Below are 72,089 nucleotides of genomic sequence, written 5' to 3'. Positions count from 1 at the left end.
CAACAAATCATGTGTCTAACTATCATTCTAAAGATAAAGTATTTAGTACCTTCTTGGATATTTCAAAAACGGCAGTTTGTCCAAATAACAACCATGAAAAACAAGGGACATCACTATGTAATAAACTAAATTGCTCAATGAGCAAGACAAAGAATGATTGTAATGCCCCTTGTTTATTGGACCAAAATTTAAATGGCATAAATCAAAGTTGTGAAAACACCTGTAACGATGGAAACAGTCCAGCTATAAATTGTTTTTTAAAGGGAACTAAAAGAAAAAGGTATACTTCTTTGTCAGATGAACTCACAGGAAAGGCAAAGAAGGTAATCAAGGAATCACATTCTTGTTCTAATAGAAAGGAAAGTCATAAAATAAGTCAAGTGAAAAAAGGTAAAAAACAAAAACACAGTACAGTGAAAAGGGAAACCATGAAGCATAAAGGCTTTGCTTTCAGTGAACACAAATTTATTCACAAAATCCACAAAAGAATAGCTAAATCTAGTGATCTAATGCCAAACGAGATGAATGTAGATGTTGATGGCGAGACAATAGATACAGATAGTATAACAGAACTAGAGAATATTATACCTTTAGCTGTAGTTATAAACAAACATACCAGAAAGGCTAGAGTTAGACAAGAAAAACAAAAAGGTGCTTTACATAGACATGTAACAAAAGATGCCATTTGGACAACTGTTAACTTAAAGTATTAAATATCACATCATTAAACACTATTTTATGAATTTCATGTTTTAAACCTGTGATAAATACAAATAAAATTGTTATGTTTTGAAATTTTTTTTATATACTTGTTATTCTGTCTGATGAAGTTATAAACAGATAATTGTTGGGAAAGAATTACTGAATGGATAAATTTCAATAATTTCAATAATGCAAAAAGTCATATAATAATTTATGAATCATAATGTTATACCTTATGATCAGTTTTTATGCCACCGCAGCATCTGCTATGCTGTGGCATATAGCGATTAACCTGTGTGTGTGTGTGTTTGTGTGTGTGTTCTATAGATTATATAGTGAACTTAAAAAATCTTCTTGTGAAAAACCACTAGTCCAATTTCAACCAAACTTGGCAGGATTGATCCTTAGGTGAAGGGCTTCCAAAGTTGTTCAAAGAATTTCATTCCAGGCAGAAATCTAGTTGCCATGGCAACCAAAAGGAATTATAAGAAGAAATTAAAAAAATCTTCTTGTAAAGACCCAAAAAGCTTAGAGCCTAGATATTTTGCATAAGGCATTGTCTGGTAGACCTCTACCAAGATTGTTCAAATTATAGCCCTGAGGTACAAATCTGCCCCGCCTCGGGGGTCATTGATTTTCACTATATGTACATATAATAAAAACTTAAAATACCTTCTTGTAAAGACCCAAAAGGCCTAGAGCTTAGATATTTTGCATAAGGCATTGTCTGGTAGACCTCTACCCAGATTATTTAAATTATAGCACTGGGGTCAAAATAGGCCCGCCCGGGGGTCATTGGTTTTCCTTATATGTATATAGTAAAAACTTATAGTAAAAATTTCTTCTAGCAATTGACAAATGCTAGAGGTTAGCTATTTTGCATTAAACATTGTGTAGTGAACTTCTAGCAAGATTGTTCAAATTATAGCCCTGGGGTCAAAATATATACATATAGTAAAAAAATCAAAAAATCTTATTGTCTGAAGGTACAAGGCTTAGTGTTGTATTAATGCAGTGGCATAGCATTTTTCTCAAATGCAATCTTGTTTTGCTTACAGACATGTACACAAAGTTTTGGTTATATAATGTTCTCACTTTATGTTAAATTAACAACATATTATGGATTTGTTTGCAAGAGGTTGTGGTCAATTTGGAATTAAATTTACATTTTATTCTTTTAAATAAAAGGGAAATAGGGGCTTCTGCGGCAGAGTGGTTGATGTCTTTGACTTCAAACCACTTGTTTTTCACAGCTGTAGGTTTCAGCAAGCGTTGTCAGATTCTACATGTGAGAAAGTTCTCCAGTTAGCTTACCAAACGTCAGTGGTTCTACTCAGTTGCCCGTTTGTGCCTGAAATAATGTACAGAGGGGCAATCTACCAGTAAAGCTTGACTATTGCCATATGAAGATTTATGTCTACATTCTGAAGCTAACAAAAGCTTTACACTAGTTGGTGTTGAGTAACATATTTGAAAATACATGAAGGTATAGTAAATACTAATGGTACTTCTGGCTTCATGTTATACACACTTTACCAATACAAAACCTGGATTCTGGTCTTTTACATTACTGCCCCACTGTACCATTACACTACTGCTCCCCTGTACATTCACTATACTGCTCCACTGTACCTTTACATTACTATGAACTATACCTTTACATTTCTGTTGCCCTGTACCTTTACTTTACTGTTGCCCTGAACCTTTACTTTACTGCTCCCCTGTACCTTTACATTACTGTTGCCCTGTACCTTTACTTTACTGCTCCCCTGTACCTTTACATTACTGTTGCCCTGTACCTTTACTTTACTGCTCCCCTGTACCTTTACTTTACTGCACCCCTGTACCTTTACTTTACTGTTGCCCTCTCCCTTTACTTTACTGCTCCTCTGTATCTTTAGTGCTCCACTGAACCTTTACATTATCTTCTATACCTTTACATTACTGCTCCCCTGTATCTTTATATTACTGCTCCACTTTACCTTTACTTAACTGTTGCCATGTACCTTAACTTCACTGCTCCCTTGTATCTTTACTTGACTGTTGCCCTGTACTTTTACATTACTGTTGCCCTTTACATTACTGCTCCACTGTATATTTACTGTTGCCTTTTACCTTTACATTACTGCTCCCCTGTACCTTTACTGTTGCCCTATACCTTAACTTTACTGTTGCCTGGTACCTTTACATTACTGCTCCCCTGTACCTTTACATAACTGCTTCACTGTACCTTTACTTTATTGCTCCACTGCACCTGTATATTACTGCTCCCCCGTTTCTTTGCCTTACTGCTCCCCTTTATCTTTGCATTACTGCTCCCATGTACCTTTACATTACTGTAGCCCTGCACCTTTACATTACTGTTGCCCTGTATCATTACTTTACTGTTGCCCTGTATCTTTACTTTACTGTTGCCCTGTACCTTTACATTACTGCTCCCTTATTTCTTTACATTGCCGCTCTCTTGTATCTTTACTTTACTGTTGCCCTGTACCTTAACATTACTGCTCCTCTGCATCTTTCCTTTACTGTTGCCCAGTACCTTTACATTACTGCTCCCCAGTACCTTTACATTACTGTTCCACTGTATCTTTACTTTATTGCTCCACTGCACCTTCACATTACTGCTCCCCTGTACCTTTACATTGCTGCTCCCCTGTACCTTTACATTACTGTTGCCCTTAACCTTTACATTACTGCTCCCATGTACCTTTATATTATTGCTTCATTGTACCTTTACATTGTTGCTTTTCTGTACTTTTACATTACTATTCCACAGTACCTTTACATTACTCCTTATACCTTTACATTACTGCACCCCTGTGCCTTAACATTACTGCTCCCATGTACCTCTACATTACTGCTCCACTGTACCTTTACTTTATTGCTCCACTGCACCTTTACATCACTGCTCCCCTATATCTTTGCATTACTGCTCCCCTGTATTTTTACATTATTACTTCGCTGTACCTTTACATTACTGTTGCTCTGTACCTTTACATTACTGTTGCACTGTAACTTTACTTTACTGATACCCTATACCTTTACCATACTGTTGCCCTGTACTTTACATTGCTGCTCCCCTGTACTTTTACATTACTGCTCTGCTGTACCTTTACATTGCTGCTCCCATGTACCTTTACATTGTTGCTCCCCTGTACTTTTACATTACTGCTCTGCTGTACCTTTACATTGCTGCTCCCATGTACCTTTACATTGTTGCTCCCCTGTACTTTTACATTACTGCTCTGCTGTACCTTTACATTGCTGCTCCCATGTACCTTTACATTACTGCTCCCCTTTACTGTAACATTCCTGCTTCCCTGTGCCTTTGCATTTCTGCTCCCCTGTACCTTCACTTTACTGCCCCCTGTACCTTTACATTACTGTTCTTCTGTGCCATTACATTGCTGCTCCCATTTTCCTTTACATTACTGCTCCCCTATGCCTTTACATTACTGCTCCCCTATGCCTTTACATTACTGCTCCCCTATGCCTTTACATTACTGCTCCCCCTATGCCTTTACATTACTGCTCCCCTATGCCTTTACATAACTGATCCCCTGTACCTTTACATTACTGATCCCCTGAACATTTTCATTACTGATCCCCTATACCTTTACATTACTGATCCCCTGAACCTTTACATTACTGATCCCCTGTACCTTTACATTACTGATCCCCTGTACCTTTACATTACTGTTGCACTGTAACTTTACTTTACTGATACCCTATACCTTTACCATACTGTTGCCCTGTACTTTACATTGCTGCTCCCCTGTACTTTTACATTACTGCCCTGCTGTACCTTTACATTGCTGCTCCCATGTACCTTTACATTGTTGCTCCCCTGTACTTTTACATTACTGCTCTGCTGTACCTTTACATTGCTGCTCCCATGTACCTTTACATTGTTGCTCCCCTGTACTTTTACATTACTGCTCTGCTGTACCTTTACATTGCTGCTCCCATGTACCTTTACATTACTGCTCCCCTTTACTGTAACATTCCTGCTTCCCTGTGCCTTTGCATTTCTGCTCCCCTGTACCTTCACTTTACTGCCCCCTGTACCTTTACATTACTGTTCTTCTGTGCCATTACATTGCTGCTCCCATTTTCCTTTACATTACTGCTCCCCTATGCCTTTACATTACTGCTCCCCTATGCCTTTACATTACTGCTCCCCTATGCCTTTACATTACTGCCCCCCTATGCCTTTACATTACTGCTCCCCTATGCCTTTACATAACTGATCCCCTGTACCTTTACATTACTGATCCCCTGAACATTTTCATTACTGATCCCCTATACCTTTACATTACTGATCCCCTATACCTTTACATTACTGATCCCCTGCACCATCCATCCTTGTATTCATATTATATTTGCAAACATATGGTGTTTTGTTTATTTTCTAAACGTTTGACAAATAACTTTATATCAATTAGAATACAGTAAGCAAGTATTTGAAGTATATAAAGAAACACCTTTGACAATTATTTTGATTCCGTACTAGAAATCATCATTCTTTATTAATTTACAGTGCGTTTTATTTCTATAATGATAAGACTGAAAAGTGTTAGCTTCCGTGAACCACAACACTGACACGTTCGTAGAATGTTGAATGTTTTAAACTCTGTGTTTGCTAAAAGTGTTCATAATGGCAGATATATTATTATTACAACTGGTGCAATTAGCTATTGTCATTTTGATTAACTGGGTTGTACAATTCTCTTCCTACTCAGCCTAGTTAAAATGAGTTGTTCAAAAATAGATGTTTGGTCACCATTTCTAAACTCTCTGATATAAGACACTAAAATAGTTTGGTAATGTTTGTTTGTATACTGTAAATCAGTACAAAAGTGACATTTTAGCAAGATAGAAGGTAAATTTATCTAACAAAGGTAACAAAGGTCAATCTAATCAATGCATTGACAAAATGGTTTTATTCCGACATTCTATCGTATCTAAGTTCAATATAAAAGATAAGATATAATCAATTTAAGTTATTACATAAAAGGTAAGAAGTTTACCAGATAAGAAGTTGAAACTAAACCGACACAAAGTGTAAGGATCTTATAACCATAGAGTGTAAGGATCTCCTCATAAAATGGATGGAAAAGAAAATGTAAGCATTATCTTAATATATAATATTTGTATCTATAGAAAGAACAAGCATTTTTATAATTTCATAAGATATGTAACTGCAATTTAATGAAAATTAAAGTTAAACAAAATTCTCGGCACTGGAATGATGAATATTTGAAAATATAGCCGTCAAACAGTTTGATTTTCAGTCACAGGTAGCAGATTATTTCGTTTTTTACTCAATTAAAGTCTTACTTATCAGATTGACGGAATATTTACATCATCTGTATTTTTTGTCTTAATCAATAAATTATTAAAACTTTGGAGAATTGTGCTATGTTCCAGTTAAAAAGCACCCCAAAAAGTTTATTGTTAAAATTATTGTTGAAAGCAAAAAGACAAAATATTAGTGATGCTCCTGTTTATATGAATTATCTTTTGCGTTAATTTATGGTTTTAATAATTTCTAATTTCTGTTTGATTGGTGAATTAATTTAAATTACAGCAAAGTTCGAAAACAGAAGTTAACTTTAACACATATGCGACAAAGAAAACAATTGCGAAAGGATTGTTTGATATCGGATTATTGATGAGCAATGCGTCACAGCTAAAATCCGTCCTAAATTACGGCTCGTCCTGGAACTATTACTACCCGGTTATAGTGATGATATGTGCATCATTATTCCTGCAATTCTTGGTCGGGATAATGTTACTAGTTCTTGGACGAATGGTTTTTGAAACTGACGAAGGGAAAAGGCGTGCCAACAATCTTAATAATGTTACGGTCGGGTTTGTAGGTGTTATAACAGTCTTGAATATTTTCATTGGTTCATTTGGGCTGCAGATGTCAGGAGATCAGTGACCAAGTTTGTAAACATCGAAAATCTTCATAAATTACGTTTATTTTGCCTCCAACTTCAGACATGGAAACAGGCATTTTACCCAGAACTCTATAACTCAGCATTTTTTTTTAAATTCTGATGAATAATGCTGAATCAACTCAAGAGAATAGATGCATCTTTGGTTACAAAGCCATACATCACAATTATATTTCATCTACTAAGAATGTTTGAAGAATGAAAATAATAAGCATGTTAGGAAACATTGTTGAATCACGTGTAACATTCTGATCCACTGCTTTTCTGTTTTAACTGTCTTTTGCTAATGATTTAGCCGAAATACAGAAAGGTGTATTATATATTATTGTATTTCGACAAAATATTTACACAGATCTAAGATAATTGGAACAATAATAATGAAGATACAAGACCAGTATTTACTAGCAAAAACATTATGTACATACTGTATTTATATGATCTCTGAAAGAGACTGAAAACTACATCTTCAAATTAAATTTGAAACAGATATTCAGTTTTCACATTTTTTAAAATCGACTTTGCAATGATACTGTATTACACTTAACTAGAATACCGTATAGATAAATATTTTTAAATGATAAAATTAACCTAATACACTGATTATTTCTGTATGAAACAATAAACCTGAAAAGGATATAAAGTTTTCTCGCGCTGTAGTTCAATAACTCATTATTAACTTAAGATAACATAACATAACTTTTATTCGGCATTGCAATTGTAACAACAAAATTATAGTCGATTTACATCAAATAGTTCAAATGTGAGACACGTGATTTCCTAGAAATGTATGTATATAATTATATATGTATGTCTACAGAGAAGTTCATTACATGACGAATGTAAATCATATTAGAATAAAATATGTATTTGGTAATTATTTGTAGACAACATTGTGCACAATTATCAGAAATGTATTGTCGGGGCGAAAACTCTGCAAGTGTGAATAGGTTATTTTTGTGCGAGTTGTTTCCCTTTCCTTGCAAAAATTCTTATCCCGAACATAAATAATAAATATTGTGATTTGTAGCTATAAACATTACTTTATTTATTACTTTATTAACTTTAAGCCATACATTTATTGATACAATTTATATTATTCATTCTGGAGCATATTACCTTGACGAAAACAGTTCGAAAGTCAAGGTATTTTAAGATATGAAACATTGGTACTATATCTCGAGATAATCTACCAATTTATGTCAACCTTTCGAAGATTTCAAAACTAAAGACTGACAATATAGGTCTATGGTGATTCACCATGTTACTATATATTATCTGCTTATTGCTAATATTACGACTAGCTTGACGCATGATTAAATCTCATACAAAAACAGTGTGCATGTTTAAATAGTACAAATTGCTATAAAGCATGTAACATACAATTACAGTGTACAACATAATACAAATTAAACAAAGCATGTTAGTTTAATATAAAGTTTAAATAATAATTCAATTCTTTAAATGCATAAAATAAAAAGCGTGCTATACCATTGTATTCGTGTTTTACTTATCATGAGATTTTTGTAGTGTTGGCCACCTGCAGTAATATGGTTTTAATGTTTTTACGTAGATCATAGAATTTCGGGCATACTAACATGAGATGGTATTCATCTTCAATTTGATTTATGGAACAATTTTGACATTTTCTATCTTCCCTAGGAGTATTATTATGCCTTCCAGTCTCTATCGCTAAATTATGTGCTGATAATCTAAACCTAATAAGTGATATTCTATGTTATCTAATATACATTTAACCTGGTACGCCCAGTTTTTACCATTGTATGTTACCACATTATCTGTATCTTTTTAAAGTAAATTCTATGTCTTTTTAAAAATGGTATCATCACTAAGTTTCAAGATTTTTATCCAATATCTAATAACTGTAATTTTCCTATGTGTCGCCATCGGATATCGTACATTCCAGCAAGGTTCGTAGACTTTCGAACACATTTACAGTGTACTAACTCAATATTTTTACATTCATTGTATCCAAATATCTCTGCACATTGTTAAGTGTTAACATGCGCCTGTCTACATTGACTTCCTTGTTTCTGCTGCAATATGGCTACTTTAGACGAAGTACGAAATACCTCGCGAAAGAAATCCGGAAGATTTAAGAAACGTAATCATAAGCAGGTAACACCAAGTTAAGAAAATGTGCCGATAGTCGAAAGAAGATCTTATAAAATACAAAATCAGTGAAATTAATGACTTAAAAAAATTATTGTTCTAATATTTTACGCCATATTTGACAAAATGCAACATTCACAACTTCAAATTTATTATGAAAAACCATTATACAGATATCTATATTTATCTATCTTTTTGTAAAAGTCAAATTGCTATTCATTGAAATAAAAGATAACTGAAATAAATATACAAAAACAAATTGGTTTATAATCTCACAACCTCCACCTTTCTGACATTCTGAGACCCAAACAAATTCAGCGCCTTCTGTGCTTTGATTGTATTTACTTTAAGATTACATGTGTTACAGTATGTACCTAGGTCATTTAACATAGATTGTAGTGCACAAATAAAGAAGTGTCATCTGCTAAAAGTAGCAAGGCTAATTTTAAATCAACAAAGTTGAATATTCCTTCAATAATAGCACTGATATTATTAAAAATATCGTTTATGAAAAATAAGAATATCAAAATTATTATGCATTGTTTTTCCTTCAGATGCTTTGTAATTAACAACTTTTGTAATTATATTAATGCACTACTGGATTATGTTATGTACATGTATATGGATTAAGTATAGGTTAAAGTTTTTTAAATTGGTCAGTCGCGACGCAGACGCGCGACCAATTTAATTTTGTAAATACGTACTAATAAATTTTAACCTGCTGAGTGTTTTAAATTATTATTTTAACTAGTCGATTTAATAGATTGATTCACAATTTGCCGATTTGCCGAAGATTCATTTGAAATACTGCAATCCTATTAGACAAACATAATTTCAAACACTAATATTCATTAGTAAGCCATTATAAAATAAATCGCCCAAGAGTGGCATAGCCAATGTAATTTTGTAAATACTTACTAATGAATACTAACCAATTTAATGTTTGAAATTATTTTTCACTGTCACTGCCTCATGGCTTTTGACAAAACGGCTTACAACAAGTGTGTAGGAAAAACCATGTCGGCCCTGAAATCCACATTCAACCCACGTGACTTTTGGATATCATAGTAACTAATTTTCTCTCATTTTAGGTATGTTTTTAAGTTTGCTTTTACTTGATAAATATTTTGGAGATATAGCGCAGGATACCCGCATTTCTGAATTGTATATACACGGCTGATGTCAATTTATGAAGGAACCTTACTATTTTCTCTAAACAATGATGCTTGCAGTATTATAAATCCGTTATAAATATAGTATTTCTGACAGGTTATATGACCGTATATAAGCGGTTGTATATATATAAATATGATTAATTATCTCGTGCGCACGACAAAGTATCTCGTTCCCACGACTGAATTATACGACATAGTATCTCGTGGCCACGACATAGTATCTCGTGGCTACGACATAGTAGCTCGTGGCTACGACATAGTATCTCGTGCGCACCACTCTAAAATCTTTTTAAATCACTTTGCTACTCAGATTTATACGGTGGCACAAAGGTGACATGTGTGTGTTTTTATTTATCTCGTGGCCACGAGATACTATGTCGTGGCCACGAGTTACTAAGTCGTGGCCACGAGATAGCTAAGTCGTGGCCACGAGATACTATGTCGTGGCCACGAGTTACTAAGTCGTGGCCACGAGATAGCTAAGTCGTGGCCACGAGATACTATGTCGTGGCCACGAGTTACTAAGTCGTGGCCACGAGATAGCTAAGTCGTGGCCACGAGATACTATGTCGTGGCCACGAGTTACTAAGTCGTGGCCACGAGATAGCTAAGTCGTGGCCACGAGTTACTATGTCGTGGCCACGAGTTACTAAGTCGTGGCCACGAGATAGCTAAGTCGTGGCCACGAGATACTATGTCGTGGCCACGAGATACTATGTCGTGGCCACGAGTTACTAAGTCGTGGCCACGAGATAGCTAAGTCGTGGCCACGAGATAAATAACCAATCAGATTACACCATTTATATGAATTTCCCTAATTAACTAGACATGTTCTATAATACAAGGATGTACCTACTTCACCAGCCGGTAAAAGTGCCTTTTTATACAACTTATTGACTGGTCAATAATTTTACATTTAGCGTCACTATAACCCTGATTTTTGACCCAATGACCTCGAAATTATTAGATGCCATCTACTGATCAGGTGCAATGATCTTCCTGGGTTATAGAAACCATGGTTTATCCCTTCTAGACAAGGATTTACCTTATAGGCTATCTACTGTCAATGGGCAATGTCCCTTCCAAATTAAATAAACAAGGACTTATTCCATCTCATGTTATCGTATTAGCAAGGTTATCAGGCCTTAGTACGTACAAACTGACCAATTCGATCACAAAATTGTCCCAACAAAGAGCTATAGTCAAAAATAGTCAAAAAAATGTCTGATGGGTTTTGGAAGGTGACTTTCTAATATGATCCTAAAGACAAATTCAAAGTAAATATCTTCATTATTTTCAAAGATTAATGTTGCATGTAAAAGTGAGTTATAAAGTTTGAAAAATTCATAATATATATATATATATATATATATATATATATATATATATATATATATATATATATATATATAGTGTATTCTGATTGGTTAATTATCTCGTGGCCACGACTTAGCTATCTCGTGGCCACGACTTAGTAACTCGTGGCCACGAGATACTATAATATATATATAGTGTATTCTGATTGGTTAATTATCTCGTGGCCACGACTTAGCTATCTCGTGGCAACGACTTAGTAACTCGTGGCCACGACATAGTATCTCGTGGCCACGACATAGTATTTCGTGGCCACGAGATAGCTAAGTCGTGGCCACGAAATACTATGTCGTGGCCACGACTTAGCTATCTCGTGCCACGACTTAGTAACTCCTAGCCACGACATAGTATCTTGTGGCCACGACATAGTATCTCGTGGCCTCGACATAGTATCTCGTAGCCACGAGATAGATAAAAACACACACTTGTCACCTTTGTGCCACGCGTGTATAGCCTAACATTGATTGTATAACCCTGTCCGTAATTTTAAACCGTTGCTTTTGTGTGAAACAGTGAACATGTGTGTTTACGATACCACAGCGGCTCTTATAATTTGTGAAGAAAAAGTACGGAAGCCCATAAGTGCCATTTTGTCTTAGGAGTTTTGTCTTATGACTAATGACTTTTGTATTATGACTGTTGTCTTATGTATTATGACTAATTGTACTGTATTTCTCCTAACTTGAATAATTATCTCCCATACAAGGTTAGGTTTCGAATATGGGTCATCTCAGATGAAAAATTAGGTCACAGGGCACAACAATCGTATTAACTGTTAAAGTTTAAGTATCAAGATATTTACAAGACTGGCACATTTTTAAAACATGTGAGAAACTTTATTCTGTATAAAATATAAATTATTTCTCCTTCGGGTAAATGCGAGTAGTAAACAATGCGAGTAGAAAACGTATTCATGCACTAGTTCAGAACATAGCAGACCACTAAGAAGAATAAGACACAGAAAACATTGAAAAAGATTAACTATCCATTGATGGTAAACATATTGGACATTCATCTTCTACCTGTGACTCTCTTTACAAAGGAAAATACAAGAATTTGATTTATGATTTATCAGACAAGTACAAAGCCAAAGGAGCCGAATGATGATATTTTATCAAATTAATTCATGATAGTTTAACAGCATATGTGAATATATGAAATACTGATACTGAGGAAACAAGAACCATATTTTTTATTCCAAATATATAATTGTCAATTTCATATCACATAAGACATAATACAAAAGTCATTATACATAAGACACAATACAAAAGTCATTATACATAAGTCGTAATACATAAGGCATGATACAAAACAATGAAAATAAAACTGACAATTTAAACATCAAATTTCTAGATAAATATGTATGCCTTGGTGTATTTTCATTAAATTATACTTAATATCCTTGGTCCTGGGAGGCATTTCACATATAAATTACAGTTTGGACGACTTTATGAAATTCGCAGGAAATTTTGACAAGTGACAGCACGGACGGAGAGAAAGAGATGCAAGAATAAATTTGTAATGCCAAATGAAGATATATCAAATCAAATCTTCAAAGATACTTTAAATCTATAAGTGTGTTTCATCGCAGTACTATTTATATTTTAAAAAAGACTCAAAAAGTGTGAGATTGAAGGTTGAGTGCTCCAAAAACAAAGCTCATAATAGCTTTCCTAAGCTTTAAAGGAAGTGTATTACTATATTGTATTAATGACAAGGAAAGATAGTTAAAGATCTATGTTAAAACAAAATAAGTTGAATTTTTATTCTATTATCATTTTTATTTTATTATCATCGCGAAAACAGCCTAGTTTTCGTAGTTTAGACCTACCGGCCATATTGTATACATTGTATAACATTTTTGTAATACCACTGTGACGTCAATGCTGTTTAAGATTTTTGGACAATGGCTGAATTTAACATTTCCATAACGGACAAATTGTTTCAATTGCAATTAAAAGATAAGATAATAACATCAATTTTGTTTCATTTGATATTGAATTTATTGCATGTCTTGATTTTATATAGGATATAATCAATTGCTCACACAGACGCATATTTTTGTTTTTTATTTTATCATAATTCTTAAAAAAAAACACAATATGAAAATACACTCATAATACCTAATTTACAGCTGTACAAGAATAAAGTAAAAGTACACATAAACAACTTTGTCAAAATGTTCTAGTAGTTCCCTTTATATATCTAGTGTACCTCCATGTACATGGATTGTACATCCATGGGGTGCGAAGGTTAGTCTTTAGTAATATTGCTTACTCTTGAATTGCATTAAGTCCTGCGTAAGCCGTAAATTTCGCAACAAGCATCAACATCATGTTGATCTACAATTTTTCCATAATTGTGTCCACCAAATTATTCCGACAGAAAGTAAATTAAATCGCGTTTACCATTTGATATCTCAGGACTATTTCGTTTATGTATGGTTAGTAGGTTTCAATTCACCGCTATTTGGTTAATCTCGGCCTGAACCAAGTGAATGAAACATAATTTCAAAGATTCACATCACAATACTCGTGACTGTTTTTTTTCATCTCTGAAAAAAAAAAGAAAATCCACAATTGAATTAATTGACGACGTGTGGTTCCCCTCCAGATCTTTATTCATTTAAACGTTTTTTTTTTCGGAAATACAACTTCTATAGGATTTGGCATATTATTTGTATCATTGTACCGGAAGAACGGCTGGAGTTAAGATCGAAAGTTTTGAGATTTCCGTTCCTTTAACATAACGAAGTATTTGTGTAGCAATGCTAAGTGTCTCCAGTGCTTCGGCGATGACTGCAAAGGTTGTTGTTACTTTGTGACACTTCAAGTCTTGGTATCCTAATAGCACTGTGTATGCAAAAGTCATATGGTTTCACTTTATTGTGACCGTCTTCGTGTTATACATTACTTGAATCCTTTAGTATTGCGTCATTTCATTATGTGGGCTTTCCAGTAATAATTCAATCAGGATCAATAGTTTTCTTCAAAGATTAAACTCTAAACAATGTTCATTTATCAAGCGTTTCATTCCATTGGAAATATAATCAAGAACAATATTGTAATATGGTATGTATTCAGTTCGACGTCATACGCCGATACATTTGGTTACTCTTTTAAGCTGTCGAAGCGATATTTTAATGTTATTCATAACGAACAACAGAAGAACAAATTCAGGATATGTAACCCAACAGTACAGTAAAAATATTGTTTCACGAATACTATTTGTGTACTTCCAGCAGCGCTGTCAATGTTTCAGGTAGGTTAGAAGGTGTCACTTCTTAAACAAGCTCAACCTGTTGTATCCCAGACAAAACCACGTGCTATAAAACGCGAACATATTCTTTAAAGATATCTGAAAAACAAAGTACATAAGCTATTAAACTATTATTCATAATTTATAAGATGACAGAAAAAAAGACAATATTTATATGTGATGTATTAAAATGCTTCTGTATAATGTATCTTATGAAATTTGTAGTAGTTTCGTTTTTGTTTAAATGAAGCCATAATTGCTAGGAGATGAAAGCTTGAAAGTAGACGGAGTTTGGTTTGCATAGAGCAATATCGGCTACTTTGTTGGTATGATGGTAGAATCTATAGCTATCTTGTTGCTAAGGAAGCCAATTAGGTTGTATCTTCATTAAAATGTAACTAAACCGTAAAAAGTATTTATGTCAACATTTCAATTTGTTGTATCTTTGCCTGAAGAAGTTTTCTCTGTTTGATAATTTTCAAGAATAACAACTACACTTTGAAATTGAAATGGCCATTTAATAATAAATGACGGAAAAACATATAATACAATGTTGATATGAAAGTTATCAAACTAACATAAAATTGTGAAATGGCCATTTAATAATAAATGATATATAAACATATAAAACAATGTTGATATGAAAGTTATAATATAACATAAAATTGTATACAAAGCAAGCAAACATTTCTGAAAAATGTATATTAAATTATATACACACATATCCCGAAAAATTATCAAAGGTTGGGTTCTAAGAATATTGCCTTGCCTAAAACTGTGTATGAAATTAATATACACACATATCTTGAAGTGAAAAGAAAAATCATTTGTATATAAAATTATAAACAAACACAAAACCTTTTTTGATGTTTATAAGCTTGTCAAAAATTGAATACTGAATGTGGGTGGGATGGTGGGTTATTGAAAATTGTTATGAATTATTTCTTCTTCTAAAATGGCGGACTTAAACAGCATAAATTATCACATTGTACTTACTCATAACGATAACCTTAGTGTACTTACTAGTACGGCTTTTTCGAACCCAATATATTTCGACCTATGACTAAAGACCTAATGAAACCCACCATCAAGCTTGTAAGTCACCATAAAAACATTTATTTTGCAATAAATTAAGTTTTAATTATGACTAGATAAGAAATATTCAACTAAGAATTTAGGATTTTTGTTTTGATTTGTTGTAGTTCAAGGCAATTGCAGAGAATTCAGTCATAGAACTAGTGTCCCTGGATTCTGTACTAGTACTTATATCTTCTCCACAAGCTAAGTTTTGGAAAATATGAAACAGATGCGAGGAGGAGTTACGTTTACAAAGTATTTCACAAAAGCAGGCGTCTCGTTAAAACATTCTTTTTCAGTTATATATATAATCCGTTTCAGAAAAAAATCGCAAAGCAATCAACATTTAATTCCATTTATAAAATGTTCACAAACATTATTTTTAATGTGTAGCAAGTACTCGTAACTGTTGTTAATTACCCAAGAAGCTTATTATTTTGACGATTGATGCACTGATTAAGTAGTGCATGTAGTCTAACTAATTGTTCTACGCGTTTTGTTATTGTGGAATTTCGTTATTGTGATATTTTTCTTATGGGCAATATCTCCTACATTCTGACCCAGAACAAATAATATAGATATAACTGAGCACGTCTAGAACATAATGGTAAAGTAAGTCAAGTATTTTTGTTGGCTTTATGTGTTGACCAGAAGCAATAAAGGTATTTGGCAAGAAATGAAATATTATTTATAAATTCATGGCTGAATGGCGATTCCAAGCATTTTTGGCAATGCTTATACGGGGAAGTCAATGCTTTTGGCTTGCCCGGCTATAGACTACACGTGTATAGTTAAAAGAAAATAAAATAAAAAGCAATTAAAAATATATAGAATTCTATACCTATCAATGAAAATTTCAGTGTCAGTTCTAGTTAGGCGCCGCCATTTACAATGTAACTCAATGATAATAGGCGGGGTATTCCGATAACGGAACAAATCTCAACTTTTTGGATTAATAACAATCGTCGAGTGTTCCGAGTGAAAACGGAAGCTGTGCATGAAATACCGAATGACACCTTTAAAAGGGAAAAATGAAAGGAATTTTTAACGACTTCCCCGTTCATAGGTTTTGCCTAATTTCATATTCCTTGCCGTCCAGGAACGGCGATAATAATCGCAACTTTTTGGATCAATAATAATCGTTGAATATTCCGAGTGAAAACGAGTGGTGCATGAAATGCCGAATGACACATTTAAAACGGAAAAATGAACGACTTTTTAACCGATTTCCAAGGCTGTAACCCTGAAAAATTCACCTCGCTTTATACTGTAACATTGTTTATTTTTTCAAACGCATTTGACGAACAGGAAAATCATCAATGTGAGTGTCTGACCTAAAGAGAGGGACATTTGAACTGTCATAATTCATTTGTAGTACTTTGTCTTCATTGGTTACACCATGAAATGCTAATCTTTGGAAGAATGGATGTATACAGCCTTTCTAGGTATGAAATTTCATTATTTCAATGCAACTGTTGGTGTTTACAGCAGATAATGTGTCAAGGGGGTCCGTCTACAAGCATTGTATACATATGAACAAGAGTATTAGAGCTACTTAACAGTTAATAATGGTTTATATTTTCTTTAAACAGTGAATTTGAGTGAAAATCTATTTATGATATGTTGATGATAAACATTGTAGACCTTGGTCATAAAAAAAAATATTTTTTTCAGATTTCAAAGAAATGCTGTACATTGACTTTACACATGCAAGGTTTGAAGACTTCATATTTAACTTGACAGGACCTGATGTATGCACATTGGCCACTTTTGATGGGTGTTTCAGGTATATCACTTCAAATGCATATTGTCAGGTTCAAAACTAATATGTATATACTTAAAATAGTCTAAGGTGTTGTTTCGGTTAACTTTTCGACTTTGTTTAGAGCCGGAAATTTCTTCGCTCGGCACTTATTTTTTTCCATTTTGCTCAAATATTTACATAGAATGCCACAAATAAATAGCTTCTATGTCTGTTTCCCATATAAGAATGTTATGTGTTTCATTTACAGGCAAAGATAGCATAAAAGCTAAAAAAAACAGCATTTTAAGGCTTCTGTCTTGAAACTGACTTGGTTTCAGGGCATGAATTATCAACACATACTTAGAGATTGAACTGCATTGAAAAATGTAGCATAATTCAGTTAGGTTGCCTCTGAATAGCCTCTTATTATGTGGTTTAGATGTAAAATAGTGATAAGAATTTATTGTAATAAATATTTACACATTCACAATGTATAATGCGTGTGGCGGCGTGGCCGAGTGGTTAACGCGTCGGACTAGTACTCTCAGGATTGCTGACCGCGTGGGTTCAAACCCTGTCAGGGGCAAGCCGTTGTTTCCTTGAGCAAGGAACTTTACATTCACTGCTTAGTACTGGTTGGTTCCAGGAACGGATTCGAGAGTGTTTCAATAAGCTTATAGCTTCCAACACAATCGAACTAAAATAAATTTGTATAAACTAAACTAATGTATAATGCCATAGTTTTTAGACTTTATGTCAATGCATATTTGAATGTGCATCACAATGGCCAAAGGTAGAATTATTTTGTAGAAAAAGTTTTATTGATAAGTCAAAGTTGATCTCCTTTTTCATAAATCATATTAGGCACAATTTTAACACAGCTTTAGTGTCTCTGATGTGTCTTTAAACAGAAAAAGCACTTTTTCAGGAAGATAAATGTACACAAAGGGGGTGATTATGCACAACTTAAGTGAATTACCTCCCTTTATTTATTTAGAAACTTAGATAAGTGCATAAATTCTAGTTTATGGCTACCTAAATGTAAAGAAAATACACAAATACTTTCCATTTTAAGAATATTTTGGTCTGAAGAGGTAATTCACATAGTAAAACACCTGCAAGAAGATTTCAATTGTCATATTTGGCTCCAAATGAATGCTAAAGGGCCAAAAAATAGGTGTAGAAGTCAAATAAATTTTAGGCTATTACTCTGCTGTTAAGTCAAGAGGAACTTGGTTTTTCCATAAATTGCATTTTTTATATCCATGAAAGAGAGAAACAAAATATATATAAATGAATTTTGACATTTTATTGACATTTTGGCTTGTATTTAAGATTATATTAGCAAATATTTGGAGTAGAAAAATATAGCAGTGGCAGTTTTAAAATACCTAGTTACACCCAAAATTGTTGCTATGTGTGTACAAATAGTGTGTAATCCATAATCAGGTCACTATATAGTGGGGTTATAAAATTGCTCCCTGCTACATCGTTTTGTTACAAAATTAGTATTTTGAAGTACTTCTGTAATTGAAACAGTGTAGTTATGCTAAGTGATTTTATAGAAGTTGTTACAAAATTGGCTTCAGACTAATGAATTATGTATGAAAATCACATGCTAACATTCATTTCAGAATATCCGGAATGCTGCATAATGGCGCTTGTTAGAAAAAAGGGAACTTCAAAGTTTTAAATGACTTAAGAGTGGTGAAATTGCATCCATATAATTGGTAATTGTATATGCAACTTTATTCATTTTGAGATATTACAATACTAAACATTTAATATTCCCTTTAGGTCAGGGTATCGCATTGTAACATGGCCAGCGATTGGCTTTAAATAGTGCAGGGAAACCCGTATGATTCAATTTATACATGACGTGGTTGGATAAATATGGGGTATTTTTAAGTATAAAAACTAATTGAGAAAGTACCACTCCATTGTTTTCTGAAGAAAATGAAATATTTCATGAGTCTCTATGATAATTTTGACTTGGATATTTGCATTTTTAAAAAGTGTATGATCAGCAGAAAATTTCAATGAAATGGGGGGTAATCCTCTTTGAAGTCGTTTTGCAAAAACATTGGTTGGCTACCCCTTTATATATAACAGTAACATTTTTATGCGTCATGCATTTCATTCTGCTAGAAAAATCACCTCTTTAGCATGAAATTTTCTTATAATGTAAGTCTATGGGAATATCAATGTGAGTGTCTGACCCCTACGTGACTCACTAATAGTTTTTCATGCAGCCGTGCTAAACTCTGTACACAATGCAAGGCCATTTTTTCCAAATTTTGCGGATGTCAGCTCTAGTTGATGGGTGATTACTCAAAAATAAGTAGCTACAATTTATTGACAATTTAACAAAATACATTAAATTTGCAGAAAAACACTGACACTAAAATTGTTTATTTGAAACATGACCTTGGGTTAGCTCGACTTAAATCTTTTTATCTTCGTTTTCGTTGTTTGGAGGGGTTGTTTCCGGTGAACCCTGTACATCAGTGCGCTTCATAGATAAATATATTCTGGTTCCCGGCATCTAACAAGCGTAGCGAAAGGGGAAGGGACTCCAGACTAAGATAAATAACAAAAAAGTCACGCTATAACGTAACACATGTTTATGGAAGGGATTATCCGCCAGTTCACCTATTATGCTTTATGACATTCCAATTTCGTTAATTGTTTTTCTTGTTTCATTCTGAAAATTGGTATGATTTCCATTAAAATATATTTAATACATTTTAATTCAAAATCACACATTAAAATCAACATTAGGTATTCAGTGTATGGACGCTACCGAATATGTGTTAAAGCATTTGTAATAAAATGTTCAACATTTAATCGAAACAATCGAAACATCATTCGCAGTATAAAATTAATTTTAGAAACAAATTCAAATAAAGGAAAAAATATTTGAAAGCCAGCAAATTAAATATCTAATTATAGTTTGCATGTTTACAGCCTAAGAACTGAAGTGTAAATTGAATGTTCGCATATTTCAATAAGAACTCGAGTTACGTCAGCAAGTACAACATCTTAATATTGCATAATGATTACAACGTATTAATAATAATGTCTTCATATTAATAACAATGTTTTAATAATAATAATAAAGTCTTCCTATCAATAAGAATGTCATCAAAATAATCAGAATCTACAATGTATAATATTAATTAGAGTGGCGGATATTCCCTTCCATAATATGATGGGCGCCAAAGCGTGTGACAAACTATGGACTACTTTCGTTTTATCTTCATAAGTAAGAAATTAATTTCCTTTTATAGATATAAATACAGCTTATATAATGAATGTCGTCTGGTCTTGTCATGCAGGTCACATGGGTAGACTGTGACAGCCAGGTGGTTTTAAAGGTTATAAATGTGCATGCTACGTGTCATCTAAAATTTGATTTATTTTCTGATCGTAAGAACATAAATATCAATATTTATCGCATGGTTTGTTCTTACTAACCCATTATACTCAGTACACTTAAATGAGCATTTGAAAACTGTACAGTACAGTTTTTTCATTGATTCATATAGGAAAAAACTGTACTGCTATATAGAGCTTTTTCGCACCTTGTATACGAGGATATATCACTGGCTGGGGCGACATCAAGGGATGTTTCTGCTAAAAAATGGCGAGGCCGTTAGGCCGAGACCATCTTTTGCAGAAACATCCAGACTATTACAAATGTACACATTTTTATTAGATAAATATAATGCACTAATGCACTCGTTCGTGACCCATATTTAAAATGACATCGTTTTGTAATGAATTAACTAATTTTTTTTATCATAGTTTCTGTTCCGTTTCTTAATAATATCATAGTTTCTGTTCCGTTTCTTAATAATATGTACCAGTAGTATATTTTGTTGAGAGTGTATGAAGCTTTTTTCTGTACCTCTTTTGTGAAACAGAAAGTCGCATTAAGCTTTTTTTTAAAATGTCTGAATGTAACCCAAAATGTTGATACATGTATATATCCGGTAGTAAAATGATCTGGTTACACTGTGTATAAATCTGGGTTAAATTTAACCTTTTTAAAAATATGACATGACAAAATTTAATATTTGGTAAACAAAAATCGCAACTAAAGAAAATACACATTTTAGAAAATTATCTTAATTCCAGTTGTATTTTTACATAAATGATGTACGCTTGTTGTGATTCTATGACTATGAGTTAGTTACCTGAATTCTTGTTATTATGTAATAGTTTGCTCAGGAGTAGTGGTAAAATGATTTTATGACGGAGGAAATATCTAATCGTCAGGATGAATGCAAAAGGAAATTGAACAAAATATTGAATGTGTTTAAACAACCAAATGTTAATGAACTTACTTTTTTACACTTAACTAAAAGTATCTTATAGCTAAATTTCACAATGATGTTAACTGTTCTTATTTAATCAAAATATATTAATGTTAGAAATTATGTTAAATAAAAGATTTTAACCAGTTGATAAGAAATGTCAAAAATGTAGAAGTTTACATAAAGTATGAAACATATCCTTAATGATTATGTGCTATTAAAGTAATAAGTTTAAATAATAGCAAGTCCTGTTTTATTCTATATCAACAAAAATAAAGATCTAATAATGCAAAATGGCTGCCACTTATGAATTAACTTTAGTAACTTTTGTAAAAGGAAATTGCAAAAAAATACTTACAAATTTATAAAAAATGTTTCTGTGAATTTAGATAATCTCAAGCTCTAAGGTTTATTTTAATGCCAAAATGCCAAAAATAAATTGAATAATTAATTAATGATAACATTTACAAACAGGTTGCACTCTATCATCGTGTATATCCAGAAACGCTGGAATGTGCAAATAACGCAGGCATTGTGCAAAAGTAACGCAGAATCGTGCAATTCTATGGCCGAAACGGACACGTACCACGGGAAGTAAATGAACAAATATTTTTCATTTTACATAAAATTGAAAGAAATGAATCGGCACATACGGCTGCTGACACATTATATTTTAAACGTCATCAAAAATATTTCCATGAAAATGTATATTTTTAAAGATCATTCGTGAGAATGACGACCTGACTAGCGAATTAATGGCAACTTTCGTGTTTCATAGATATATTTAAATACAAAAATGTATATATTACAGTATGATTCTTTTTATATTCGGTGTACCTAAGACATTTGCCTAACTACTCGTCTCATTGGCGACGCCGGTGAGCGGCGTCGTCTCTTATGGAATGCTTTTTATTTTGGCATATGGAAGGACCTGTCATTATTAGCAGTAAATGTCATGATGCGTTAATAAGTTTTATTTTGAATCGTAAGAATCATTCAAGGACACAAATCAATACAGTGGGGAAATATGTTGTGGTTTAGAACTGTTTCATTATTAAAGAGAAAATGTAAAACTGGCCGGGTAGCTCAGTTGGTCTCCTAACAGTCGATTCATGGTCAGGCAGTTTCAGCCAGGGTTTCGAAGTGGTTTTTCAACTGACACATGTTTGATTCATATAACAGATTGCATTAAACATAAAATGGACAAAGGCAGTATTGTATGATACTTTTAGATCTACATAAGGCATTGGTACAGTTGATCACACTATACTGCACATGAAGAAGTTCTTCTTCTTCTTCTTCTTCTTCTTTATGAAACTTTAAGCATCTGCCATAGGTTATGCCATTCTTACATGGTTCAAGTCTTATCTCTGATTGACAGCAGCTGGTGGATGTGGCTTGTACTCATTCTACTACTGCTCCGAGTACCTATGGTGTCGCCCTGAGGTTCATTTTAGGTCCTCTTTATGTCTAATATACGTCAATGACATGTCTGCAACCCTAAGCAATAAGCTTTCATTATATGCTGATGACCCAGGTATCCTTGTATCTGGTAAAATAAATCTGAAGAAATTCTCTCTAATGGCATGAGTCTTATAAGATTGGTTAATTGACTATAAATTGTCTTTGCATCTTGGCAAAACAGAGTCTATTCTTTTTTCTTTAAGTTTCAACTTAAACTGGGCCTAGCCTCCAGGTCACATGTAATGGTACTGCTATAAAATACACATCTTTTGTTAAGTATTTACGTGCAAAACTTGATCAAATTTTTTTGGCGTCGCCTTTGATGCTTTGCATCAATGCTTTTCTTGTATTACACTGAAATAAGTAGATAAAATGTGACCAAGGTAATGCCGATTTCGTGAATGATGCACCGAAGCAACTATGGTTATCTCATAAAAGCATTGTTTACATAATATCAAAACTAGTAGTTTTGCAAATGTCCAAGGTATACTGAATATGTAAAATGTAGTCTTAACTTATTAATTTTAACGAAACACATAAGTCGCTTTTAAAACGGTAGTCAGGTTCGTCATTCTCACGGACGATCTAAAAAGGTAAACATATTTATAAGAAAACAAATAATACTGGTTAAATTATAATGTCCTAGCAGCCGTATGCGCTGATTTATGTCTTTTAACTTAAATGAGGATAAAATATGGTGGCCGGTTCGCTCACCATGTTACTCGTTTTGGCTATATCTTGCAGAGATTCGGCGTTACTGGATATACACGGTGTGTTATCTGATTGGTCTGCAAATTACAGCAAACCAGAATTTACCTGACAAATTTTTAGGGCTATCATTTGTTTACATAACTACCCTAATAATATGTTACGGTTGATGAATAAGTTTAAGAAACAACATTACCATTTCCTGCAAAAGATGATGACAATAACTAAGTATTACAGAGCAATTTAAATTAAAGAATCAAAATACTACTGAAAAACTAAACATATTTATACTATGTAAAATGCAAAATTTACATGTATCTCATTAAATTCAAAGGCCAGTGTGAGTGATAGTATATTAACCAATCTCTATAGATTGTATTTAACTTTATAACAGAATCTCAGAGTTAGAGTCGGTAAATTTCACGATTTCGTGAACAAACATGGCGTTGTCCATATGGCTAGTAGGTAAATTGGCAAAACAATCTTGCCCATTAATATTTACTCATATCCTTAGGGAATTTTATGAAAATAAAATTGTTTATCAAATCTAGAATTTGAATAACATAGTGGAACACAACAAGGAAAATGAGATTTTCCCTGTAAGTTTAACACGCGTGGTTTATCAGGTCAGACATTATGTGTTTACATTCATGCCCTGTAAGCCTCTCTCTGGTGATGGAATGTAAAGTATGCATATAATTTGAGAAAGGCCTATTATTCCAGTGCATTTGCTTCAAATTCCTTCAAACATTTTCTTTCCAGGGATACTTGATACTTCGACTAATGCCTATTTGTAACAAACGCGTTGATAACATGGCTAAAATAGCTTTCTGTGGAATTCCGGTGGTAATCAGATCCAGTAGATCTGAACTTTAGTCATATTGGACTCTCTTTGTGAGCAATTATTCAGCATTACATATTTATATCATTTAGCATTATACAATACCATGCTGTCTAAGTAAGGCAATATGCATGATATTATATGGGACTGTCTATGTAAGGCAATTAAATATAAAATATAAAATATTACAAAGATGTTTATGTAAAAAAAATTGACAGAATATAAGGATGGCTATGTTGTACTCGTGATACATTATAGAGTTAGCACCGGCTTTATCAAGATTCAACATTTAAAAATTAAAATGATGAAATTTTAAATTAACAAAAACAACCGCAGATGCGGTCACACGTCGGTTGATATGGACTCTTCAATGTGACACTCTTGTGCCATTCAATTAAGAGCGGCAAATGGTCACGAAGTAAAGGAAAGCATGAACGAAAAAAAAAAAAAAAACGAACTAAATTGAAAGAATTTTACAATTGGGATCAAAAGATATGAAGACCGCATATTACAGATAAGTCGTCAAAAAGACATTTTTTTAAAAATCAGGCACCGTGTTCTTGGGGTGATTATACAGTGTTCAAGGAATAATAGAACCACCGAAGTGGGAAAATGTCACATATAAGGAACTAAAAATACCACACACGTTTACCCACTACAACAGTGTCGTCTTCAAAGATAGAAAATGTAACATCTTCGCTATACGGGGCAATTCTTTACTGATAGGTCAATAAAATAGAGAGAAAAAAATCCATAAAGAACGCCCGAAAAGACAGAATTGAAAATATTGCTGGCTCGATTTGATTGATTTGATTGAGGGTTAGTACTGAAAGAAAACAACAACAAAAATAAAATGCAGTAAATGTAGGGATGAATAATTCTGTGTCAACATCTTATTATTGACAATGTTGCACGGTGCCTAAAAGTACACACGTGGAAACAAGAAAGTCATATTAAATATACAAAAAAAACAAGTTATTAAAGTGATGTTACTTGTTCAAACGACAATAATGTTCATATTTCTATCGGATTCGGATTATACATTTCGTAATCAAAGCAATAACTTTCACAGTATGTTCCGTTTTGAATTAGTTAGTGAAGCATTTTGTATGTATTTAAGAATAATAAGTTTCAAATTAAATGACACATTTGATAGATTGATGACTTTACATTATTCAGGAAAAATTATCATCTGTTTTCTCATATGTAGACTTGACATACATTTTGTATGACAGAAAGATACGGTGTCTCGGTCAACAGTAATATATTTGTTAATGGCTTGAGGACACTTCCATGTTAAATATACTGAAATAACACATATACAATGTAAACAGAGAAATGAAACTTTACCTGTGTGCATTAATTGATAAATGTTTAAATGACAATCATCAGCCATTTGCGATTTATATATGTAGGTTCAAAAAGATCTTCATGGAATTTCAAGCAAAACAACATGCCATAAGAAGCTTTAAGGGAATTTTATATATCATGGAGATGGCTAATTGGCCATTAGTTTTGTCTTTGATGTTTGTGAAAACTGATTATCATCGTTTGTAAATACTTGTACATGTGATATCTTTCAAAGTAATCGATATATTGAGTACGAAAGCACCTACGTGATCTCTAGACGTTTATGTTACAAATACTACAAATTTCTTAGTAGTCAACAAAAATCTGTTTTATTGATGTTTTTCTAGATATAAATGATGTTTCAATGCATGATTTCCTTATAGAACAGACACCACAAATGGTTAATTAATAATGTACTTTAAAGAATAGTGCATTAAGAAAAGAAAATCTGCACATTCACTGCATGCAATCTAAAGCTGTTTTTCTATCTTTTTATGTAAATCTTATCAAAGAGATTATAGGGTAAAATTAAGCAAATTCTGTCAATTTGCACTATAATATTATAATATATCCTGTTTTGTGAATCAGTTTTAAAGTTAAAATATCAACAATTATATATGGTTATACAAAGTTATTAACACCACTAAACTTTGTTCAGAGCTTATGTTGATTATATACATTTTACTGACTGCGAAGTAAACAGGACATTTGCAGCGTCTGTAGTTTTCCGGGACATATTTGTCTAAGTGTGCCATCATTATAGTGATGAGACTTACAGGGAGGAGATAAACTCCCGAGAATCGAGTGGATTTCAGCTGTACTCATTCTGTCTAATAGAAACCTGAAATAATTTAGCACTGGTCTCAAGTTATACTTTCTTTTCATCTTTCATCAGTACTTGTCTTTGTATATATAATTCATATCAAAATAGTGTCTGTAATTGTATTGCACTTAAAGTATCGACATTGAAACTTTGATTAATTTATTAACTAATACATGTCGTTAAAATTTAAATTTTCACTATCAGCCTCTACAAAAATATTTCAAACATGGATCAATTTTCCTCATAAGAGGTTATTTAAAAAAATACTGATAAATTTAAAAGCAATGTCTGAAATTTGTTTTTATTTTTATTATATTGATACTCAAATGTGCAGAACTAAAAAAGTAATGTCAACTTTCGTTGTCAGATAATTATTCTGGTTAAAAGTACTTCAGATATAACAATCTGACCAGTTATATGATAGTTATATTGTTATGTAATTTTCCAGTAAACTTGTCTTTCTCCTTTCCCTTTTTCCCCAAACTAAGGCACCATACATACATTTATGTACTTATCTGGGCATTTTATTTCTAAACAATAATCACGAAAAGGCCCATTATGGTTAGGTCGTTATTTTTCTTTCTCAAATGCATTTATTTCTTTGTGTGTGGTTTTAATTTCTTAAAGGTTGCTCATTGGTAAATTAGCAGATCTAATAGTATCTTTTGCTTTTGCTATTTGCAGAGAGTACAGTTATGGTGAGTAAGTGTTTTGTATAGAAGTTATCATACTCGTTTGTGTACATTTTGCTACTAAGTCTTTTAGGACAAATATTTTCATTCTAACCTCTACTTTCTTCCTGTGATAACCATATAATAAGCTCAAAAGCAATTGTCTAAATGTTTGAAAACTAATGTTTGCCCTTTCTAAAGAAGATAAGTTTATTAATTTCTAAGGCATAATGTGACGATTGCTGAAAATGTTTTGATTTGGTTGACACACTTTTTTTATTCTTACACCTCCAACTTGAAACGTTTAATATATTGTTTCATTTTACTTCTGTAAATTCTTATCAATAATTTTAACAAAAGTAAAAATGATTTTTTGTTATTAACACTTGATATATAAAGACATGGCAGTAGTTTATATTTTGCATTTACAATATCAATCAACGAAAATTATACAAGGATTATAACAACATGTAGAAAACTCTGTAATGTTAACTGATACTCGGGCCTATCAGTTAATATTGTGGTCAATGTGTGCCTGCCTGCAATTTTTATGGTAAAATATAATATTTGCATCAGCAGCCGTGTGTTTGTTTACCAACTATAGTCGTGTGATTTCATTGCCGCTACAATCCATATTCTATTAATTCTTTTAGGCTATCACAAAGACACAAGTGTTAAGTATATACAAGAAATACAGCGAATACATATCTATATATTTATATTATTTTAGGTATTGTTACAGTATGTGCAGGCTGCAAAGATATTTTGATGAAGGAAAATAAAGACTGTTTTGACGGTTATAACACATACTTGGCTAACCTAGGCAACAGTGGGGCGGATTCTTCACAAATTTTGTCACTTCTGTGCAGGTAAGGAATTACGTGTAGCATATTTCATGTGTTGCATTGTAAATTTGATCATTCTTTGGCATTAAAAAATTTAAGTCTAATAAGTTTTATAACACATAGCATTCGTGTTACATGTAATCCAATAGTTCACCAAGTCAAAATGAATGTCTAAATCTATATTTTTGTGCCACTGTTTCTCAATGTCTCTGAAAGTTTAACCGTTCATCATACTTCAGTAACTACTTCAGAATAGACATTGTACATACAACAACTTCAAACTGTACAGAGATTCTGTCAACATTTTTTCATTTTGTCGTTTTTCCACAGAGATGAGGGTAGAGCGGCAACAAATTGTTTAAAACCACTTCTAGATGAATGTAAGGAGCTTGCAGATGATGATATGTATCTAGTATTTACAGTACTTGATACAATGGGTGGATGTGAAGTACTGGAATCTCCAGGTTTGTTATTTAAATTTACTAGAAAAGAGAGTATTCATTTTGTGATTATAATTAAATTTATATCTGGCATCGTCGTCTGACTCTAAAAGTGCTCTATTCTTTTGCAAAAATGAGATTTTTAACTAGATTTTCTCTCTACACGTATATTGAAAATTTTGTTTATTATGACGTTATTGACAAAGAACATTGTGTGCTAATACTACTGTTACACAGGTAAATATGCATCTCATGTTTGCTGTATGTTTGGTACCCCGTATTATACCCACATGTAAAACATGTGTGTTTCATGTGTTTTGAAATACACGTGTTTAAGATTATGTGTTTTTCATATGTAAGATTAACATATGTATACATGACCATATGAAAAACATGTGTCAACAAACATATGTTAAACTCATGGTTATCACATATGTGAACTTTCATGTGTTTTTAGTATGAAGAAATTATGATCATATATTCTGCAAGATTTACACTTTGAACAATCTTAATTAGATTCTACATGATTTTACATAAATTCTTAAAAGATTCTTGGTTCATGCATGTATGTACAGCTTGTAAATGTAGTAAATATATGGGAAAAAAGTTGCCTTCACTTCCAATACTTCTTATCATGTTGAAAAAAATAACAATAAAATACCTTTATAAAAAAGATGAAAATAAATAAATGATAAATATCTTTTTAGAGGGATAGCTGATTATATTTGAAATTAAAGGAAGAACTGTCAGGAGAAGAAACAGTTTTTGAGTGAATTGTCAGGGTGATTAACTGGTTAGGGGGAGAATAGTCTGCCATTCATTTTTATTCATGATTTTTCTTCCTTTGTACATGTTAGTGTTTATTAAGTGAAACTTTAACAATCAAGAACCCAAAACGAAGTGACCCATAGGAAGTGACCCTGGGTTCTTAATTGTTAAAATGTGCACTGAATATAAACTAACTTATACTTAGTGTTTAAAGATCCTGTATGTTGAACCATTTAAGCGAAAGTATATATATGTAAAAGTGATTAATCTTAATTTGAGCATCATATCTATGATATAAAACCATAAAAATTTGTGTTACAGGATCTTTAAGATTTATCAATTCTATAAGTTCCAAAAAGCCTTATTTATAAAAAATATTACCGAATTTACATTTCATGAAAATAAAGGGAGGTAATAAAAATATTATTTTCTCTAAAGCCTAAGTCATTTTTTTCAATAAGAAATGAATGCATATATTTTAATGATTACATTTAATATGTACAAATGTTTGCAGTACATATTTAACATATTCTTCGATATTTGAAAATTGTTTTATTAGCATAATTATATACATTATATATAATTTCACTTAAATATGGTGTTAAATACTTAACGTTTTTTAAATTCTTCTGAATTATCAACTTCAAACAAACCAAACTACGAAACACAAATTACCGTTTGTAATGAAAAACATGATTAAAGTGAATCCATATGTGAAAAACATAAGTCTATACCATACAGTTCCTTTTCTTGGAGAAACACTGTTTCCTAAAAACATATGTTATTCATGTGTTTCCATATGAAAACATATGCAAACATGTGTTTGCACCAAATGTAAATATGGTCTAACAACTATGGATCCCAATTACTCGATTTTTTAAAACTTAATTGTCTATACATTTTAAACGGTAGAACAAATATGGATATTCCGGGGAAAACAACGTGTAAAGGCACAAGTACTGTTGATTATTTTATCTGTAATTCAAACTGTTTGAAGCAAATTGTGTCTCTCAATGTGTTAGACTTTTATCCCTTAATGTCAGACGTTCATAACCCGGTGGAACTTAAATTAAGCTTTAAATTGAGCAAATGTAGTGTACAAATGGAGAAACCTACCATAAAACTTTGGGATCGCACTAAAACAAATGAGTTTTTAAATAAGGTAGATGTTAGTGAAATACAAAACATTAATGAAGCATTAGATAACTTTGAAGTCAATAATAATTTCACTCAAGAAAAATGCTGACATAATAACTGAAACCATATCGTCATTATTTTCAAATACGTCCCGTGAAATTTTTTTTGGACATACAAAACTAAAAGATATTAATAACAAAAAAAATAACTAAAAATTCCAAACCTTGGTTTGGACCAAAAATGCAAAAAGGCTAGAAAAAAATTTTTCACACTGCAAAGCATCTTTATAAATTAAGAAAAAAAGAAATCACAAAGGAAAAACTTGAAACAAAACGCAAAAAACATATAAAGGCACGTTAAAACAATTTTATAAAAATGAGAAAAAAGAAAGTATAAGTAAATTGCGAAATCTTAAAGGTAAAGACCCACGAAACTATTGGAAAATTTTAAACAAAAAAACAAAACAAAATTGCGATGCTGACCTAACTGACCTTTATAATTTCTTTAAAAGTGTAAATTTTAAAAATGATGAAAGTGATGAAATTATAGATAGACCAAATTCTAATGAAGTAAATGAAAGTAACGAACAGATTAATGTTCCAATCACAGACAATGAAATTGAGTATGCAATCAAAACCCTTAAAAATAATAAAAAGCCAGTGGATATGACAATGTAAGTAAATGAACACCTTAAAGCAACATTTCCATGAATTGAAAACAATATATGTTAAACTTTTTAACCTAATATTAAATACCGGTATAATTCCTGAATCATGGACTATTGGTATAATCAACCCAATATATAAAAACAAAGGGGACAAATCTGACCCTGGAAATTATAGGCCTATAACTTTGTTAAGTTGTTTAGGTAAAGTATTTACATGTATTTTAAATAAAAGAATAACTGATTACGTTGAATCTAATGAAATAATTAACAATGTACAGGCAGGTTTTAGGAAAGGATTTTCTACTTCATATCGTTTATTTGTTTTGCAACACATTATTCATTATCTTAATAACAATGGAAAAGCTTTTTTGCTCCTTTATTGATCTTAAACAAGCATTTGACATAGTTTGGAGGAATGGTTTATGGAAAAAACTGATAAACTCAAATATTAATGGAAAATGTTTTCTGGTCATTAAAAATTTGTACAGTAACATTAAGTCATGTGTTAAGGTAAATTCTTGTTTTTCTATTTTTTTTCCTTGTAATATAGGTGTACGACAAGGAGATAATTTATCGCCATTGCTATTTTCACTATTTTTAAACGATCTAGAATCGTATTTTTTAAATGATAGTAACGTACATGGAATAACATTGGTAAATGGAAGTAATACAAATGAGCTTTTCTGTCTTTTAAAATTATTTATATAACTCTATGCTCACGATACGGTAATAATATCAGAAACAGCAGATGATTTACAAAAAACATTAAATATATATGAACAATACTGTGACACTTGGAAACTTAAGGTTAATACGTCAAAGATAAAAATCGTAGTTTTTTCTAAAGGTAGACAAAAAATGTATAATTTTATTTTCAAAAACGAACCTATCGAGGTAGTAAATGAGTACAAATATCTTGTAATTTATTTTAGTAAAACAGGTTCTTTTCTAAAATGTAAAAAGCATATCGCAAGCCAAGCTACAAGAGCCATGTATAGTTTAGTAAAAAATTCTAATCATCTCAATCTGCCAATAGATTTACAATTTGAATTATTTAACAAAACAATTAAGCCGATTTTACTGTACGGTGTAGAAATTTGGTGATTTGGTAATCTCGACATTATTGAGCGAGTACAACTAAGGTTTTTAAAAATTATTCTTAAATTAAAGAAGTCAACAGCAAATTATTTTGTTTATGGAGAAACCGGTTGTATGTCTCTAGCTATTGACATCGAAGAAAGGATAATATCATTCTGGTCAAAATTATGTAAAAACGACGGTGTTAACGTTAATAATAAATTGTCAATTGTTGTCTATAATAGCTTACTACACTCAACAGCTGGTTTAAGTGATAATTTGCTTAAAAAGAAATTCTCATGGTTTTTTAATGTCAAAACTATTTTAATCAAATGTGGTCTATCACAAGTGTGGTTCGACAACACATTTACAAACTCTGAGTGGCTCAAACTTTCTGTTAAACAAAAGTTAAAAGATCTTTTTTTTTAAATGAGTGGTATTCTAAAATTGAAAATTCGAGTAATAGTATGTTTTATAGAGTGATTAAAAGAACATTTGGATTTGAATCGTACTTGGTTAATTTAGATAGTTCATTACTGTACTATTTTATTAAATTTCGAACAAGAAATCATTGATTTCCAATAGAAACGGGTAATTGGTCCAGTACTCCAATTAACCAAAGATTTTGTCCTAATTGTCAAAATAAAATTGGTGACGAGTTTTGAAAAAAGTATATTATCAACGACCAAACATTTTTAAATTAGAAAATATTATGTGTACTAAAAGCAAATCTGAATTTCTCAAATTGTGTAAATTTTTTAAATGTATTATTCAAAAGATAAGAACTTAACTATTCACTGAAATACTTGTGTTATTTATATTACATTAGTTCTTAATTTGTAATTACTGATTAGCATGTTTTGTTTGTCACCTTTTGTGAGCCTTGTATGATTATATCATTTATTGTAAATTCCTCATATTTGCATGTATACATGTATTGAGAGAAATAAAGATTATTTTATGTTATGTTATGTTATGTTAAAATATATGTGGTACTTTTCTTTGAAAAAAAAAACAAACTTTTCTTCTATATGTAAGACATGTGTGTCATATACGTTTAACATGTGGTGCATATTTACCTGTGCAGAATACACGCAGCTTAAATCTGGTAACTTCAGAAATAAGTACAATTCTGAAGTATCAAAAATCTAAACATATAAATTTGTCTGAATATTTGAGTAAATTCCTGGGTACTTTCTGTTATAGTGTGTCAATGTAATAACAATATTTTAACGACACAATACCAACATAATATCAATCAAAATTATATCATTATCAAAAATAATAATATTAGCAACAATTTATCAACCTATCTTAACATGAAACAAAATCGAAGGTAGTATCGATATAATGGCAACAAAATATTAACATTATATGGACATTTGATCAACATTATTTCAACATGATAGCACCCCAGCTTCATACTTGGTCGATAGTTATATTTTTAGCCAAATAATGGAGTGAACCGATGACAAAGTATTTAACCTAATCACTTAATGATCATCTGTTTTTCAACTATCAACCAACACAGTACTAACATAATGTCAACACAGTACCAACATAATGCCAACATAGTACTAACATAATGTCAGCACAGTACTAACATAATGTCAACACAGTACTAACATAATGTCAACATAGTACTAACATAATGTCAGCACAGTACAAACATAATGTCAGCACAGTACGAACATAATGTCAGCACAGTACGAAGATAATGTCAACATTTTATTAACATAACATCGATAGAATTGATCATGAATAATAATATCGCTTAAATGAGCACATTCAAAATTTATGAAAATAGAACATTCTTTTTTTACGTTTAACCTGTAAAGATCCTGTAACTCAAATATTTTATGGTTTTATATCATAAATATGATGCTCAAATGAAGATTTATCAATAGTGTTACAGCTGTAGTTCCAAAAATAATTATTTGTAAACGTATTACGGAATTTGCATTTCATGTAAATAAAGGGTTGTAATTAGAAATTTATTTCCGATAAAGTCTAAGTTAAATTTTTCAATAAGAAATGAATGCATATATTTTAACGATTTCTAAAAATGCGTTTAAACATTTGCAGTACATATTCTTGGATGTTTGAACATTGTTAAAGAAGAATAATTTTACACATATGTAATATTTCACTTAAGTGGTGTTACATCCTTAATTACAACATACAAGATCTTTAACGATTTTCTTTCAACAGAAGTTTGTTTTCCTTCTTAACACTTTTTAATGTACACAATGTATAGATTTATTTTATCGCTCTTATCGTACCAACTTCTCGTTTTATAATTTTTGTGTTGTCTGATTTGTAGTCCTTTTTATTTTAATATTTATAAGCCGATCTTGTTGTGCTTTATTGTTATTTGAATAAATATTGTTTGAAATAATTATGCTAGAAACCATTGGTGATGTCAAAGGCGAAGTGCCCAGCGGTGGTACCGAAGTTGTAAATGAAGTCGAACATGACATCCCAATTGATACAACACTGTTTGCCAAATTACTAGAAGAAAGTAAAGGAGTTTGCAGGTAATGTTCATAAATAATCCATTGGTTGGATTTATCAATGATACGATCGCAAAACTAGGAGTCGCAGGTTCATTGCACCTAAGCTATTGAGATTCTTTGTAAGATTAAATAAATAGAAATGTGGTGTGTAAAGGGGAGGGGGTATGCGTTATTTGAGCGGATTAAGACATTGTTTATAAATAATCTGCCATCTAAATATGTTAAGTGACTGAATATATCACATTACAAGCATGAACCAAGATTGATCGGTCCCTATGATTAATCATCATTCCAGTGAGTCATTTAAAGGTTAAAAGGGCTGAAATTGTATAACTTTTTAAGCGTTTAGATGAAAAAAAAAAACAACACAAAAAACCACACACACAGCATTGTTTAACTAACATAGCTTGTTCATTTCTCAAATTCACATAACATGTCTTTATTTAGTTGAAACCAAAGACGAAAAGGTTTCTGTTTCATATATATTTCTAATAAATAAACAAGATATCATGTATCTTAACATTGATGAATGTATTGATGAATGTATGTCTAAGGCAAATGTGTATTTCTCTATTACCTCTGTCTCGGTAAAAAAAGTTCAATTCAATACTTTACATACTTACTTTACAATTTAAGTGTATCATTGAGTATCAAAAGCGGTAAGAAAATGGTAAATTGATACATTTTATCTTCAGTGAAGTCTTATGCAAACGTCTTTGAAAAAAAACATGAGCCGTCGAGTAGCAAGAAATGCAAGAGTTTCGTCTGTAAAGGTATTGTACAACGCAGACTTGTGAAAATAAGCAAATGTTTCATTTACACATATCATGAAAACATCAACAATTTTCAAATGGTTTCAAAGCTAAGCAGCATGTTGGACACTACGCGTCCCGGACGGCCTTGAATGATTAAGCTGACGTTAGGGACATCAATGAAGAAGTACTCCGAGGACTGTTGTCGCACTAGCAAGGCATTAAACAACCTTTTAAAATCACATATAGAAATGTTTAGACAATATTTCTTTATAACCTGGTTATGCTGTTTACAGGTTCAAAGGGATTTTTCAAGAGATGTTAAAGTTCCAATGATTGTTTTTACTATTTTTTACTTGTCGCTTTGTTCGATGTTTTAAGCGTGACGTCGTTATGTTAAACCTGCGTTATCCGGGTTATTTTTTATGTATGCTATACATGTATATATATGTCATAGCTTTGACATTTGAAATGTTATATTTTTATAAAATGTTCGGAGAATTTGCAGCATATCTTGAATTGTATTGTGTTGAAGTTTAAATCTTCAATGACATTTAGTTTATGTTTTATAGTAAAAGCAGGTATTTTCTATTCAGACCTCGTCCATTCTGTCAAATGCTACATGAAACATTCAATACGTGACAAACATTGTAATGATTCATACATTTGTTTAAGAATAAACTAATATATATATATTATCCAGATTGTTACGTTAACTCACCTGGAGACGTTTTTAGTTTTACAAACAAATTCTCAAAATAAATGCACTTTATTTTACACAGCAACTGGACAGATAAGCTTCACAACACGTGCCCAAAAGTTGAAATACCAGAAATCAAATCCAAACAGATGAGGTCAAGTCAAGCTGATCTTTTGGTTAATTTTCGGACTAAACTTTTAAAATGCCAATGCCCTCACTTTCCACCAGGTAAATATATCAATACAGTAAACTGTACTTATAACGACATCGCTTATAACGATGCTGTTGCTGCGGTACCGACTCTTGTTTTTAAAATGAATTTCGTTATAAGCAGAGTTTACTGTATTTGATATTCTTGAAATCATTGGGATTTCGCATATCTTATCAGAACTGCCTCTAGCGTCAACCAAACAATATGCAATTCTGCATATTATATAAAACACAGATCATTTCTAAATCAAAGCACTTTTGTCCTACCACCAAATTATCACTGATGTCTGTACTATTTTATATTTTGAAAATATACTTTGCTCAAATTTAACACCAGAAAATATTGATAATTACACAGTCTCTTTATAAATATGAAATAAACATGTTTTGACTTCACACAAAGTAAATATGTTATGTTTAAAACTCTGCACACTATAGGTCGTCACAATATTAATATATACACGAAGGATGGAGTTCTTATGATAACGTGTAAGGATTTCGTCCAAATGTTTTTGTAAATACCGAGTAAACACTTGCCAAAAGTTTTTATTTTCATCTATAAAAAGAGAGTTTGAGGTGCTTAATTAAACTTTGATGACTAATCTTGCCTTACATATTGTATTATGTGTCAGAAAAAAACAACTTTATAGTCAATTAATCATCGCATGTATAAAATCTGGTAGTTTTGAGCAAAATTTCCAAATTACTTGCTCACTCGTACATATAGACCTTTTTCATTTATAATCTTCTTCGTTGCCATACTTAATTTATGAATTTGTTCTCGATTTTTCAAATGTCACGGAGTTCTTGTGACAACTCTGAAGATGTACTTGAGTTCTTATGATAATTTTTGTTTCCGCCAGTGTGTTTCTTGTGCTTAATTACGACACGTTTTAGCGAATCTTATTAGTGCATAACTGTGTAAATCATTATGAAGCGTAGTACGCTTATCATTTGCACAACAATTCGGTTATATAATATTGGTTTTGGGTGTATTTCACTTCAAAAGATATTTTTCTTACCTCCGTTTCTTGTGCTTTTTATCATTTTATAGAACTTTTAGCTAACGCAGATTTTGTAGACAGAAAAAGAAACTAGATGTGAGCCACGATCATTTATCTTTATTGTCTGTCACAGTCATTGATATTTATTGTCTGTCACGATCATTTATCATTATTGTCTGTCACGATAATTTATCATTATTGCTTGTCACAATCATTAATTATTTTTATCTGTCACGAACAATTATCATAATTGTCTTTTACGATCATTGATCATTATTGTCTGTCACGATCATTGATCATTATTGTCTGTCACGATCATTTATCATAATTGCCTGTCACGATCATTTATCATAATTGTCTGTCACGATCATTTATCATTATTGTCTGTCACGATCATTGATCATTATGATCTGTCACGATCTTTGATCATTATTATCTGTCACGAACAATTATCATTATTGTCTTTCACGATCATTGCTCATTATGATCTGTCACGATTATTGATCATTATTGTCTGTCACGATCCTTGACCATTATTGTATGTCACGACCGTCACATACATTGATTGTTTCTTCAGATTACTTTAAAGATGACTGTTTGAAGGATAGATTGACGACAGATCACCAATATATCAATTGCTTCAATAATGCCACAAATTTTATGAAAACGAATCTAACTTGCGAGTAAGTATCACTGATATTTCTTTCTTGGTTAAAATTGTTATGGTTATGGTTAGTTTCCGATGTTAGTTTAATTTACCTGTTTAATATAGAACAAAAGCGAAAGAAATGTAGTTCTTCGCGTTACATCGAATAGACGGAGAACTGTTGTCTCAACAGGTGCGATATCAAAACTGGTATAGCCAGTTTTTTCACGTGATAAGAGTTATTGACCGTGCGTACGTACGGTTAGTGGTCAATTCTACATAGACTCTCTCTTGGTACACGTCATCAACTACATCGGGGAGTTTTTATCATGGATCGAAATACTCATGACATTATCAAAGGACACCGTGGAGGAAAGCAGACAGTCTTTACTTCAAGAAATTGGGACGATGTTCGAAAAGATAAGTGAACAAAATCATTTTTCTGAATTTGCTAGAATAAGCAATTTAGTGGCATCATCTCAGCCAAAATTTAAAAAGAACAGTTTTGTCATAATAGTAAAGTTATGTTGAAGCTTAATGAAGCTGAGCCTAAGTTAGATAGCAGTAAACTTGAGGAGGCCAAAAGCAGTATTACAACAGGTTTGTGTTTTAGGTAAAAAAGAAAAAAAAATGAAAACAACGAATTCTACTCTATTCCATTTTAAGAAACATTTTCAATTTGCAAAAGCTTTGTTTTTATTCAGCAGTTTTAATTTCGGGATATGATTAATAAATTAGCTATTTTTTAATAGTTTTTACATGTCTAATGTGTAGACCACGTGGTCTTGATACACGTGTCATTTGTTATATTAGAGGTAACTTGTTCTGTATGAAGATTGTTTTGGCTATGTTTATTTCTAAAGGAATAATAATAATAATAATAATAATAATAATTAATAATAATTCTTCTTCTCTTATTATTATTATTATTATTAATTATTATAATAATATATATATTATAAAAAAATCACTTTGTTTCTTCTATTTTCAAATTATTTAGAGTAATGTCTTTTTGGACATGAGGACGTAAAAAAGATTGTTTTATAAGCGGATGAATATAGATGTTTTTTGCATGGTTAGCAAATACTAGTGTGGACTCACCTTTTTTTTAACATGTTTAAATAGGGGATTCATTTTTGATAGTATTACTGATATAGTTGCATTATAAACTTGCATACATATGTCAGATTTAAAACCCTTTGCGTTGGTAATGCACAGGCCGATATGAATAAGTTAGTGTGGTATCATTTATATATAAATGTAGTGATACTAAAATGGCAATAGCACGGAGTTTTCATGTTTGCTGATTGAGATATTTAAAGTATAACAAACACAGAAAAACTAAGAATCACAGTAATATACTAGTATTTGTTAGATAAGACTTCTTTTATTTTCAAAGTTTGTAAGTAAATTATGTATTATATCAATTGACTCATAAAGATTATATTATTTATAGAGATTATGTTAAACATTTTTAGTAACAGGAATATTTTTCTTTCAGCCTTGTATATTTTGTCACACCGACAAAAGATAATACAGTTGGCGGATGCTAGTGAATTGAGGTGGAGAGAAGTTCATGAGTATAAACTAAATTCTCTAGCAGACGACAGCGATGATGAAAAGAAAATGTATAAGGCTGAAGTTAAGGCAGACAGAGAGTTCAAAGCTGAGAAAAATAAGAAGTCTAAAAAGTTTAGAACCAAGCCTTACGCCAGGAGTGTACCTGCACAAGCTACAAGTCAATCCACTTCGCAGCAATCTGTTGTGCAGAAACCAGGCATATGATTTTTTGTGGAAAGCCGGGCCACTGCAGAAAAGAATGCCCTAAAATACTACAAATTGGAATAATAAGATGAGTACTTTTGTTTATTTAATAACCATTGCGATATGCTAGACAGTGATTCATTGAATCACAATTACAGGGAACAAATAAATAATGAGGCAATTAGTTGCGATTCGAACCAAAATAATTTAGAAAATGAAATCGTTGTATTTCCTAAAAACATGTTTAAGTCTTAATGTTTCACCTGTTTGTTATCAGCCGAACAGTGAAGGCAGAGTATCAGTAGTAGAACATTTCGAGTCTAAAAAAAGAAAAACTTAAGTGTGTTATGTCGCCAGTAGGAAAATAGAAGGCTCATATCTATCATCGGTGATTCTTTTTATTGTAGACGTTATAGAAAATGATTACAAATTGCCTTTTAGAAATATTCCTATTTAAGTAATGCTTAAAAATTATAAGTCCGCTAGAGACACTCCGTCTTTTGTTACGGCGGAAATAGAGAGTTTACTAGAAAAACATATTATTTCGGTAGTAGATCACGTGCCGGAAGTTGTAAATCCGTCGACTGTGGCTTATAATAAGGCCGGAAAAGCAAGGTTGGTTTTAGATTGTAGGCATGTAAATCAGTTTTTGCATCTGTTCAAAATCAAGTTTGAAGATGTTCTTATCGCTCAGTCTCTATTTAGTGCTGGGGTTTTGGCTTTTACTTTTGATTTGAAAGGAGCTTATCATCACATCGATATTTTTAAAACTCATAGGAAATATTTAGGATTTTCATGGAACTATAATGGTCAACAGACTCATTTTGTGTTTGATTCACTTCCATTTGGGATAGCTAGTGCAGGGGGCACTTTTCTAAAACTGTCCTAACTTAAGGTCATTAGCTCATAAGGTGATAATGTATCTTGACGATGGCATTGGTGGTCATATTAATTTATGGGAAGCATTAGAAAGTAGTGTATTTTTAAAAAGTACATTGATTAAAATGGGTTTTTTGTTGGTGGAAGAAAAGTGTCATTGGTTTCCCTGTCAAACAGTAACATTGTTAGGTTTTATATCAGATTTTTTTCAGAATAAGATATTTGTCACAGAAGAACGAATTTCTGTCATAGAAAAATCAATTGAGTCTGTCCTGTTGACAAGTGTAGTGTTCTACCGGTCCGTGTTAGCGTCTTTGGTTGGACGTTTGTTTTCTCTTTAATTTGTCTTTGGATGAGAACGAGAGAGATGTATAAATGGAATGGATACCCAGAGAAAATAATCAGATATCAGATTATTTGAGTAGATGTCTTGATTCTGATGATTGGTCAATATCAGATCGTTGGTTCAGATATTTTGATTGTATTTGGGCAATACACACAAGAGATAGGTTTTTTCTACTCATAATAACACTCATAGTGAAAGGTTTAACTCTAAGTGGTGGGTCCCAGGAACGGAAGCTATAAATGCTTTGGATCAGTCCTGGAGAAATGATAATAATTGGTAAGTTCCGCCGCCTCGGCTAATAGAAGAGTGTATAAACAAAATTGTAAACGGAAATGCAAATTGCACATTTATTATACCAAAGTGGAAATCTTCGGCTTTTTAGCCTAGCTTGTTTGGTACAAAACGTAATTTCAAAACTTACATAAGAAATGTAGAGATTTTACCCAAAAAGTGTAATAATACGTATTGGTAAAGGTAATAACGGCTTGTTTGCACACACACACCATTGCCGTTTTGTATGCTGGCACTCAAGATTAGGTTTTAGTTGTGAGTGCCAATATAGATATATTTTAATGAGACATGTACTGTATTCTATTTTACAGTATTTTATCAAGTTTATAATATTTGTCATTTTCAATTATAGGTGTTGACTTAAAACCTTCAGTCCGGAGCATGATGACCAATGCCGATGTGGACATTCAAAACATCAAACAGTTATTGATCACATGGCAGGTTAAATTGTACAATACCGGGCACTTTCTACTAGACAGAAATATATGAACTATTTTTAATATTTCGAAGGATATTGTGTCAAAAATGGTTTTGTTCTCAAGCCAGCTCCATCTATAGTTGTAGCAATGTATTTAACAAACATGTTAGATCACGGAAAGTCGTACGGTGTTATTTCTTCTATAGTGTATTCTATTACAGAACAGAATATACTTTATTGATTTAGGCCGCCACCAGCCCATAACAAAAATAACATAAATATTAAATGGATGCATTCTTTGCATGATTACGTGGATCCTACTACGAACTCAATGGTTAAACATTTATTGGAAACAAGTAAACGGGAATGTTATGAACCCGTTAAGAAGAAAGATACAATCGATTCGGAAATGTTAAAAACATTATGTGATATGTTTTCAGATTCCAGTGACGTAGTAACCTTAAGAGATCTGTCAATTATTCTTCTAGTTTTTGCTGGGTTTTTACGTTTCAACGAACTGAATTCTTTAATTTGTTCAGATATAAAATTCAATGATGATCACTTAGTGATAAACATTCGTAAGAGCAAAACTGATTTGTAAAGGCAAGGAAAATCTGTCCTGATTTGTAAAGGTACTACTTATGCATGTCCTTTTAATATGCTTAAAATATACGAAGGCAGCTTGTCTTGACGTAACCTGCAATGCATTTTTGTTTAGGTTATGTTTTAGGTCAAAGGAGGTGTCGGCGCTTGTTGTGTACCAATTAATACATGTCTCGCCTTGCAGTTGTTGTTGTTGTTTTGGATAGTGAGTATTGTGGTAAAAGTAAAATATGATCATCTCTGAAACTTAGGTTTCAGGGGAGACAACTGTTAAGATATCGATATTTGCGCTTTCACGAGTTCTTTTTCTGAAGTAACTAAGGTTATTTAGAGGTGTCTAAGATAAACGTTAAAAGATAACTCTATGTTCGGTGCCGCAATAAGTACATTTCTTACTGGTAACGGAAATGTGATCATTTAAATCATTTATCAATATAGTGACCGCAAGATGTTATGTAATTTCTTTTTTCTCACATATCCCTAAGGGGTGTTATTATGATGTTTAATAAGCATTCAAGTTTTACAATACAAATTGTATTACCGTATAAGTACTTATTTCTGCGGGCTTGATATTCTGCAATTTTTGTGAAAATGACGAAATTTCTGCGTATCTTATTTCTGCGGTTTCATCATTCTCACATTGATGCTTTTTATTTCTTCATTTATATTAAGATATTTTTACAATATTAATCACTACAAATGAACATTTCAAGATTTGTTGATGTAACATGTACATTTCTTCCGGTTCACAAGCAGAGGACTGATAATGTGTTTTAATACGGTTTGTGTATTAATATGAAGTGTGAAAAATAGACAATGGCAAAATTGCACGTAGACACAAGATATTGCACAAATACTAAAAGGTATGTTTATTGCATCCGTCAAACTATACTCATTTTACAAAACAAATCAAGCTTAGGGTGAGCGAAAATAATACAAAAAAGATATTTAAACAAAAAAACAAAGCATCAATTTTTTTCTAATAATTTATTCACGACGACGGATAGATAAAGAAAAAAATCCCATCTACAAAAGCCGATCATACGGAAGAGCATTAGTGCCAAGTGTGTATTTTTTTTTATTAACTCGAAATTTCGAGTTACTAACTCAAAATTTCGAGTTACTAACTTATTTACTACTTAGTAACTCGAAATTTCGACATACTTACTCGAAATTTCGAGTTACTAATCTCGAAATTTCGACTTAGTAACTCGAAATTTCGACTTAGTAACATTACTTGAATGGCCAAAGTTATGAGTATCAAGAGTTTAGATAATATAAGATATAGTAGGGAGTGTAGTTGAACGATGGAGATGGACAAACTATTCAAGTTAAACTTTAAACTTATTAGTGTGGTCACTTTTGACAATGACATGTACACGCCCGACTTAAAAAACACTAGGCTTTCTTTAGTTTGTACGTTCAGGTGTTCTTCAGACATGTATTGTAGCCCACCTGTTCGAGCATATCTTTTCACTAATCATATTCTTCTCATCTATGTGATTAAAATGATCCTATACTTCACGTGTGGGATATCTGAGGAAAGTTCGCTGAGTGGCCAAAATAGGGCGTGCTGAGGCCTTTGTCAAATTTGTTGGACTAACTATGTTTCTTATAAAATCGGATGCTATAATATTATTCCCAACATGTAAATAACAACAAGTTCCACCTTTATAAACTTTTATTAACACAATATGAATCAAAGTGTTAGTAAATAAATGATATAGAATGAGATAGAACATTGACGAACATCTTTTAAAAAATGTTACAAAAACATTCTTAGTATAAAGAAACGTGACAGACTAACTGGCGTATACAAGCCAATTAAAAAACTTAGTTAACATATGAAAATTGTACAGTTTACAATAGGGTGGGTTTTGGACTTGTTGTATTTCCACAAGATGGTTGTATGTGTGCTTTAGACTCAAGAAACATCCGATTAACACGGAATTGTAGAAAGTGTGATTTTATACCCCCCATATAAAAAGAAATCAAGAAAATGGGAAGGATATGTTCCGTATGTGTGGACAATTTGACCCTATTAAAGTGTTCTGTTAAATACATAGACCTGTGCTCTGTCAATGTGCAACAGCTACACATGAAAGAAAGTATCTTGAATTCAATCCTTGCTTTTACCGGCAACCAATGTAAGTCGTGCAATGTAAGTCGAAATATCGAGTTAATAGGTCGAAATTTCGAGTTAATAAGTCGAAATTTCGGGTTAGTAAGTCGAAATTTCGAGTCAGTAAATCGAAAGTTCGAGTTAGTAACTGGAAATATCGAAATTATAAAAAACATACACCTGGCACTAATGCTCTTCTGTACGATAACGGTACATTTTTATGTTATTATCCAATACCAGTAGTTGACATATTCTTAGGAAAAGGCTTAATTTTCTGCGTATTTTAAATCTGCGGTGCATGATTAATCGCAGAAAAAGCAGAAATAAAGTTCCCGCAGAAAAAAGTCCTTATACGGTAATTACAAAACAAACTTCTATAAAACAGAGAGATTTTTTTCTTTTATTATGATTTTTCATATATGAATTACAATCATTCAAGTTAACATACTGTTGTTACATATATTCAACATAACATATTCCATTTTAATAATTTTTCAATTCTTTTATAAAACAGTAATGTAACACACACTCACATGTACATACACACAACTGCGAAACCCCCCCCCCACACACACACACACACACGCGCGCGTGCGCGCGAACGCACGGAAACATACGCACGCGCACACACCCACACACAAGCACTCACACACGCTCTCTCATGCTCAAATACATTTTGTCCCGTTTTGAATTATGTCTCTTTGCAGACTAACTTTAGGTTCTCAGAAGAATAATATTTCTTTCGAAAGATTAAATATAATTCCAATTGAGTTTAGCCACGTGCCAAAACAGTTTGTATTTTTTTACATTCCCAGAATAGATGGTCAATATTATCAATGTTCACGGGGGAGGAACTGTTACATGAAGGATTGGGTTCTTATGATAACGGTCACGGAGTTCCTGGAAAACGTTACTGATTTCTGTTGAAAACTTTTCTATATACTTTGAGAACTCACATGAAAAATGGTAAGTTTTACTCTTAAATGGAGAGTTTGAGGTGAAAAATTAAACTTTGATAATTGAGCTTGCCCCACATATTTTATTATGTTTCGGAAAAAACCTTTAAGCCCATTTTTCATCGCCCTTTTTTTATAAAAATCTGGTAGTTTTGAGTAAAATTTCCAAATTACTTGCTCATTCGTACATATTGACCTTTTCATTTGTGATCTTCTTCGTTGCTATACTTAATTACCTAATTATAATGAAGAGTTGCAAACATAAAGCCCAGGCTAATAAATTTATACCCGATTTTTCAAATGTCACAGAGTTCTCGTGATCACTCAAAATATATCCTGGAGTTCTTGTGATAACTTTTGTTACTGCCAGAGTGCTTAATTACGGTACGTTTAAGGACGTTTTCGGGAGTTTTCATATAGACATTTATGCAAAATGAAGTTCAAAATTTTAAACCCTAGTTCAAAAGATATTTTTCTAATCAAATTAGTGCCATTCATATTGACATTATAAAACAGAACGAATACACTAATTGTTTCTGTGTAAACTGTTCGTCAACTATAGTTTTATGTCATTATTTGCCTTTGAAATGTTAACGCTGAATTAATAGCAACTACAGAGAAATATATAAGTCGTATAATAGACCTGCATATCGTTATTATGAAAAAAACGTTAAGTTAATATGGTGTGTAAATAATTTTGTCACGTAAATATTTAGATAACTGTCATTTTTTCTCAGGATTCGGCCGTCAGAAAACCCCAAATCTTTTAAGAATAGACTGAAAATGAAACTGCCTTTGTGTACAGTTTACAAAGGATAAACAGGTGATATGATATTTTCAAGAAAACAAGAATCAGCGGTCACCTGTATTCAGAAATAACACGGCTTAAACCGCCAAGCAAAAAATTGTTAAAAACTTACACTTTTTTTCTCAGTTATATATTTTAAGCAACCGCCTTTCTTAAGCAGAAAATATATTGTTGGGCTTCCCTCAAGAAGCGGCCAAGTAATTTGTATCAATATATACCATAAAAAACAAGTATATAACCGGTATTCCCTTCACATCAATGCACCGAAATGAATGATCTTGTTTTACACTATAAATTCAACCGATCATTACCGATGTCTTCAACAGATTTGCACGTGCCCTACGGTTCCATCAAAAAAGTTGGACAATATATTTTTGTTATCAATAACAGCAAAAATTGTTCCCACAACTAGAATTATATAGGGGGAATGTCCGATGGACTCCAACTTTGATAAGAAAATTGTATGCACTAATTTTCCGCAATATGGAGATTTCTGTACGTCACGTGATGCTACTTTGGATCTGATAGAGAAAGGAACAAGGTCGATAAACGGTATAAACCTTACGGTGACTTTAAACGTTTCTATGACAAAAATTGATACCTTTTAGAAATTAAAATATCCGTTGAATACCCAAAGATGATACCCACCTCATTAAAATAAATTACAGGTAATGTATACTACTTTCTTTTTTGCTGCAAACCATTTACATGTGATTTGTTTCGGCAGACTGATGGCATAATTACTTAATGCTCTCTTAACCTGCCAGGAATAATGTATACTTGAAGAAATCATGCTTGAGTTTTAAATTCAAAGCATATTTTTATCCTGTAAGTCAATGCTCTACATCATGAATGTTTTCACTCATTCCAATAAAATGAGAATAAAAACTAAACAAACACAAAAGAACACAAGACACGGAGGTAAGAAAAATATCTCTTGAACTGAAATACACTCTAAACCAACGTTACATGACCAACTTTTTGTGCAAATGATAAGCGTACTAGGCTTCATAATGATTTACACACATATTGACTAATAAAACACGCATTAACATGCCGTAAGAAGAAGCACAAGAAACACACTGGCAGAAACAAAAGTTATCATAAGAACTCCAGGACATATTTTAAGTTATCACAAGAACTCCGTGACATTTGAAAAATCGGGTATATTTATTAGCCTGGGCTTTATGTTTGCAACCCTGCATTATAATCATGTAAATTAAGTATAGCAACGAAGATCACAAGTGAAAAGGTCAATATGTACGAATGAGCAAGTAATTTGGAAATTTTACTCAAAAGTACCAGATTTTTATAAAAAGGCGATGAAAAATGGACTAAAAGGTTTTTCTGAAACATAATACAATATGTGGGACAAGCTTTATTATCAAAGTTTAATTTTTCACCTGAAACTCCCCATTTAAAGTTAATAAATGACCTTTTTTTGCGTGAGTTCTCCAAGTATATAGAAAAAATTTCCACAGAAATCAGTAACGTTTTTCTAGGAACTCTGTGACAGTTATCATAAGAACTCCAAACAAGTTATCATAAGAACTCCATCCTTCGTGTTACAGTTCCCCTCCCCTATGATAAAAATCGCACAAATTTGTGTCAGACAGTTTGCATTTGAAAAGGACAGTATTCGTTGGTATAATTCTAAAGGGGAAGTTATACTGGAAATTTCTTAATGTGACATCTAATGTGCTCTTAAAAAGCAATTGATATATCCTTTTCCAGTCAAAATGCTTCTCTATATTTTCTTCCCATTTAATTTCATTACTTTTTTCCCCTTGACATTTTCCATTTTTCATTTGCATATCATATAAAAAGTTAATTCACAGATTTGGATTGCGTAACATTTTGTATAAAAGAAAACATTGTTTATTAATGGATTTTTCAGCTTGCTAAGAAGAGTGTCAGGTATATTTCCAATAAGCATTGTTATATAAACAATTTAATTCTTCGAATTTATAAAACTTTCCTGTTCTAGAATCATATAAGTGTTCTATGAATTGCATTCCTTTAATAAACCAATTTTTATAGAATACAAGTTAATCATCTATTTTTATATCTGAGTTATTCCAAATAATGTCAAAATTCAAAATTTCACCATTTTGGTGGTTCGTGTTTAAATGTGGAATTCTGCTTAAGCCGGTGCTAGGGGGCATGGCCGGTAACTTGCAATTTCCAGTACCATTCATGAACAGGCTCAATCAAACCGAGCCTGCAACATTTTCAATTTTGCCGTGTTGGGTTATGTTTTTCTCTAATTTATGAGAGAAATTGTTTGTGAAACATGTACTTTTTATTTCCAACCATGCATAATATTTATAAAACTTTTGTGTGGAAATTGATTATCAGCATCTTGTTTTGAAATGTTACATTCAAAAATGAGTTCATTTCAATAATTTAATAATTTATATTTAACAAATAATTTCCATGAACTGTAATTATCTTTATTTATATATCTTTTGATCCAACTTGTTTTTATACATTTTAGAAAGTATGAAATGTCTGTGAGTTTAACTCGCCAAATTCTCAATACTGTGCTTAATAATATTTCATTTAATTTTATCAGGTTTTCTTTACCAAATGAAATGAAATATTGCATTTTCAATTTCCTTGATTTTTTTATTCTGGTCGTGAACTGGTCTTTACTGGTAAACTCTAATGTGGTTGGGGCTTTAGAGTTTACGACCAGTAAAGACCAGTTCACTATCACCAGAGACCACTGGTCACGGACAATCTTTAAAATGTCTTACTACGGTCATCGATGATCTTCGATAGTCGCAAATTATCTTATTTTGGTCCCACGACCAAAGTCAGTCGTAGAGAGGTTTTTGAGCTTGCACAAAAACCTCTCTGCGATCAAACAGGTTGCTAGTGATCTTAAACCTCAGTCACACTAGAGCTTACGATTACTTGCGACTACCGGCGACGTGTAAAACCGACGATCATCGGCGATTGTCTGCGACCAAACCCTCTTTGAACAGATAAATTTACTTCTGCGATTATCGTACGACCAATCATCATTGACAATTGCACGACAGGTCATCAGCAAACGTACGATGGTCTCAATATTACTTGGGATTACTTACGACTACCCGTGACCTGTCATGCGATTATCTACCACTTGTCGTACGACCATCACACAATTACTAAAGACTACTCAAGATTATCATTGACTAGTGGCAATTTGTAAAGACTGTCGTAAGATTGTCGCAGCATGTTTTTTATTCGAGATTTGCGAAGTACTTACTTTATTTATTTTGTTCAAATTGAATATGAATAGCTGTTGCCCTTAATACTTGACCATTTATTTTTTTATCATACAATGTTTCTAAGTCCAACCTTTTTTAAATTTTAGTTCCCTTAATTGATTCTATTATCTGTTTGAACTGAGAGTTTGTTTTCGAGTTTTTGTATGTCATTAATTATATTATGTTCTTTATTCTTTTCGTTTTTCTTTTTATTGCTTCATACTTTATTGTTTCATTACGTATTCCACCTTTTTTTATTTCCCATAATGTTAAAGGATTGCTGTTTTTATTAATTTCTGCCAAAATTTTTATTTTATTTTTCACAACAGTCTGATATTTTGTCTGTCAATATTCAATTTAGATATTTAAACATTAAATTTTAATATTCAAACAGAGAGATGCATTATTTTTGACTAGTCAACTTGTAAATTGTTAGCCAATGAAAATAGTAAGATATCTTCTAATTTATATTTTTGTTTTATTTACGAAGGCAATATAAAAGCGCCTATGAATGTGTAAAGAACGCTATCAAACCATGCAAGGATGAACACAAGGAAACGTTTTTAAACACAACAAATATCTACCTTGATGCTATCTTTGTGAGGGATTGTAAAGTTGAGATTGGGAAGGCGATAACCATGGAGAAAATCGTAAAGAAAGCAACGAGTAACGCCTATGTCAACATGCTTTCATTTTATACTATGTTTACTAGCATTGCTATTGTCTTAATTTTTAATATCAAATGAGTAATTTTCATTGAATAATGGTATCTAAGAAATATGTTAAAGGGTTAACGTTAAAGACAAAACCAAACACTCGACATTTTCTTCAGCTTTTTGCATACTAAGTCTGGCAAAACATTTTGCATTTTGCAACAAAATATGATGGTCAGCTAATTTGACGCTGAGCACATTATTTAGATATTTTATTGTCAAAAAAGAATCTGAACTTGGCACAATCTCAGCACCTTCAGGGCATAATATATATATTGAGCAACAATCTTTTGTAAGCACAATATTCAACTGAGAACTATATTCTGTAGTTTTCCGAAATATATATTGGCAGCGTATATCATTATATAGAGGACAGATTAACATAAAATGGAATTCGTCCTCTATTGAAGTTTCACAATAAGGACATATACGTTATTCTCTACTTAAGCCATAGTATCTGTTTCAATAAGAAGATTGTGAACAGAGCATCTAAAAGAAGCAAAACATTTTCGAAATTTGACAATATCCAGGACATGTACATAATATTCAACTGTAAATCTTGTTTTATATGATGAATAATATGTCAATTTCTTATTAAGCATACATTTTGCACTCCAATTTTGTAGATATTGATCTTTTAGTCTATTGACATACAGATTCAAAAAATCATCATTAATAGTTTCATTTTGGTTTTCCCAAATATAGCCAAAACCATTACTAAATAAATTCCTCTTATGTCTGAAACCCAATTTTTCCTACCTATTGTATCATAATATAATATCATATTATAACATAATTTAGGATATCTATCGTTTGGCATTTTTAACAGTCTTAGCCAATATTTAATACAATTTTTGATGAGTAGATATACATTGGGTATCGTCCCAAGTCACCCATAACTTCATCATTGCAAGCATTAGAGTTTACTTGTAAAAATCTTTTACAACAAAATATATGGAGTGATTCACTCCATATACCATTTCAGTGCCTTGTATGTTTTACATACATCACGCGATTTTAAATATTAACAAACGTATATAAACTAAAGATTTTAAAGTTTTACTTAACATAAAAGTCATTCTGTCTGATAGAAAAATAAAAATGAATTTCACCACACTTTATTCCTCGTGCTATGATATCTTTAACAAAGAACTTTCCTGGGTTTAATACCTCAGATGTCAGTAGTATTACTGGACTGTTTTAGGATCAGCAATTATTTACATTTGTCTTTATCCAATATTTCGAATATTTCATTTGCTTAATGACAAATAAAATGTTCAATTATTAGAATTATTAAAGTTTTATTACATTTATCAATATTGCAATATCGGGTATATAATGAATTAGAAATGTGTCGTCACGCCACGGATGCCCCCGCATGCAGCCAGAATTTAAAATGAAATAATCATATTTAGTTCCAAATTTGTCGGCACAAACTTTTTTTCATTCTAAGTTCAAAGCCCGTTAACACAAACCATTTTTATACATAGTTCAAGGCCATGAAAGCATTCTGTGTTAACCTTTGTCAAATTGCATATTGCTTTTTTTAGCCGAGATAATGACAACAATCATTTCCACGAAAGTGAGAGTGCAGAAACTGATTTTTTTTTCCAACGTTCAAGAAAGATAACTTTGTTCAAAACCATCGAACCATGACCAACTTCAAATTTGGCCTGCTCATTCCTAAGATGTATCTTCATGTCAAATAAGTGTTGTATTACTGTTAGGGAGATAATAAACAGAAACTGAAAAGATCAAGAGGGATAACTTTGTCAAAAATTATCAAACCATGACCAAATTCGATTCTGACAATCATATTCCTATGACATATCCATATATCAAATTTGGGTTGAATATGTACAACTGTGTGGGAGATAATGAACAGAAACTGAAAATCTCCTTTTTTAAAGTTAAATAGGAATAACTCAGCTAAAATCATTGAACTATGACCAAATTCGGACTTGACCTGCCCATTCCTTTGGTGTATCCATATGTCAAATTTGAGTTGAATGTGTAAAGTTGTTGGGGAGATAATGAAATGTAACTGATTTTTTTTTTAAGTTAAGGGGTTTAACTGTGCAAAAATCATCAAACCATGCATATGAACTTGACCTTTGCATTCCTTTGACGTATCCATATTGTTACGAGCTAAACGCAACTGAGAAGATAACACGGCAACAAATTTTATAATTTTTAAATTAAAGAAAAACAATAATTTACAATAATACAAAAAAAGATGAAAGTAAATCTTAACTTACCATTGTTTACGATTTAATTTTAACAAATGTTTTAAAGTTTAACTTACTCAGTACAGTTTGAAATTTAATTACTTAAATTTAATTCATGTTTTATGCTTACAGCAGAATATTACAATACATGCAATATGTTTAAAATACATTTTACACAGAATTACAGAATTTAAACTAATATATTTTTATGTAAGCTTTACGATATTATAAGTAAAATAGCACACAATTAGTATATTAACATTAAAAAATATTACAAATTAGCATACACCTTGAAGTACAAAGATTTATTATATATATACTATTAATGAACAATTTAGAATCCTAAACTACTTACAGAAAAGAATATTTTAGAATGATCACGAAAAGAACTTTTTTAAAAGAAGATGAATGAAAATGAAAAATTATATAAATATTAAATAAAAAAACTATTAAAAATGGTCGTGCCATGAGTAGGTATTGAACCCACGATATTGAGATTATTATTTTTGCGCTTTACCTACTGAGCTATTTAGGAAATAGATACTAAACACATTTAAAATAAAGCCTATATACATAACACCATCCCTTTTAAAGAAAAAAATATATGAAATATTTTTTTTTTTAAATTAGCAATAGGCAATTAATATACATGTAGTATATTACACACGTGATGAAGCATTAGGAATAAAGTTATTTTTTTAACATGTTTTATTTTAAGATTATGATTTTGTAACATTAAACTTTATCTTTACAATTTTTATTTTTTATTTTTGAGTTTATGTAAAAACTTGAGTGGATTGTAGTTACTGAAAACAATAATGGGTTTTTAAGAAGATACGTTAACTTTAAAATGTTGAATTGCAAGTATAAGAGCTAAACACTTTTTTCTATTTTAGAGTATTTTTTTTAGGTTTGTTAAAATGTTTAGATGGATGGTTAACACCATTGTTGTTTTTTTAATTAACACAGCCCCAATAGCAATATAACTTTCATTTACAGCTTATTTGAAACATTTGTTAAAGTTTGGAGCTGGCACAATTGGTGATTTTAAGCAAATTTGTTAATGGCTTAGCAATATCTGAAAAGGTTTCGCAAAACTTTTGGTAATAACCAGCCATACCAAGAAATTTTATTAATTGTTTTTTTTTTACATTTTACATGTAGGTACAGGAAAACTATTAATAGCTTGTACTTTAGCATTAACTGGTTTTACAAGAAGCTGCTCCACCTTATGTTTTAAAAATGTCAATGTAGCATGGCAAAATTTACTTTTTGCGAGGTTGATTGTTAATTTAGTGTTGCTTAATTGCTTTTCGAATGCTTTGATGATTTTAGGATGTTTTTAAATGTACGGTTAGAATGTATGATGGCATTGTTAATGCACCCGTTGCATTTATTGATACCAGCGATAACCGAATTGATAAGCCGTTGAAATGTAGCTGGTGAATTTTTTATGCCGAAAGGTATAACTTTATACTGGTAAAGCCCATTAGGAGTTACAAATGCTTATTTATTTTGCATTCTTAGTTAATGGAACTTTCCAAAAGCTTTTAAGTTAAAGTTTGTTACATATTTTGCTTTTTAAACATTTTTTATGCAATTATTTACTTTTTGTATTGGATATGTATTAGTTTTTGTTATTGCATTTATTTTACGATAGTTTGTGCACATTTTATATGAGTTGTTTGATTTGGGCACAAGAATGTATTGTGAACTATATTTGCTTTGGTTTTGGTTTTATAAAGTTATTTGTTAGTAAGTATTTGACTTTATTTTTTTAAGCTTGTTGTTTGACTGGATTTGTTTTGTATGGATTTTGTGTTACTTTTTAACACAACGCTATGGTATATTTTATTAGTTTGTGTAACAAATGTTTGAAATAATACACCCGCTTTTTTAGTTGTTTTGCTGTGACAGTTTAATGTGTTTATATTTTTTAGAATTTTTAACTTTTGTTTTACAAGGATTTGTTTTTGCCATTTTTTTGCATTTATTCATATTACTAACGTTTTGTTTATACGAGACGTGGTCAGTTACTGAAACCGGATTAACAATATTTTAAGAATTTTTATATATGAAGACCCTATAAAAGTTTTTTTTTCCTTTTATGTGTTAAAACAACATAATTAAGATTACTTATTTTTTTATCAACAATGTAAGGACCAACATATTTAGCGTGTAACGGATTACCAGGAATCGACAAAAGAGCCAGAACTTTATTACCAGACTGAAACGACTTAGTTTTGTATTTTTTGTTATATTTAAGTTTTATTTTAGTTTAAGTTACTTCGAGATTTTGTTTTGCAACTTTACAAGCTTTAGATATTTTTGTTTAAAGTTTGAGACATACTTTAATAAATCTATTTACAGGTGAATTATTTTTAGACAAGATTTTTTTTTTAACATATGTAAAAGTTTGCGAACTGTGTGTTTATACACGAGTTTAATTGGACTGGTTGTACAAACTTGTTTGCAGCAAATATGAGCAAGGGAATACCTTTATTTTAATTTTTTGTGTTAAAACAATATGTTTTAATTATGTTTTTTGTAGAGTTTTATGGAACTTTTTAAGGGCACCTTGGCTTTTTGGATAATAAGCCGATGATTTATATTTCTTTATTTTTTTTACTTCTGCATGAACTGTTGGAAAATATGAGACATGAAATTTGAACCCTGGTTTACAAATGGCAACATCAAACGTAAATCTAAAAATACCCTGTCTGTCACCGACTTAAATATTATCTTAAAAAACTCTGGTAAACATGCAATGTTATCACGTCTTACTTCCCTTTCATTATCATCTCTGAAAATCTTAGACGCGGAGGCAGATAATATAGTTATTCAAACAGATCCTTTATATACAGCAGCTTATCTTATTCAAAGTTATACTCAGCACGTCTTAAGACCTCATATCGACAACACTTCTGACCACAACAGGCATTTCCTAAAAGTAACCTTTCTTAATAAAGGTATCGATTTCATCGATTTACCAAGTATTTTTCGTGATAAACGTGTCACTAATTCAGTTCCTTTATACTTCAAAAACTCCGAGATACCAATTACTTGCTATAAATATAAGAAGCCTGTAATTCGTAACTTATTCTTGAAAGGAATGAGATTGATTTTAATGCTTGTCGTGGTCAGATTGCTGAATCTATAGAGGATTTTTCGGTCAAATGGTGTCGCCGTGAAAATGCGGATAGTAATGCTCTAGTTACATGGAAACGTAACATCTTTAAAATTATTGATTCACGTATTAATTTTTATCGTGGAAATGAACATCTTTTGCCACCTAAACCAAGACTTACTTTAAGACATCTGAAAAAAGATATTCTAGCTTTTCATTCAAAATTTGTTTTGGTGCCAGCGGACAAGGCGGCTAATAATATTATAATTGTTTGACGAATCCATTACATTAACGTTTTGCATAAGGAACTAAATAGCACTAATGCGTATTCTAAAACCTCTGCCTCCGAAAAAGACATTGTAAACAATCATATTACTAATATTTCCAATCTTAAAGTCCAAATTAATGAAAAAGAACTCAAACATCCTATTATGTATTGGATTCCTAAATTACATAAAAAAACCTTACAAAGCCAGATATATTGCTAATTCTACATCTTGCACTACAAGTAAACTTTCTATTTTATTGACGTCTTGTTTGACTGCCATTAAAACACATGTAATTAGATATTGTGATAAAGTCTATGAAAACACAGGCAAACATCTCTTTTGGTCAATTAAAAATTCTGGTGAAATCTTGGATAAATTCAAAATTAATAACTTTCAAGCTTCAACTGTCAGTACATACGATTTTTCTACACTTTATACAACTTTGCCACATAAATTAATCAATGATAAACTAATTTCCCTAATTCAGAAAACTTGTGCACGGGAAAAAGTTACCTTTCTAGCATGTAATTCTAACAAAGCTTTTTTTACTAACGGTATTGTTAAACATTATACTATGTGGACCTGTGACGAAGTTTGTAGAGCACTCTCTTTTCTTTTAGACAGCATTTATGTCAGGTTTGGTAATACCCTATTTAAACAGATCATAGGAATTCCTATGGGTACTAATTGTGCACCCCTGGTCGCCGATTTGTTTTTGAACTGCTATGAAAGAGACTTTATGTTGAGTCTCTCTGAAGAGAACCAACAAGATGTTATAGTCGCATTTAATAAAACTTCCAGATACCTTGATGATATTTTTAATTTAGATAATCCTTATTTTGATCAAATGGTGTCTGACATTTATCCGCATGAACTACAACTTAATAAAACGAACTCTTGAAATTTTAGTACATCATTTTTGGATCTTCATATTACTATCGACAACAATTCTATTCACACGAAAATCTATGATAAAAGAGATGACTTTGACTTTTGTATAGTTAATTATCCACATTTAGATGGAGACGTACCCCACGCAACATCTTACGGGGTTTATGTTTCTCAGTTAATTAGATTCGCTAGAGCTTGTAGCAACGTAAATGATTTCAACGAGCGGAATATTTTTATTACCAGCAAGCTTCTAAAACAGGGCTACCGCTATAATAAATTACGGAAATATTCTACTAAATTTTACAATCGTAACTTTAATTTAATTTCTAAATTCAATAGTGATTTAAAAACTCTTCTGCGACAAGGGATTAGCCAGCCTGGTTTTTATGGCGATGTGATTTACAAACTTCGTAAGATTTTGGGTCATGTTAATTTTTCTGCTGTTTTTACTAAAATCATTAAACGTTTTATTAAAAGAGGTTATGACCCTACTATTTTTAGACATACTGCATGCATACGCTTTCCTCTTTTGATTGCATCTGACGGACCAAGTGGGAGACTCTATGATGGATAGTTCGTAAAGCCCTTTGGGGCTGAATTGTCTTAATGTTCGTCTTCTGCCTTGTTTCGTCGGGCCCTTGTAGGGGATTTTCTTATTGCTCTGTCTTCCTTTAGGACATTGAGTACTTTTGTTATGGTCATTGGGTTTACTTTTATATGTTTCTACATGATCATTTTAGTGTTTTACTTATTTAACCTTTTGTAATCATGACAACTGTTAGAATTTCACTTGGCGGGGAAGGAAATGGTGAGGCTAAGAGCGAGGTTTGGTGCACCATTAACCGGTTTAAACTCCCCAGCAGTCATTATTATGCTGCTGACCGTTCCAAGGTGGCGCCCCACTGTGTTCCTCAGATGTATGCCTATGTTGTTTCATACTGTTTTGGTGACACTTTTGCTTGTGTCCCTTGTTGTTTTCTCGTCTACGGTAAGTATCTTCCCCATTGCCTCTAGTTTTTGTTTCTTTGATTAACCGCCCCCCCTTCACCCGGTCTCCTGTCCCCTTCCCCACTGTGGGCCTATTATTATTTTCTTTGAATTCCTAATCAGTTACAAATTATTTATCATTGACCTGTCTTTGCCCTGTCCTTTTTATGTTTGGGGTCCGCCTGGGCTCCTTGCCATTGGTTCTTGTTGCTGGGTCATTTGGGGGTTGCGTTCATTGAACGCCGCCTTTCCTTGTTGATCTTGTTTATCATATTGACTGTACATATTTTTGAAGACCCTATAAAAGTGATAAACTTGACTAGGACATTAACAATGTTTTTGGCCTTAATATTTTTCAAAAGTATAGCTTTTCGAAAACGAGTAGAAACACACATTATTGTTAGAATATACTTGTTTTTTACCTAGATTGGCCAAAGGTTTTACACAATTTATGAGAATTTTACGGAATATTTTTTTTTTAAATTTAAGAATGGGATGTAACTGTGCCTTAGGTATTGTTTGATTTGGATAGCCTAACATTTGACAAGTGTGACACGAGTTAATTGGGTTACATTTGATTTTAATTTTGGTCAAAAGAAATGACTTAGGATTTTATGGTAAGTTTTATTGATACCTAAATGACCTGACATTGGAGTATTATGGGTCAAGCTTAGAATGCTTTTTGATAACTTTAAGGAACCACAATTTGGTGATTGACTGACCAATTTTTATTAGCTTGAACATTGGGAGGACGCCATTTTTTATTAAGACACCATTTTTTTTATAGTAACCAACAGGAACTTTAGAAAGTTTATTTTTCGACAAACCCCTTTGAAACAAATTTGCAACTTCATGATTACTATTTTATGCTTTAACAAGTTGTGACATTGACATAGTGTTATGACCAAGATTATGTTTTTTTGTACTAAAGTGTATTTTGAGCTATGTTTATTATTATTAAATATTTGACCTAAAAATGTATTAGATAGGCCAACATTTTAAGTGACCTTTTTGTTACAATTAAAGGCTTTACTAGCCGCTTTATTAGCCATAGCTTTAGTAACTGCACACGATGGATAAAGATTGGGAATTTTTGCTTAACAAAACTATGAGTTTTAGTTAAATTTGGTGTGCCAGTTAAGAGTGGGTTAACCACGACCTTATTTTATATCTAAGTTATTTAAAGCTAAGTTATTACCTAGCAACAAATGGACACCTTTAAAGGGTAACGACGACTTAACACTTACATATACCGGTTTAGTAACCAAGTTTGATATTAAAAAGATGATATGGGGCGGAACACTTACAAAACCACACTTTACACCCTGAATAAGGAACCTATTACCAGAAGAAGACTTTTTACAAAAAGGCAATGTATTAGCCAAAATTAAAGACTTAGGAGCTTTTGTGTTTTTTTTTTATTTTAACAGGGCAGGGTGGACTAGAATTACCTTAAAGTGCAACAAAACCATTCGACAAGAATGGCCTATAAATTTTTATATTCGAATTAGATTTTGAGACCTTTGTTAAGCTATATAAAAAACGTTATTTTTATTAACACAAGACTATGGGCTTGATTTTAAAGTGGTGAGACCTGTTGGATTAGACTTATTATAAGATTTTTTTTTAAGTTGATAGCAATGTGCCCTTTTTGTTTGCAATACCAGGAAGTTTAAAGAGAAAAATGATTGGTGCTTTTATTTTGCTTTTTGATTTTTTTTACTTGTTTGTATAACCAGACGAGCCATAGCTTGGTATGGGTTTACTAATTGGATTTTGATGACCATTTATGTTTTAATTTTTAGATGGGGGTGTATATTGACCTGTGGATTTAGGAACAAAGGAATGCTTATGAGTTAAAGAATAGTTATTAGCCAAACGAGCAGCTTTTTGTTTTAAAAAGTTTTTACTTTTGTTTTGTTTATAAAGGCGTTGACATTAGAGTTAATGCAACTTTTGAACTTTATAACAAGAATTAACTGGCGTAAATTATTATAATGCGTTTTAACCTTTTTGACAAACACCAGCGATTAAACAATTATTCTTTTTTATTTTATGAGTTTGGTCACTTAATTTTTTACAGTTTTTAAACTTTTGTTTGTATGCCTAAGGAACTAATTCATAGCCTTTTAGAATAACCTTTTTTTACAGCATTATAATTTGCATACTGCTTAATGCTTAACTGAGTGTAAATATTACGATATTTGTATTAAGGCGCTTTGTAATAATAAACTTTAGTGCTTTTTTGGCCATTTTAAATTGTTTGCAACTTTTTTTAATTGATATAAAAATGTATTACCATTATTTTTATTGAAAGAAGGTACAAGTTTAATACATTTAGCTACATTAAAAGGTTTGTCGGCTATTAAATGTGCTTGATTTACATTTTTATTAGCCTTTTTTATTTGTAAATGGAATTGGTTTTTTGGGGGATTTTCAAGCTTAAGCTTTTTTTAAAGATTTTTATTTTCATTATTTTTTTTAAAAGTTGTATTTGTTTTTTTTTATATTTTAATTTTAACCTTAATTTACATTTTAGTTTTTTTAATTTGATTTTTTGCTTAACTTTGAGTTTTTTTAGCTGTCATTGTAACTTAAACTTTGATTTTTTTACTTATAAAAGAAAGAAAAATTATCGAAACAATTTGTTTTACCAAAAATTTAATTAATTTATTTGAAACTTTTTGTTTTATTATAGAAGACTTAATTTGTTTAACATTAAAATGTTTTGCAAGATTGAGCAAATTAGACTTTTTAGCCGAAAGAAATTTATTTTGGGAGGGTTTTTAAACAGACTGGTTTCAATTAAAAGACATTTTAATTTGTTGCTGTGTTTTGCAAACAAGATTTTTAAAGCAATTGACGGTTGACAGCTAAACTTAACTTTAAATAAATAATGAAACGGCTTTAAACAAAAATTTTCCGGACGACCCCAAATTTTGTTAATTGCAAAACGCAACAGAGAAGATAACGCAGCAATAAATGTTATAATTTTTGATTACAGAAAAACAGTAATTTACAATAATACAAAAAAAATGAAAATAAAGTTCAACTTACAATTGTTTACGATTAACATTTAAAAAATGTTTTAAAGTTTAACTTACAGTTTGAAATTTAATTGTTTACAACTTAAATTTAATTAATGTTTAATGTTTACAGCAGAATATTACGATACATGCAATATGTTTAAAATACTTTTTACACAGAATTACAGAATTTAAAGATCCTGTAACACTGTTTTTTATGGTTTAATTTCATAAATATGATGCTCAAATTAAGATTTGTCAATATTGTAAGTTCCAATAAGCATTATTTATAAAGATATTACCAAATTTAATATTTCATATGAATAAAGGGATGTAATTAGAAATTTATTTTTTACAAATTTGAAGTCAAATTTTCCAATAAGAAATGAATGCATATAATTTATTAATAACATATAATGTGCACATATATTTGCAGTATATATTTTATATATTCTCCGATGTTTAAAACTTGTTTTATCTGCATAAACATATACATATATAATTTATTGTAAGAGTGGTATACACACATGTACAATATCGATCACAAAACATACAGGATCTTTAAACTAATATATTTTCATGTTAGCTTTACGATATTATAAGTAAAATAGCATACAATTAGTATATTAACATTACAAAATAATACAAATTAGCATACACCTTGAAGTACAAACATTTATTATATATACTATTAATGAACAACTTAGAATACTAAACTACTTAGAGAAAGAATATTTTAGAATGAACATGAAAAGAACTTTTTTGAAAGAAGATGAATGAACATGAAAAATTATATAAACATTAAATAAACAAAATTATTAAAAATAATAGTGGCGTGAGTAGGTATTGAACCCACGACATTGAGATTATTAGTTTTGCGCTTTACCTACTGAGCTATTTAGGAAATAGATACTAAACACATTTAAAATAAAGCCTATTACATAACAATATGTCAATTTGAGTTAAATGTGTCCAACTGTAAGGAAGATAATAAACGGAAACTGAAAATTGTTTTGATTTTTTTTTCAAAGTTAAAGGGGTGTACTCTGCCAATAATCATCAAACCATGACAAAATTGGAACTTGACCTGCGCATTCCTTTGACGTGTCAATATGTCAAATTTTAGTTGAATGTGTACTGCCCCTGGAGAGATAATGGACGGAAACTGAAAAATTCTTTCTTTTCTCAAGAAAGTTGGAGAGATAATGGACAGAAACTGACATTTGTTTTCTTTTCTCAAAGTGAAACGGGCATAACTCTGTCAAAAATCATAAAACCATGACTAAATTCGAACTTGACTTGCGCATTCCTTTGTCGTATTGATATGTCAAATTTGAGTTGAATGTGTACAACATTTTGGGAGATAGTGAACGGAAACTGAAAATTTCATCAAGGGGCATAACTCTGTCATAACTCATCGGACCATGACCAAATTCGAATTTGACCTGTATTTATCTTTGATATATCTATATGTCAAATTTGAGTTGAATGTGGGCAACCGTTATCAAGATAATGAACGAAAATTGATGCTGACGGAAGGACGGACTGGAGCAACACTATATGCCCCAGCCATTTTATGGTTGGTGTTGAAAAATATATATATCTTAATGCCATAGTCTTTATGCGTTCAAGCTAGTATGTTCATCCTTAATGTGTTCAGCTAAATGTGTTCATATTTATGTGTTTCTCTGGATGCGATCATCTTAATTGCTGATCAGTTTTCAAGTCCTGTCCTTGCTGTTGCTGTCCTTGCCGGCGGATCTGTGTTGCTAGATTGTATCACAGAACACGTTCATTGAATGCCACGCTTCTTGTTGATATTTGTTTTCATATGTTATGGTTATAGACTTATAGTAGTGTCATTTACAGAATAAAAATGTTTAAATTAATTTTTCAGGTGATCGGATTTATTTTGTTTATCATGACAAGTGTTTTCTTTTTCTTTTTCACTTTTTAGATTTTGATTTCTTTATCATTGTAAAGATCTCATGTAATTTTGTACTAATTTAAATGAGTATTCAGAACCTGTATTGTTATTGGAATGCTTCGTTTGATTGTTCATATATACACGTTAATATGTGTCAACCAGAGCCAATAATTTTGTATGTGTTATGCTGTATTTTTTTCATTTGATTTTTTCGAAATACCTTTCGTAAAATTATTATATTTTCTTGATTATGTTAAGAGAAGTTTGTTAATTTATTGTAATTCAGAAATATGTAAATTATCAATAAGCCAATTAGTTAATTTACGTCACGTGTATGACAACATGATTATTATCATGAATTTATCTAAGACATTTATTGTTTCATGTTTTAATTATTTAGGTATTGATTTTTCCAGCGGTGGATCTTTTATGAATGCAACAAAACATTAGCAGACAAAGCTTTAAGAGCAATGTGGTCACTTTTTACCATAACGAGAGATTTAGAAGTGCCTATAAATATTATGTTAAATCCTTTTGATTCTTATACAGTACTTTCCAATACCGTCCATGAACATGCTCAATCAAACCGAGCCTGCATTTTTTTTACAATTTTGCCGTGTTGGGCTTTCTTTAGGGATTTTGTTTTTCACTATTTCTATACTGAATTATTCGAGTGAAGTTTGGGGTTTTATTTATTTAAGGCATAAACTATTGACAGAGTACATTAAAAATTCATGAAATGGTTATTAAATGTTAAAATGTCTATTACAAGTTCTGCTGTTTATGGTGAATTGGTTAGAAATAAGGATTATAAAATATTTTTTAAAGTTATATGATGAAAAAATAATAATTGTATTTTATCAAGTACCATAAGTAACTTAAGACAAGTTGCTGAAAATAATAATTAATTGGGCTTCAAAAGTGAGAGATGTATTACAAAATGCTGGTTTTAATGATACTTGGTTGTCCTTCTTCAGAAGATATAAATAAGGTATGTATGTATGTATGTATGTATGTCATTTATTTGAAGTTTTTTTTATCTGATTATCTGTTAGACTTAAAGAAAGGAATTAACAGGCCACTGACTTTTGACATATAGCGTGTTTATCAGTTTTCTGCGGTACATTTTAATGTACATATAATGTTGTATTCAACCGGTTGGAATTGTTGTTACAAAACGATATAATTAAAACAGGAAAATGGACTTACTGAGTAGTGTTTATAATAACTAAAAGATTTTTAAATAATACCGAAGATAAATGACTATTACACTGTAACTGAATATTGATACAACACATAAAATTACGGCACAGACATAACATAATTATTTGTTACGAAACCACCCCGACGAACCACATATTTGAAACAAAAGTGTAGTTCCTGTAATGTTTTTTTTTACAATGAAAGAATGTTAAATTCATGTTTCTGTACTTATATAATTACTATTATGCTGTAGGAAAATATCTTATTGATGTTTATTGTTGTTATTTACTGTGTTAACTACTAACATTATCATGAAATTACAAGTATGAAATTTAGCGAAATAAATGTATCATGAAAATGTATTTATTTATATTGGATTGAAAAATTGATTCCCGATTGAGTGGGCCGTTGGAGTCAGTCATTTATCCCCCGCGAGCAACGTTAATGCACATGCGTTCGGCACATTTTCCCCTTGATCATCCTCCAGAATCCGTTTACTAATTAAAATATATACAAGGTAGTGTTTTCCCCGACACGGTTGGATTCAACATATTATATAACAATTGGCACGTATTAAATGTCTGTAGCGCCGATATATGTCCAAACGTCAAAAAATGTCCAAACGACGATAAATGTCCAAAAATTGACGATAAATGTCTCAATCGCCGATAAATGTCCAACACTCCGTTAACGATAAATGTCCAAACATTAACGAAAAATGTCGCAACAAACTAGGTGCTCATAAATGTCCAAATCGGTTAACGATAAATGTCTCAACTTTACATATGTTAATTGCACTTATTTCTATGATCAACAGTAATGCATCAGCCAGTTATAAAGGTTTCCTTAGGGATTAAAAGTACCGATTTAAGTAGCGTTCTCACCAGCATCCCGGCAAAGCCCAGGACCACCTCAGACGATTCGGGATGAAAATATTGTTGCCGTCTCAATAACACCGGTTGCACTACGGCGATACCCAATTTCCATACTTATAACAACCAGGATGAACTCCGGGCTATCCATGCAGAGTCCATTTGAAACTACGGATAATACAGATAGTAAGTGGACGACGGATGACCTAACACGATATTCTTGAAAACGCTGTTAAGTCTTCGATCAAAGAGATCATAAAAGCTGAGATCCATGCTAGCACAGCCCCGAATGATGTCGGCAGAGTTCCAGATGAATCCGGCAGAGCCCCGGTACGGTCAGATAGAGTGCCGACAATCACCGGTAGAGCCCCGGCAAAGCTCTTGATCATCCCGGACGTTGCCGACAGAGTTACGGACGTACCCCGGTTGTTCCTGGATCACCCGACCGACCACCGGGACTCTAGCGGGATGCGTGTGAGATTGTTAAAAACGTTTAAAAAATGTATTTGAAAATAAGTTAATTGTTGGATACAGTCTATCTCCTTACTATTAAAAGGGGAAAAAATAAGTTAAACCGAGGTGCATTGTACTGGTGCTTCTTTACACCGGGCACTTTAAAGAACCAGGGTCGCCTCTGGAACGGGGCGTCTTCTGTATCATGCAATATCCCCCGAAAAATAATATACTAACAATCTTCAGGGGACGTTGGTCATATGGGCAACCGGTACCAACGATAAAAAAGTCAAAAAAAGTTATTATGCCCCCCTTCGAAGAAGTGGGAGTATATTGCTTTGCCCATGTCGGTCGGTCGGTCCGTAGACCATGCCATTTCAGCTCAATAACTAGATAATGCTTTGGCTGATGGTCCTCATATTTGGTGTGGATGTTGGTCATGACTAGTAGATGACCCCTATTGATTTTGGGGCCAGTAGGTGAAAGGTAAAGGTCACAGTGACCTCACCATGAAAACCTTGCTTTTAGAAGATATTTTGTGTGTAACATTGTCTCATTGACAACTACAGGGTTTACTCAATTCATGGACCCATGGGTCATATTGGTTCTGCCCCATGGCAATGATATACATGTATTCCATAACAAATTTATTATGCATTTTTATACACATTTTAAAATCTAATGTTATAATATTCAATTGGCTGTGTTTAGGGGGGCATACATGTTTTACAAACATATCTTGTTAACATCTGCATTGCGCTACTCTACACCTATAGCTATATTCAGTGTCGTCAATCGAACTCAACCTCCACTCAAACTCGAAGGACGAATTGAGGACGCCTTGGTCAAGGTGAACTCAAGTGTAGAATTGGTATTCATATTTGAAAGTCTTCCTCGACTTACCCGAGGAAGGTTTGAGTAGCAAATCACCCTTAAAATTACTGTTATCGGTGATCTGTTCTATGAAATATACAATAATTACATAATTCAGTATGTATATCAATTATGTATATCAATTGGATTTCAAGATAAGTATTGATTTGAAAGTATCATAAATATGAGTTTGGTACAGACATCATTTGTACATGTACTTTTGAAAATGATTTGCAGAATAAAACGCTGACTAATGAGCAAGTGGTCAGTGTACAATAATAATTCATCTATATTTAAATTATATTCTTGCTTCTACCATCAAATTGCTGAAGTCTATCGACAGATTCAATTTATTCTACGTTATTTAAAAAAGGGATTGATCAGGTTTCGAGTTATTTTCACGACTAAAGCGCAGTTTGATTAATAGTGAACACTAATAGAGCTTGAAAATGTGAAATATTTTGGACAGAAAAAGAGGTATGCTTATTTCTACCATTTTCATTTATTCAGTTGATGCACATAAACTAATAATTTTCTTAACAGCTTAACGTACAAAAATGGTTGTTACTATTAGGTTGGTACTTTTGAATATTCATAGAATTGTGTCTTGAAATCTCTTCTGATGATGCTGAACGTCAACGACACTGGGATGCACAGGGGTACATATTATATCGATTATATATCACATACGTTACACACAAACACCTACTATTCATTGACAAATTGTGATAATTTGTCGAATGGAGACGAAATGTTAAAAGTTTTTGTCAACAGATTAAAATAAATATTACACAGTATTCGAATAGTACAATTATAATTGCTATATGATGGTGTCATTTAAACATTTATATTATTATACCTCAATATATCCTTCAATGTAAAACTCCCATAGGGCTACAATGTGTTCTGATCGAATATCACCCTCCTAGAATATATTCCCCGGGGAATATTTCTTATATCACCTTGGCGCACAAAACTCTTACATAACTCATTCATAAAGCGATAATGACTTAGTACCCAGTTAGCATAATATTATTTATTTCCTAGTCTGTCTGTCTGTCTATTGTTTTTATCTATATACATTATACTATTTTTGTGTATATCGAACATTTACAGATCAAAATCGCTATAATTGTGAAGTGATGATCTGTATTTTCTTTCAGGCAAAGACTGCTGACCTAAGAGTGTTTTTTTGGTATAATAAAATAAATAACACATGGCTGTCGGGGTGATAGAGGATATTGCCAACCCTTGAACTGGCATATTACCCTCGGCTGCACCTCGGTGTAATTTACCAGTTCTCGTGTTGACAATATCCTCTATCACCCCGACAATTATGTGTTAATTATACATTATAATACCTCAATATATCCTTCAATGTAAAACTCCCATAGGCCTACAATGTGTTCTGGGGCCGTATTCACAACTGATCTTAAGTTATTTCTTAAGTTAAAACATAAGTTAAAAAAAAAATCTTAGCTAAGAAATTTTTTTATCTTAAGATTAAGTCGTATTCTGAAAATGACTTAAGAAAAACTTAGCTGAGATTATTCTTAAGATTGAGAAATATCTTAAGTAATAAATATTTCACTTAAGAAAATTCTTAAGTCGGTTGCTAATGAAAGAGGGGTTTTCCGTTACTAAAAATAGTAACGGAAGTGCTCTTCAATGTCTAAAATTAGAACCGGGTGTTTATACGCTGTCAAATCCAGCTGAAAACATGTCAAAGTACCATATAAAACTAAAAGATGTAGATTATGTGGAAGGGATGGCAACATGAATTATAAAATGAAAATCTATACTATATTAAGTTTTATAGCCTAAAATGGGAATCAATTTGGGGGAAATGGATACTCCATTTATGTTACTTGTCAAGGCCATCAAATCAAATCAAAATTTATTTATTGTCGGTATACATATATAACATTTTACAAAACATAAGCTATGTATAGCTTTTGACCGCCATGGCCAATGTATTGGCAAAACTCAATAGCACATATGAGCCGCGTCACGACAAAACCAACATAATGGGTTTGCGACCAGCATGGCTCCAGACCAGCCTGCGAATCCACACAGTCTGATCTGGATCCGTGCTGTTCGCTTACAAACCCTATTACAAGTAGAGAAACTGGTAGCGAACAGCATGGATCCTGATCAGACTGTGCGGATGCGCAGACTGGTTTGGATCCATGCTGGTCGCAAACGCATAACGTTGATTTTTGTCGTGAATTGACGCGGCTCATATAAGATGAATGAACTTGATGGGTTAGGCTAGTCATTACATAGGATAAAAAAATTAAATAATGGAGAGGGAGGAAGTGACTTGCTTAAATTTGTATAAATAAGTGTATGAAGCCCATGATAAAGGTAGAACTTATTTATGCATGGAAAGTTAAACCTAGTACAGACAGATGGCTAAAATTTCATTTTTTTTTCATTGAAATGTTGCGATAAAAGTTCTTTTAAAATAATACAAAAAGAAGGCATTTAAATTACATGTCATGCTTTTCAGCTATTCTGCTTCTAAATGATAAATCACCTAGTGTGTAAACAAGACACAGGTTGTTTTTTTTTATTATTTATTTCTTTTTAATTGCATTATCAAATGTAAAACTTTACATGAACAGTTTTTTTTAAATCACACATACATGTTAGAAGAAAATACATATTTCAGAAGCTGTGACCAAGTATATAGCCAATGCTTTCTATTTTTGACATTATGATAGTGCTTGCACTGCAGATTAATGTTTTTAGACATACTGAAAGCTGCCGGCATAGTAGTTTAGAACATTAAGAGGTATGCAAGCTTATATCTCCAGTTCTGCAGTTTTGACTGTTCTAATTATACAGAAAATTTCATTCAAATGCTCACAAATTCCAAACAATTTTCATGAATAGTTCAAGGATAGCAAAAAAAAAAAAAAACAAGTAAGATTGAGCTGTCAGAAGAGCAGTGCACTCCAGTTTTCTCAGAGCTTATCTGGATAGTAAACTTCATATTTTCTACAAAAATAGATAATTTGAATAAAATCACATCGACCTTAACTTTGACTAAGCAGGCTGTGCCCACATTTCAATATGTGTTCTTGACCTTAAAAATCTTATTAAAAATATCAACACAGGTCATTGTGAACCATCACCATGACCTTTTGACACAAAATGAGTATCATGGCAGGTACAACTCATCATGATTAAATCTGGTACATACAATTTGTCAAAGTCTGATGTTCCTCAGTAAATGCCTATTAAATGGCTAGTTTTATGTTTGGTTACCACAAGTCAGTGACTTTGACCTTTTGACCTGAAAATGAGGGGTTCAGGTTGAACTCATCAAGGTTCATCCACATATAAAGTTTTGATGTAATAGATTTGTAAGTACATGTATTGTATAATGAAAATCAACAACACCAACAGGTCAGTCATACCGAATGAATATAACATTCATTTTTTCTTCTATAAAAAGTGGTGCTGATAATCTTACTGAAAACAATTACTAGGAAATGTTAATTCTGATCTTAATTCACACAGTTCTTTTTCCATGAATGAAATTTTCTTTCATAGTTATCCTTTTGATAGTCTTCAAGTTTCTCACAAGTTAGAATGTTCATGTGTTTTTCGATGAAAACATTGGACCAATTCCTCTTGCACATTATGAACACAATCGGCAGTGATAGATTTTACATTTTATCACACAAGAAATTTGATAATGACATGTCCTGCATAAAAGTTAGTAACAATAAGGCTCCTTGATGATGTACCCAGGTATGAATCTTTTGGATTACTAGTGGTCTTCTAGAGTTTGATTCCACTGATGTGTTCCAGTGTTTATGAACACAGTAACTGTTAAGTCTTCATTGTTCCTATGTGTTTTTCATGTATTTAGTGTCCATGATTTAAAGTTGCAACAGGTGATATTTGATGTTATATGCCATGAGCTGTCAGATAGAAAATCTGATACATTATGGTAGTATATAGTCACTACACATTAATCCCGATTCATTCTCCATGTATTTGGTCAATGAAGTAGTGCTATGTTCAGCAGCATTATAAATTATGTAACATGTTGCTACTATGTTGATATCTTTATTCTCCATACTACTGTCAGTCTGGATGACTACAAAATCCGAGGTTCATGAATAGTGTGATATCATCTGAAAATATAAAAAAAATTGTTTTTTTAAGAAAATATAGGTACATAAATCAACAAAAGCTTTCAAAGGCATCAGCGAAGCTCGACTAATAAAATACTAGACACAGTACGGAACACAAAACTATGAAAAAAAAATCAATTATGTATAATTATTATTATGTATTAAGTTATAGTAAAAAAATAACATTTGTTAACATAAATTCCATGTTCAAGGGGAAATAATTCTGGAAATAGTCATGCTAGAGTTATGAAACTTGTCACACAACATGTGTGTAATGATAAGAAATATATATTTGATGTTTAAAGTAGATACCTTAAAAGTAAAGAAGTATTTCTTAAGGTAAATCCTAAGTTCAAAGAGAGATAAATCTGACAATATTGCGTCAATAGTTATGAACCTTGTAACATAAGATGTAATTGATGATAATGAATAAGTTTTTGAAGTTTGAGGTAGATATCTTTAAAACTAAAGAAGTTATAGAAAAAACTACATTTTTCAAGTAAAAAAATCTAAGTTATGGGGAGATAATTCTTGCAATATTGGTGCTAGAGTTATGAACCTTGTCATATAACATGTGGTTAATGATAAGGAACATATATTTGAAGTATGAACTTGATCCCTTAAGAAATAAATAAGTAACAGTAAAAATTAGTATTTTTTAAGGAAAATTCTAAGTTCAAGGGGAGATACATGTATCTGAAAATATTGTGCTAGAGTTATGAACCTTGCCACATAAGATGTGGTTGATGAAAAGGAACATATATTTGAAGTTTGAAGTTGATACCTTAAGAAAATGAAAAGTTATAGTGAAAAATATTTTACTAAACCAAAACTTTAACCTGAAATCTGGAGGCTGACGCCGGGGCGAGTAGGACTGCTCTCCATATACTTTGTATAGTCAAACTAAAATTGCAGTTTTAGTTTTAACTGAATATCATTCAAACAAACAAATTGAGCATAATTATGTTGTCACTTATTGAGGTAAATATAAAATATCAACAAATTTCTATATCATTTACCCAATAACAACAAACCCCACTATAAATGAGATTTCGCACCACAGATGTGACAATTCACCACACCTTCAACATGATATTAAAAATGTTATTAACAGTAGGATAGTTTTATGATTGGTTAAGTGTCTAACCATGAACAACAGTGACCAAAGTTTTTGTTCAATTTATAACCTTGAACAGACAATATGATAATAATGGTATGTGTCTATATTTGGCAGTGTTTTGAACTACAGGTCTATCTCCTTTATGAAAATTGGGGCTAATTCTGCAATAATCCATGCTAGAGTAAAGTTATGGGTCTTGGATGGTGATCTCCAATTTTAAATCTGAATATTAAGTTTTAAGTAAATGCCTCAGTAGTTATGAAGATTGATGTAGCATCACGAACTTCTAGTTCAAAAAGGGTTACAATTCTGGCAAAATCCATGCTAGAGTTATGAGCCTTGGATAGTAATCACCAATTATGATCCAAAAAATATGTGTTAAGTTTCAATTGAATAATTTAATGTTGATGGTGCATGGAAAACTTTAACAGGGTGTCC

General features: G+C 31.8%; 3 protein-coding genes across 7 annotated transcripts in view; all 3 read left to right on the top strand.

Annotated features, from left to right (window-relative positions):
• Positions 1 to 795, top strand: part of LOC132728930 (uncharacterized) — a 14,300-nt gene extending 13,505 nt beyond the window's left edge. For all 4 annotated transcript variants that reach the window (XM_060714652.1, XM_060714653.1, XM_060714655.1 and 1 more), the window contains exon 6: positions 1 to 795. This exon is cut by the window's left edge and continues 293 nt beyond it. In XM_060714652.1, the coding sequence (XP_060570635.1) occupies positions 1 to 713 (713 nt within the window). In that variant the 3' untranslated portion in view covers positions 714 to 795.
• A 4,883-nt stretch (positions 796 to 5,678) lies between these two features.
• LOC132728929 (ninjurin-2-like) lies at positions 5,679 to 6,753 on the top strand. Its single transcript, XM_060714651.1, has 2 exons — positions 5,679 to 5,830; positions 6,296 to 6,753. Exons 1-2 carry the CDS (start codon positions 5,813 to 5,815, stop codon positions 6,650 to 6,652), a joined length of 375 nt encoding a protein of 124 aa, XP_060570634.1. The 5' UTR covers positions 5,679 to 5,812; the 3' UTR covers positions 6,653 to 6,753.
• A 21,586-nt stretch (positions 6,754 to 28,339) lies between these two features.
• Positions 28,340 to 64,579, top strand: LOC132728931 (uncharacterized). 2 transcript variants are annotated; one of them, XM_060714656.1, is made up of 6 exons: positions 28,340 to 28,474; positions 28,781 to 28,914; positions 34,947 to 35,076; positions 36,590 to 36,735; positions 38,299 to 38,404; positions 50,302 to 64,579. In XM_060714656.1, exons 1-6 carry the CDS (start codon positions 28,374 to 28,376, stop codon positions 50,555 to 50,557), a joined length of 873 nt encoding a protein of 290 aa, XP_060570639.1. In that variant the 5' UTR covers positions 28,340 to 28,373; the 3' UTR covers positions 50,558 to 64,579. The 2 variants fall into 2 exon arrangements, with proteins under 2 accessions (XP_060570639.1, XP_060570640.1); XM_060714657.1 differs by lacking the exon at positions 50,302 to 64,579 and adding an exon at positions 39,869 to 43,710.
• Positions 64,580 to 72,089: the final 7,510 nt, after the last annotated feature.

This window comes from Ruditapes philippinarum, unplaced genomic scaffold (assembly GCF_026571515.1).
Source record: "Ruditapes philippinarum isolate M1 unplaced genomic scaffold, ASM2657151v2 ctg1117_1_1_1_1, whole genome shotgun sequence".
In the NCBI taxonomy this organism is placed as follows: Eukaryota; Metazoa; Mollusca; class Bivalvia; order Venerida; family Veneridae; genus Ruditapes; species Ruditapes philippinarum.
The sequence above is the reverse complement of the archived record's forward strand: the minus strand, read 5'-3'. Positions and strand labels throughout refer to the sequence as shown.

What these genes read in the sequence shown, in the direction of transcription:
- LOC132728931 (XM_060714656.1), top strand. Translation starts at nt 28,374, where the DNA reads ATGAAGGAAAATAAAGACTGTTTTGACGGTTATAACACATACTTGGCT. An exon ending in TGAAGTACTGGAATCTCCAG is followed by an intron (nt 28,915 to 34,946) that starts GTTTGTTATTTA and finishes TAATTATGCTAG; the next exon opens with AAACCATTGGTGATGTCAAA. An exon ending in AAAACGAATCTAACTTGCGA is followed by an intron (nt 38,405 to 50,301) that starts GTAAGTATCACT and finishes TTATTTACGAAG; the next exon opens with GCAATATAAAAGCGCCTATG.